Genomic DNA, 72,089 nt, shown 5'->3' on the forward strand with positions numbered 1-72,089 from the left:
CCCCAGCCCAGGACACCCCAGCATTGATGCGATGTTAAAATATTATCTTGTTTATTGTTAATTATACTACCTGATGGCCTATGGAGACAGAAGGACAGAAAGACTGTCTACTACTAATTGGTCAAACTACTTCACTTCTCGGAAGTAATCAGAGGATTAAATGAGACAATTTATTTAAAGTTACTGAGTGAAGTCAATAAATGTAAATCCAAAGATTTTTTTTTTTTTTTTGCAACTTTCTCTTAGAGCTCTAAAAGTCCAACACATGTGTGGAAAGACAACTTTTATTTTCTTTTTTTCCTCAGAAACATAACTGAACCAGGTGTGGTAATAAACGGCCATAATCCCAGTGGCTTGGGGACTGAGTCAGGAGGATCGTGAGTTCAAAGCCAGCCTCAGCAATGGCAAGGTGCTAAGCAACTCAGTGAGACCCTGTCTGTAAATAAAATACAAAACAGGCCTGGGGATGTGGCTCAGTGGTTGAGTGCCCCTGAGTTCAATCCCCAGTACACCCCTCCCCCCCAAAAAAACCCCATAACTGAGCCTTTAGTAAGTCATCCACCATCCCATCAGGCTCCTTACTTCTGTGGGATCATAGTTATGATAGAAAGGATCAAAATCCTTGTAAGCATTAGGGAAAGAATATAAAAGCTAGTCATTTGAATGATCCTTAATGACTGTTCCCTTTTAGAAGTGAGTGAGTTGATTGAAGGACAGTGTTGGGATATGGTCCATTGAAGCATGGCATATGCTTCTGGAAAATTAAAAAATGAGCCACTAGAGCAGAAGGTGCCAAGAGACTGAATAAAGAGGTGGATGAATACAAAGAAACAAATTTGTCTTGGAGGAACACTGGGCAAAGATTTTTCTCCCATTCTGTAGCCTCTCTCTTCACACTCTTGTTTTCTTTGCTGTGAAGGAGCTTTTTAATTTGATGGGATCCCACTTATTGATGCTTGATTTTATATCTTGAGCTTTAGGGGTCTTGTTGAGGAAGTTGGTGCTTGCACCTATATGATGGAGTGTTGAGTCGATGTTTTCTTCTAGCAGTTGCAAGGTTTCTGGTCTAATTCCTAGACCTTTGATTCATTTCAATTTGACTATTGTGCAGGCTGAGAGATAGGGATCTAGTCTCATTTTTCTACTATAGCCATTCGATTTTCTCAGCACCATTTGTTTAAAAAAACTGTCATTCCTACAAAATCTATTTTTTTGGCACCTTTATCAAGTATCAGATGGCCTTAGATATGTGGATTTGTCTTTTGTGTCTTCTACTCTATTCCATTGTTCTTCATGTCTATACTGATGCCAACACCATGCTGTTTTGGTTACTACAGTTCTGTATAATGTAACTTCAGATCAGATGTTGTGATGCCTCCTGAGTCACTTTTCTTGCTCAGTACTGATTTGGCTATTCTGGGCCTCTTATTTTTCCAAATGAATTTAAGAATCAATTTTTCTAATTCTGTAAAGAATGTCATTGGTATTTTGATGGGGGTTGCATTGAATCTGTGTGTTGCTTTTGCCAGTACGGTCATTTTGACAATATTGATTCTCTCTATCCAAGAACAGGGGAGGTATATATATATAAATATACCTTATGGAATTTCACTTTTTGTGCATAAGTAAAAAGAAGCAATCAAATATAAATAAATAGACAAGCTAAAGGGAGTCTTGCAGAGTAGAGGAAGGAGAACAGGGAAGGGAATGGGAGGACAAGAAGGAAAAGGGAGAGGGAAAAGGGAGGATATTGAACTGAAATCGAATTCTATGCATGTATGATTTTGTTGAGAGGAACCCAGTTACTATGTATAGCTATAAAAATATAATAATAGGGGCTGGGGATGTGGCTCAAGTGGTAGCGTGCTCACCTGGCATGCATGCAGCCCAGGTTCGATCCTCAGCACCACATACAAACAAAGATATTGTGTCTGCCGAAAACTAAAAAATAAATATTAAAAAATTCTCTCTCTGTATCTCTCTTTAAAAAAATATAATAATAATAATAATAATAATAAGAAGAAGAAGAAGAAGAAGAAGAAGAAGTATGCCTTGGGTGGCAGCAAAACAGGAAGATTCCCCACTCCCCAGTGCAGGAAGAAGGGCCATAGCCAACCAGAACAAACCTGTTGTTAAATGTAATTAAGAAACATGATGGTGGGGCTGAAGCACTTGGCTATCTTGATGACTTCATTTATCCTATAGCGTCTGGAAAACATGTCACCATCGCTTGGTGGGCAAAACAGCAGTTATGACCTACATGGCTGTAGTCAGGTCAAGTCAAATTTCTATGGTACGGAAGAAGGGTGGTGTCAGGATGAGGAATGGATGTTTACATAGTGGGTCCTTGTAAGTATGGACATGTTGGCAGATTTGCAATACTGTTAAAATGATAGACTTCTACCTGGGCACAGTGGTGCATGCCTGTAATCCCCCAAAATATCCCTCCTTAATTTTTTGATAACGTGTATACATGTGATAGTTTGAGGTCTCTGGTAAAATATGATTATCCTAGCTCTCTTCACTTGTATATCAATCCATAAAATCCATGAACATCACATACGTGTCATCCTGGGTGAATGAAACAGCTGAAGCAATTGCTCAGTGGTTACCGCATCTGTACCCAGACTCTTAGGGGCTTAATGAATACACAGAGCAGGAAGATTTAATCCAACTTGGGGTGAGGGTGGTAGTCAGGAAAGACTGCCTATAAGAGAAAATTAGTCTTGATGAAAAGTAGACTAGCTTGGTGCAGAGAGGGAGAGACTGAAATCCGAGGAATCAGAACATCCATCTGGATACCTCAAAGGCATTTCAAACTCAACTCCACCTCATGCTCCACTACCTTGAAGCATGCACGTGAGGTTTACATATGCACCCTTTTTCCCCTCTCTCTGGGGTCTCTGTCTCTCTATCTTTCTGTCTCTCTCCCTGAAATCCTCACTAGAATCATCCATCCAGTGTTACTAAAAGAAAACAGGAGTTGACTTTGCCCATGTCTTCTCAGTCATTACCAAGCCTGTTCTTTCTAACTCCTCAATATCTTCTTGGCTGCTCCCCACACCATGTGGTATGTCATGTTTTCATGACTATTTAGTTCACCATATTTCCTGATTTTCTATATTATATCTTCTGTCAAACCCATCCAAGGACTCTTAACTACAGATATTTTACTATCTCTTTCAGGGTATCATTTTGCTCATTTTCAGGAATTTCAATTTTCTGTTAAAATTGTCCATCTCTTCATCCAGTTTGTTCATATTTTCTTCAACATCTTTCTAATAGTTTCAAGTTATTTCTATTTCCAGTGTCTTCAGGGCAGGTTAGGTGCTGTGTATTGCCAGTTTCCATCTTTGGCAGGACCTTGGGATCTCAATACCATTTATTTCCAGGATCTCCTACTCTGATTTACCACCTAGCTCCAGATTCCTGGGCCACCACATGCTCAGTACACATCTCCCCAGGGAGAATCGGTAGGCAGGGAGAATCTGTAGGCAGTGAGAATGAACTTTACCTTGAAACTCCTCCAGATTTTAATTGGTCTCATCAGCCCACACACAGATATTTAAAACTTCACTGATTTCATCTTACCCCAGAAGAGTCTCTGCCTGACTCAGGCTCAGTCCTGACCTGCCCAGGCCTGTTAGCAACCACCCTGGGGAAAGGTAATGGCCCCTGATCTTCACTCATCTACAAGGCACCTGTCGTTCTCTGGAAGAGTTCCTTTAGACTTTCTATGTATCCAAAATGTTTTAATGGCTTGAAAAGTACATATGATATTATATTTTGTCTTTATCTTTTTAGTTATTTCCATTAAAACTGCAAGGTATTCTTATTGTAACAGGAAACGGTCTATTGTGAATTTTTGTTGTCTAATCCATAAATATCCCCTTAGTGTATCCAGTCTTCTCCATCACTGTTCTACCTCCTGATCCAGGCTCCCATTGTCTCACTTTAGTTCCTCATCCATCTCCCTGCTCCCTCTCTCTGCTATCCTCTAATCTCTTCTCCATTTTGTAGTCATCGAACTCTTCAAAAAGCAGATCAGAAGATAACACCCTCTTGCTGAGCAATGATCATCAATGGTTTCTCCATACTGAAAGGATAAAGATCGAAATCCTTAACATGGGATATTTGGGTAATAATGATGTACAGATTCATCAGTGTAACAAATGGACCACCTGGTAGGAAATATTGATAATAGGGAGGTGGTGTGCATTTTGTGGGGAGGAGGTATATGGGAAATCTCATTACCTTCTTCTCAGTCTTGCTGTGAACTCAAAACTGCATATACATATATGTGTGTGTAGAAACACACACACACACACACACACACACACAGCAGGGGCCGTGCCTCTCAACTTTCATGCATACACACACACACCAGCTCTCTATATCTATGGGTTACTCATCCATGAATTTAACAACTGTTGATCAGAAATATTTGAAAAAATATTGCATCTGTACTGAACCTGTGCAGATGTTTTTCTTGTTATTATTACTTAATACAGTATAACAACTATTTACATTGTATCTGTACTGTATTAGGAGGCATAACTAACTAGAGATTATTTAAAGTATATGGAAAGGTGTATAGGTTATATGCAAAGGTAGGTTATATCCATTTTATATAAAGATCTTGTATCCAAAGATTTTGATATCCATGGGAGGGCCTGGAGCTAGTCCTCCATGGATACCAAGGGAAATGTGTGTAAATATGATAAAGATCATAATCCTTAACATGCTTTCTAGCCTCATTCATGTAGGAGGTTTCTTGTATTGATCCAAGTCAAGGATCAGCCCTTAAAATTGGAAAAATTGTGGAACACAAACTACTTTCAATAGGATTCTGATTCTGATTGGCAGTTCAGTTTTCTAAAGCCAACAACATTTTGGTGGCTGAAAAAGTGCCAAATGTTGTGGGATTTTAAAGAGGCATTTTTAGAGGTCACTCAGTTTGAGGAAGGAAAAGAAGAAAGAAACACATTTTAAGTTGCTGTGTTAAGTTTCATGAGAAACACATGAAACACTCTACAGTCTGTAATCTATATTTGCTTTCTTCAGAATTCATTTAAAAACACAGCAGCAATTGTCCCTAGAAAGTGATGTGGCATGTTTTCTTTCTTTAAACTATGTCATTTCCCTTTTTGACACTTCTTCTTAATGGAAAGTGGCATTTAGACATCTATTTTTATTTTCAAAAGTAAACCTTCTTAAGTGAATGTAGCATAATTTTCATGAAGATAATATTGGGGTGATTTTTAATTCAATATACCCCCGCTAAAAGTGTTCTAAAACCTTCCCATCTTTCTAACATTAGGTCCTTTGACACATTCAATTGAAAGAGATGGAGCCTGCTGTCTGTCATCACTCGGTTAAACCCTTCTTTTATCTTCTATCTCTATAATCTGAGCTACTGAGAGAGAGGAGGCTGACTCACCATTCTTTCCTCAGACATCCTGGACTAGGTCTGAGATTGCCTTTAATACTTCTTGCTGAAAGAACATGGGCTTGCTTGAACCCTAAATCACCAGAGCATCAAAGCAATTCAGAACCTCACTTCTCTTTGCATTGCTTTAATACTCATTTCTGCAGCTGCTATGCTTATTACTGACAATCTGTGCAGTTGCGGCAAGGAGAGCAGTGGGACCACCTGGCACGAGCCCTGGTATTGGAGGAAGCCTGGAGTCTGGGCTACTGTTAAAAATCAAGTCTACAAGAGAACAGGGCCGGTCAGGCTTTGTCACAAATGTCACCCCCTAGACTCTTCTAAGATACAAACTGCTGACAGTTCTAGAAGAATTCATCCATCAATGCTACTCAGGTATGGTCTACAATCAAGAATGTTGGGATTATCTTGACCATTTTCACCCCTTATTATTCATTTAGTTAATTTCATAATAAAATGTTTTACCATTGATAGAATATACACCAAATTTCTTTGGTTTAAATTGTAGTCTATCTATAAACTCACACAGAAACAATCTCTAGTAGATAATGAGCACTGAGTCTGGGGCATTATGAACCAAAAGGCAGTGTCCAGTGCTAATACAGAAGTAAGCTCTGCCTTGTCTTTGCTTCTCATAGAGCCCTGATTTTATGTCTTCCCTATCACCCTGGATTTCTTGCTTGGGACAGCTTTATGAGGTCTCAGGTCTGGAGCTTTGGCAGCCATCTTGAAATACAAAATGGCTGACGTGAGGAACGGAAGACCTTGTCTTAAAAGTGAAGAGAGGAAGTAGAAAAAAAGGGGGGAAAAGCCTGTCTTGTGCAGTATCACTAATTGAACCAATGGTGAACAACTGCCTACTTCCATATTTTGATGTATAAGAAGAATAAATTTCTTGTGAAAAATCAATATTAGTTGTTACTTAGTCTTAGAAAATACACTTAACTGATACAAAATTGTTCTCCTTTTACAGGAAGGTGTGTTTTTTATTTGTATGTAGGACAATATTTATTACTGATGCTGTTACTGTTGCCAGGAAGTTTCAGTGTGAAAGAAAGTTTTGTGTTGGGCAGCTAAGGGGAAGACTTACTTTTGGCCCCCAATATCCTGCAAACACCGATTCTATGCTGGGGGAATTCTATTTTGTCTTAGTATTCTCATTATGGAACCCAGAACCTCACTCTCTCAGTCCTGGATACAGGCATGAGCTGAGTCCTCTGGAGGTCTTTGTAGCATTTGTTCCAGGGAGGGCAGGGGCTGTACCTCTCAGCTTTCCAAGAGCTCAGGGACAGAGGTCCCAACACCCACTCAGTATCAGCCATGAAAGTACCTTTTTCACAGCCATGTGGGCTACGAGGGATATAGACTGATCCCTAAACATTGTTTAATAAGTTTATTTTTTGCTCAAAATAGCTGACATTGATTCTTAGCATCCAGACTGACACATTTCATTATATTAACAATTTACTATTTTTGATTTATCCGTTATCCTAAAGTTTACCACCTAGTCCTAACTAAACTCAAAACCCACAGATCCCAACTAAATCTGATGTTCTTCATACATGAAAGCCACCCTAATACCACTGGTCCACTGACAGGATGTAAGAGTAGTTCTGATGCACGTTCCATATCTTAAGTATTTTAAGTCATTAAATTTAAGTCATTCTCAAAGATGAGAATTGGGTACCACATAGCACATGCCACCACCTCCCAGCAAGGCTGTTTCTTTAACCAAAAAGGGAAGTGATCCTTAATATCCTTTACTTCAGGACTCCCCAAGACCTTATGAATTAAGGCACCCATCAATCCATGTAAAGGATTATATCTACTGATATTTCCTGTACTTGAAACACTGAGAGTAAAAAGAGTCAAGTAATCTAGTCTTCATACAAAAATACTTTTTCATAATAATTTGCTGACCACCTAAAATAGACTTCAGGGAACTGCAGGGAACCCAGGACTACTCTTCAAAAACTGCTTAATTAGGGATTTATGGAACACCTGTCATGTGCATATGTTGAATTGAGCTCTATAGAAAATGTGGAAATTCAGCTGAGGGTGGCAGAATGGGCAGAGGCAGAGCAGTGGGAACAGAAGAAGCCTCCAGGTGCACTCAAGCAGTGGACAGGACCAGTGGGGCAGTGACCAGAGAGGGAAGCAGAAGCCATTTTCCCCTGTGATCTCATTTACTTAAGTGCCTCTGAGCAATGCTATTTGTTCTAAAGTTTTGTTACATAAAACATTTTAAGAGCTTAAAAAAATCAGCAGTTTTTAGAGATAAGATTGGTTTCAAGTGATGTAAGATGTAGCATATTTGCAAAGTAACTGCCATTTCCCAGGAGGAAAGGAAGTGGTAGTTTCCTTCTTTGAGCTCTGGTAAGGCTTAGAGATAAGCCATTCATCATTCAGTTCACATGGAATCAAGTGGATTATTTCTGTTCATTGCTGAAAGAGAGTGAAACTTTCCACCCAACATTCCTCATGACTTCTGGGAAAATCTCAGGCACGTACCACACAGCTTAGGTGAGGATCTCTTCTGCCAAGCCTGCCCTTCCCATCACTTTCTGGAGGAGTTCCTGGTGACTCATGGCATTCCCCTGCATCTGCTCTCCCAATTCATATCAGTGGGTGCATAGAGAGGAAAACAGGGCCCAGTGCTCGCCTGGAGACCATCGCTCCTCTCAGAGAACCAGAGTCACAGGCTTATATCCAAATGAGTGTGTAGTCAGATCAAGTGATGGCCTGGAGTTTTAGGAAAGGTCCAGTGACTCAGGTAGCTTCCAGCGACCACCTTCCAGAAAGAAATAAAATCTGGCCAGCTACATATATCTATATAATATAGGATGTGAGCATGTATGAAGGTCAGAGGCATAGAGACCAGGGTATGAATGTATGAATGGTTAGGGTCTTTATGTTTTATTTTCTGAAATACATACCACTGCATGTAAGACAGAGCAAGTGCTAAGTATTTGACAAAAGACAGAATAAATCAATGATGGCAGGCAGGCAGGCAGGTGGGTAGGAGCATGACATTGTGTGCTGGATGTTGAGCCCTTGGGGCAGTGAACACTTGGTGTATTATACTTCTCAGAGACTCAATCCATGCAGGAAGGTGGGTCCAGACTTCCACATCCCATTTGTTTGCCACTAATTCGCCCACTAGGCTTGCATAATATTTACTCTAATGGGGGGAAATGAGCCAAAAGTTATGGGACAGTGGCTCCACATGGAAATTTCAGATGAGAAAAAGAACTAAAATAAATGAGCTAAAAAGAATAGAATTTAGTCAGAGATAGCAGATAAAAATAAAAATGATAGCAAAACCTGCACTGAAATATCCATTCTTGGCCATAGTTAGCAAATAAATGGTATTGCTAAAAGCTAGAGGCTTGGGTCATGGTTCAGACCTGTGAGGTACTGGGTTCGATCCTCAGCACCGCATAAAAATAAATAAAATAAAGGTATTGTGTCAGTCTACAACTAAAAAATTAAAAACAACTACATGCTAGGATTTATACCATTTTTTTTTTAGTGAACATTAAATCATCTTCTACATGTAAAAGTTAATAAATAACTTATAAAACACAGATGAAAACTAAATAATAAATATTTTGCATGCCCTTTTGGAGATATTTAGTAGATTTTGTTCAAATTGGAAATTAGTATAATTAAAATTGGAATTCATCATACAGTGCATAGATACTAAAAACATCTCTATAGTTCTTTTATAACTAAATTTCATCATTAAGTCCCCACACCACTAGATTTTTGGGGAAAACAAAATCACCAATTAAAATTGTCACCAGACAGGGGTCATCTTTTCTCAGAAAATGTGAAGCAACTGTCTTCTTGGAAGGAGACCAGTATTCTTGTTTTGTTTTCAGGGTTTAAAAGTAAAATACTATGCTAACACTCATCTTCAAACATTCAAAACAGGATTTTTAAGTGAGACGATACCTTTCTATCCTTTGAAAGTGTAATCCCCATTTTAGCATAATAGGACTACAAGAGAGGTGAATATAGGAAGTGGGAGGGAAAAAGCCTTCCCTATTTTGTTCTCATCATCCTTGGAGGATGGCGGGAGGGGGAGGAGGAGGGGAAGGAGGAGGAGAGGAAAGAAAGGGGAGGGGAGGGGAGAGGAAAGAAGGAAGAAGAGAGGGAGAGGAGATATAGGGAGAGAAGTTTGGGGGGGGGGGGGGTCATGAAGGAGAAGGGAGGGAGTGGGTGGGGAAGGGGAAAGGAAAGGAAAAAGAAAAGGGATCCATTTCCCTCTCAGTCTTGTAGATGGAGAGGGAAGTGAAATACTGAGTACCTGGGAAGGAGGAATCTTAATCCCCAGCACCTAATCCTGGCCTCTGGGAAGTGGGTGTATATCAGTGAGTTGAAATGAAAGGAATGAAGAAGCATGCAAAGAAAGGCTGAAGAAAGAATATTTCTTTTGTTTATCAGTGTTTCAATCCTGGTCACAAAAAGGTCCAGAAAATGAAATAACTTAACCCTTATGAAGGTGCCTTTAAATTCTTAAAATAAATTTTCCTTTCTGCTTAAACACTAAAATTTTCTATAATTTACAATCAAGAGTCCTAAATAAGATGATATAAAATGTAATTTAAAAATCCAGTCACACCAGTAAAATTTTCTCCATGCCTTGCATCTTGGTGTACTCTGATTTGACAATGCTAATTTAGTTCCTTGAAACAAAAAAGTGTGTATTTCAAATATTCTACTCACAGTGCTTTTATTTAATGAATATATAGAACTTGTAAGTACACACAAAGTTTTAAGACTGCTTCCCCAGATCCTCGTATAAAACTTTCTCCAGGAAGAAATGTATTTTTAGACAGATGCAATTTTTGCAATTCTGCTTGCCTCTCCCCTTCATCTACTCACAGAACCCATTTCCGTGGGTAGTTATTCTACCTTCTCAACTCATGTGGCTCTGCATGGTTGTTTCCATCTCTTTTTCAGAGTTCCACGTGACCAAACCCAGCTAATAAAGCACCCAGCTAATAAATCTCTCTGGCCACAGTGATAGGTTCAAAGTTTAAGTAGGCACACTGAAATCTGTTTAGGACTTGTTTAAAGAGAACTCCTTTCTAGTTAGTTTCAGAAGAATATGTAAATTCAGAACTGTTGGGAGCTACCTTGCCTCAAGTTCTGATCATGGATACATTCCCAGTACTAATAAGAAATACTAGAACATAGTAGGTTCTCAATAAATCTTGATTGAGCAGTTAGTTAATAATGAGGAGAGCAAAAAGGGGAACTGGAGAAACTGATTTCCAAGGAACCTGTCAATCTAGCAACAGGTGAAGCCAATTTTATTGCTAGATTTTGCAAACACTATTATGTATGAGTTGGGCTTCCTTCACTTGTAAGCAGCAATTAATAAAAAAAGGCATAAACCTATATATAAATTTACACTATGTATTGGAAAGTTCAGTAAATCTTGTGATTGGTAAGGAAAACATAAATCAATATTATCTTGAGAAAAGATAAAAAACTCAATAGTAAGTAAACAGAAAAAATCAAATAGAAAAAATTATGATGTAATAAAGACTCTAGGCAGGGCTTTTCCCACTTTGAGTAGAAAATTTAAAAAAAAATCAAAGATAGATAAAATTCTAAGAAATGGAAAAATGGACAGTTATATCTTAATTAGAAATAGTACTATCCCAGGAATTAAACATGATTCAATATAGGAAATATGTGATTAAAATTCATTATATTACACCAATTAAAGCTCTTGATCCTTCAAGATAAGCTGAAAAAAATCACTTGACAAAACTCTACACATACCTGTAGTTTAAATTTTTAGAGCAGCAAGTTAGAAACAGAATTAGAATTTAACAAAGGATATCTACCACAAACTCAGAGCACACATCATCCTTCAGGAAAGAACATTTAACAAGCATTTCCCCTGAAGTCAGTAACAAAACAAAAACTTCTGCTGTTTGTCAGTATTTGACATTTTGTGCCAGATCCAGCTAAAGCAATCCTGATTCTAAACAACTATATGAACAATGAATAATTGATAAAAAATAAAATCTCAGCAATCATAGAATGGGATTCTCTTCGATTTTCTAAGTTAAGAATACATCCGCAGACTCTTAAAAGAATTTGGCAGTGTCACAACAGATAGCCATATAAAAATCAAAATGCTTTTATAATAGCAATAACCATTTATAAAATATATTAGAAAAAGAGATTTCAATATAACAAAAATAAAAACCCCAGAAATAAATTTGTCAAAAAAATCTATATTTTAAAAATCTATGAAACCAAGAAATGCTTGCCCACAAGTAATTTGATGTAATGAAGAAAAACAGTGTGCTTAACTAAAAACACTCAGTATTATGGTTTTCTATAAATTAATCCTACTAATATAATACAATCCAAATCAGAACTTCAAGAAAATACGCTCACCAGTAGCCAAAAAATTTTTGAAAAATATTAGGGCTCTATCCCACTAAATCTGAAACCATACCACAAGTATCATCAAAGTAATACATTTATTAGAAATATAAAATGGCTCAATAAAAGATTTTAGTACATATAATGAAGCAGAATTTCAAATCAGAGACAAAAGAATTAATTTTTCAATAAATTATTTTTGAAGACATTTGAATTTAGGCATGTCTATACCTTACTTTAGTCACACAAACCAATTACAGATAAAGATCTAGACATTAACAACTCACACAGATGCACATTGCAGGAGAAAATACAACTGCAAAATGAACAAATATAAACAAGATTAAAAAAATATGATTAATGTCTTAGAATAAGACAAAATTGATCAATTTGGCTATATAAAAATATAAAATCTCTATTAAAAAAAGAAATGCTGCGTTGGGGATGTGGCTCAAGTGGTAACGCGCTCACCCGGCATGCGCGGGGCGCTGGGTTCGATCCTCAGCACCACATAAAAATAAAGATGTGTCCACCGAAAACTGAAAAATAAATATTAAATCTCTCTCTCTCTCCTATCTTTAAAAAAAAAAAAGAAATGCTAACTAAGGTTAAAGACAAGCAATCAACTGGGAAAAAACATTGGAAACAGACATAGACCAATATCTAAGTTTTATAAAAACTTAACCAAATCCATGAGATAAAAAGACAAATCATTCAATAAAAAAATGAGAAGAAAAAGATAACTCACCAAAAAATATGGTCTAAAACAAACATGAAAAGATGCTCATCTGAATTAAAATAAATTTTTTCACTCATTAGGTTAATAAAAATTATAAAGATTTTATTAAAGAGTTCCATGAGAAGGGGAAGTAGCTGCTCATTCTTAGCTGAGGGGAACTGTAAACATGATAGTCATTTTGGAAGCCAACTGGATGGAAGTATCTCTTTAAATTAAAAATGCTTATCCTCTGGCCCAGCAATTCGAATTCTAAGCAATTACTACAGAGAAATTATTACATGCACATAAAGACTCACATAAGATGATGTTCACTCCAGCTCTGTTTAGAATTAGAAGGGAGGACTACCTCAGTGTCCATTTTAGGCCAAACAGATTATGGGACATGATGCAAAATAAAGATCAGTTCAATGAGAATGTACTAAAATAAAAAACAAGTGGTGGGCTGGGGATGTGGCTCAAGTGGTAGCGCGCTTGCCTGGCATGTGTGCGGCCCAGGTTCGATCCTCAGCACCACATACAAACAAAAATGTTGTGTCTGCCGAAAACTTAAAAAATAAATAAATATTTAAAAAAAAAAAAAAAACAAGTGGTAAAAGCAAGTTGCAGAATGATGTAAAGATCTTTATGTAAAAAACCAAAACTATACATTTTATTTCCTGTGGTTATATACAGAGATTGAAGAGTTGTCAAAAAAGATGTCTGACATTTTTAAAAGTACAATACAGTCACTTATTATGTTTAATTTAAAATTTAAAGATACAGCAATATACACAGACTGATTTTTTAAAAATATATACAAAATTATACTTTATGTTCTTTTCCCCTCCCTCTTTGATGGTAAATGCATAGAAAAGCTTCTGGAAGGTAACCTGCCAAACTAATGTGGGTAATACTATCTAAAGATATCTCCAATAAAAATAACATATTCAACTCAATACTCTCATTTGAAAATATAAAAAAATTCAGTTCATGATTTGTTAAAAAAATGATTTCTGTTGATAGTTATTATCATTTGTTTTAGCTATTTACAATCTTTACAAGGTATACGACTGCATACTGTATTTTTGCCATATTTCTACAATAATTATGTTGAGAACAGGGGAAATCATACTCAGGAAAGTTTTTAAATTTTTTTAAAATATATTTTTTAGTTGTAGATAGACACAATAACTATTTATTTTTAATGTAATGCAGAGAATTGAACCCAGTGCCTCAGGCTAGGCAGGCAAGTGCTCTACCACTGAGGTATAGTCCCAGCCCCTCAGGTCAGTTTTTAAAGGCAGAACTTAAATCATTATTAACATTTCAGTTAGTGGCTTTAACAAATTGATATATATTTTTAAAAGATAACCAAAACTGAACACAAACTTACTTCCCTAGTTTACTAATTCTACATTATTAAATAAAAACATTTTAACATTAAATTCCTTCTTAGTCAATTCCTTTTAAGGACTGCTTTTTTGGGAGGAGATTAGTCTGTAAAACTCTAATATTTAACAAGAATGTTATTGGTGTCTAAATCTAACCAGCTGCATTTTAGGAATGACACTAGTTTTGAGTGTACTAAATAAAAGCAGTTTTTTAGAACACTGTGCTTTTAATTTTAAGAACTGCTTATTTTTAACTTATGTATTGCTCAAGTACTGAAACATAAAAAGGAAAATGATGAGGAAAGAGAAAACTGCCAGATCTTCCAGGTTTTGCAATAGTTGAGACAGAAAAGAAGAGTCAGTAGTTTCTTCCCAAATAAAGCAAGTCATCCGTGAAGAAGGAAAATCTCTTTTAAGGACAACCTTCAATACAAATTGGAATTCCCCTTTCCTATTATGGGTATCCATTCAATCTTTTTCTATAACAATTTGCCTTGGGCAAGTGCCCATCATACTTCTGATCCAAGAATAAGTTCCTTCATGATTGACATTGGAAAAAGCACTAGGCCTGTATTAGAAATTCAGATTCATCACTGAGATCCCAGTGACCTTATACTGATTCTTCTTCAACCACATATGAAGGCAGTACTAGATGATGTCCAAAATGCCTTCCAACAATAAGAGCCATGATTTCAACAAAAACTATCAAGGAAGGAAACACTCCTTTTTTCTTCATAAGGGCATTTTTATAACTATATTACAGATCCCTTACAACTGATATCTTTAACTTAATTCAGTACTTCACACTAAATATGTAGTATCTCTTATATGTAACATATTAAAAAACACATGCTGATAACAATAATTCAAAAAGCCATAAAAGTACCTAAAATGAAGGAACTCAAAGTAAGTTATCTGAGTAGATTCTTAAGGCTTTCCAAACAAAAGTGGGGGAAATTTTATTTCAAGAAAGTATTTAGCATTTAAAGTACTGAGTTATTTACTATTCTGTAGTGCTGCACTTTTTTCACACTGAACCCATCTAATAAAAATCTTTGCTTTCTTTAATCACTTACGGTTTTTTTTTATAACAAAGCACTTTTGATATAATTTAAAACACACATGCTTTGATTGAAGAGTGACTGTAAATGAATCCAGCTTTCTTCCACTTGTGATGACAACTTTGTCATTTCTTCTAGGAGTACTGGTTCTGTAGGAAGCATTTTAAGGTGTAACTGAAAAGAAAAATGATAGATATTTTATTTAAGAAAATTAAAATTTTACCTGATTTGGATTTTTTTTTCCTACCAAGGAGCCCAAGAAAATACTAATTTTTTCCTTTAAATGCTGGTTTATTATTCTCTCTGATTTCCCGCTTGTTCATTATTTTTTTCTAAATCATGACTTCCTTGATGGACTGTCACTCCCTCAGCAGAACTGAAGTGCTCATCGTTGTTCATCAAACAAAAGTCCTGAACCAAAGTCCTATTTCTAACACTAACTCTAACTAAACTTGGTAAATGTGGAAAAATATACAAATATAATCTGTGGCACTTCTATTGTTCAACCTTGTATGTTACTGTCTAGCTTTTTAATAATTTAAAAATAATTAGATCAAGTGAAAATAAGTTTTAAATAATTAATGAGACAGATAAAAAATCATGTATTACTAAAAATGAGCATCATCTATCCTTCAATGCATTAGACTATTAAAGAAGACCTTCAAAACACAAGCTCTCTATTCTCTCTATTCTGTTAATCATAAAAGCAACTGTTGTGTCAAAACACTTGAAACTCCTTCAACTATAATAGAGGTGAATATTTTGTTTTCAGCAGTAGAAAAACCAAATATAAAATCTGACTTTTTCTTTATGATCGAGAAAAACATAAAATATAACTATTTACAAAAAGTTAATGGTTTAGTACTTTGGATCAAATGATGACATAGGAAAATTACAAGGTACAGTCAATATTGTAATAAAATTATAATAAAAAGTAAAGATTAACAAACCATGTGGTCCAACTACTTCAGTGCAGTAGTTCCTAGCCACATGTGACTATTTAAACTCTAAAAAATTAAAAATTCAGTCTTCTAAGTCACACTGGTCATATTTTCTATATTGAACAACCACAGAAGGCAAATGGCTATCAGATAGGAGAGTGTGAATGTACAGCATTCCCAGCTTTGCAGAAAGTTCTACTAGATAATGCTGCTAAGGAAGGAAGGTGGAAAATATTAGACTTACTTTTAGAAACAATGCAAGGTATGCCTGGGCTAACTCAAAATCACGCTTTCTGTCCAACATCATCTTGATCATTTTCAAGAAACTCTGCATGACTTCTATAGATCCACCACAGTCAGGAGACAAATTCCTTAGCTCTGTTTCAATTCCTGATGGGCCCATTTCTTTCAGAAGGCTGAGAGCGGCTTCATCTGCATTAAGTTTTAAAAGGAATCCCATTATTATCTACATTTACTAAGAAGCTACAGTTTTTCTTTCATACCCCACACGAGATATATTTAAATGGCATCCGAAATTTTGAGTGTTAATTTTTTTATGTTAAGCATTTTCACTCCCAATGAGTGAAAATCAGCAAAAATAACAAAATCAATACAATAAAAATATTGAAAGCACTAAATTTTCTGAATTTATAGTAATTTAAACTTTCTTTCCTGCTCTTAAATAAAATCTAATGCTTCATGACACACACTTCAAGGTGCTCACAAATCAATTAGAACAAATTCTAACACAGGAAGACTATCAAGGTACATAACAAACTATTAACAATAATTACCACTGGGTATAAGATAAGGTAGAGTTTTTTTTCTTTCTCCATTTTATTATTATAAAATTGTAAAAGTACATGATAACTAAGAAATAGTAACAATACAAAAATATATAAGAAGGGAAAGGTGCCAGGCCTTCTTCTGATCCTTCAAACCTACTTCATAATTGTTTCATATGCACTCTACAAAAATATACTCAACAAACCATTTTATATGAGATTTGATACTGTAATGGCAATGACTGCTTTTAGCTTTTTGAAACACCACCAATGACAAAAGGCTATAAAAATATTATTTTTATGTCACTCAGTATATTTTGAATAATAGTGGTTTTTGTTGTTTGTCACCCCAAAACACAAGTCTTTCAAGGGCATCTTTTCACTTTTGCCCATGTGGATTTCATAAAAACAAAAGCATTAGGATCATAAACCAAAAGGATAGATCAAATGTTTCAGGAGACTACTTATGATCTTTACAATTGCTTACAGTTAATAGTTTCATTAGTATTAGCTGTAGACTATCACCTTCAAATTTTAAATATATTAGCACATTTAACTCTATACATTATAAAATTTCTATAAGATAATATGGAAATATAAAATTACTTAAGACAAGTCTCTGTTGTACTGAAAATGGCATTCCAAATCAAATATATAAATAAAAACAAAAAGCTTGAAAATTACCTACAACAAAATTGTTATATTTGATACATACCAAGATCCTCATTATAAAAGTTGTCAAAATTTACCCTTCTCCAAATTGGAAAAAAAAAAAAAAACAGAAAATCTCTTTTTGTTTTTTTTTAAATTATTTTCTTTTAGTTGTCAATGTACCTTTAAGCACTCCATCACTGAGCCACAACCTCAGTCCAGAAAATCTAATTTTTCATGAAGAAAGTATGTGGGGTTTTCCATGGATTTTTGCAATATCAATATCACCTGAGTTTAGTGTGACTCATTTAATATAATTTAAAAGGTAAATCAGTTCAGATTAGAACTAAAATTTCAATCCTTTTAGTTTTTACTATATCCTTTTAGCTACTTTCTTTTAGGAATTTAATATTTCCTTCAATTTTTTGTCACATAAAATAAGCTGCAAATACTTGTTAAAATATTTTATAATTTAACTTACACGTATTATTTACCAGTCCTTCTTCAAGTTTCAAGCAGAAATCTGACTTCTGAGCCAAGATCCCAAGATTTACAACTTTAGACTTAAACAAAAACAAACACACATTATTCAAAGAACATAGGTATCACCAAAAATTAATGTTGATAATTACAAACTATCAATAATTTACTCTGTATTTGCAAAACTGAATCTTAATAAAAAATGATACAAAATATATGCAAACATACACTCCCCATATTTTAAAAAATTTGTTCTAATTAGTTATACATGACAATGGAATGCACTTTGATACATCATCTACAGATGGAGTATAATTTCTCATTCTTCTGGTTGTACATGATGTAGAATCCCATCGGTCCTATAGTTATATATGTACATAGGGTAATAATGTCTGATTCATACCACTAACATTTTTACCCCCATTCCCTTCCTACTTCCTTCATTCCCCTCTACCTAAAGTAACTCTATTCTTCCTTAGCCCCCCACCCCTTATTGTGAATTAGCATCTACATATCAGAGAAAACATTTGGCCTTTGAATTTTGGGGATCAGCTTATTTTGCTTAGCAGGATATTCTCCAACTCCATCCATTTACTGGCAAATGCCATAATTTCATTCTTCTTTAAGGGTGAGTAATATTCCGTCTCCCTCCCTCCCTCCCCCCCCTCTCTCCCCCTCCCCCCCCCTTCTCTTTCTCCCTCTCTCTCTCTCTCTCTCTCTGAGTGGGAAGCTGGGTCAAATGATGATTCCATTCCAAATTTTCTGAAGAATATCCATACCACCTTCCTTAATGGTTGCACCAATTTGCATTCCCACCAGCAATGTATGAGTGTACCTTTTTCCCCACATCCTTGCCAACATTTACTATTGTTTGTATTCTTGCCACTCTAACTGGGGTGGGATGAAGTCTCCCATATACTTATAATGTTTCAATTTGGTGTTTACCTGCTGGGGATCATTATTTTGTTCAGGTGTAACATATCTGGGTACAAGGCCAGGGACCGTTGGAATAAAAAATGGTGCCGATTTGGGTACTCTGGGTGGTTCCTTTGGTTTATTCTTTTTCTGATTAAGAGAAAATGAGAAAAAGACTAGTAAGTTGTTATCCTGCCAACAGATTCTAATATTTAATTCCAAATCAATTTAAACACAAATATCAAAAAGTAAAAAAGATGAACTTTTTCAGATTAGAATGCTAAAATCCATTTGACCTAATACCTCAGCTATTCTTTTTTTTTTTTCATTTGTTCTTTTTAGTTACACATGACAGTAGAATGTATTTTGACAAGTATCGTATGTACATGGAGTATAATTTCCCATTTTGTGGTATATGATATGGAATTACATTGGTCACGTAACCATAGCTACTCTTAACCTGGGCTTTTCTAAATTATAGATACCTGTAGCAGTGTTCCTTGATATTAAATTATTAGAATAATTACTACATTTTGTTATAGGTATCTGAATCAGTATTCCTAAAACTTTTTATCACAGCTCATGTTGTGCCTTACTACACACATAAGCTTAGTGATGGTGTATATGTGTGTACACATACATAATTGAATCAAGTTTCACAAAACAATACTTGTACCATCAGAAGATAACTTGGAATTTTCTACTCTATTCTGTTTTTTTCAATTGCTTTTGCTACTTACAATTAGGGGCCATAAAAATACACTTCACTAACATATACCACAGATAATCATTTTTCATGTGAAATTTTAAATTCCTAAAGGACACAGAGCCTCAGTTTACTGTAACTGCTGTAGTCTCAGTACATTATCTAGTACCTATGTCATGTTAATTTATGTTTGTGACCCTGACACAAAAGCTCTAAAAAATTTTTTAGTTAACAAAGTAGGTTATGGGATGACAGATGCTTAATTAAAAAGCTTAAAAAATTAGTGAAATTTTCTTGCCTCCAAACACGTATCAGTAGATACACAAATTATAGTAGCAATTTTTTTCCCCTCTCATTTTAGAAGCTTAGAAAGTAATTTATTAGACTGGATTTAAAAAAAAAAAATTCAACTTCCAATAGCTCTGTAGATTATAGATTATATTTAGGCCGCATCCAAACATCTACAAAGGACTATCAATGTTGATTACTTTGGGATAATCAGAATAGATAAAATGGCATTCAATTAAGTGGCATTACTTTTGCTATGTTAACTGCTCTCTTCCTAATGCCTTCAATGTAGGGGAAGTTAATTCTGCAAACAAGCAAACAAACAAAAGCCCTGCCTGTGGAATGTGTGCTTGAAACTCAATATTAAATGTATTATAACATTACCTTAATAACATCAAGATTAAGAAGGTTCTTCCACCGTGATTCAGGGAGAAGTGAGAGAGTCACCAATTGTTCATTCAACTGTTCTGGTGAATCATACTCTATCATTTCATCACTTGGTTCTACATTTTCTTCTGTTATATCTATATCTTTAAAAAATACATATTTTTAAGGTAAAAGAAATTAATGTGAAATGAGAATTTTATCATAAAAACCAAATTTAATCATTCCAAATCCATTTATATTCTGTAACACGTACAGTTAATATAGCCTTGTAAACTCTTTTCATTTATTTCCTTTGCTTATCCCCTTTCCTTATTTTCTCATATTAACTACAACTCACATCATAAGAACTAAAATGCTTTTAACTAGCATTTTATTTAGTATTGTATAGATACTATATGTATTATATTTCTGCATAAATTTTAGTCACTTACAATATTTCATATCACAGTTTAAAAACTTTGATTAAATGTATTGCGCTCTGCCTTCTATAGCAACAGCCCTTAAACTAGATTTAAAATAATATCAAAATTACTTTGCTATTTTGTGGTTACCTTGGGTTTGACAAGTCCCAGGAAGCATCACTACTGAAGGAACATAATCTGTAGGAAGTGGCCGTAATGAGACAACTGAATACAGGGAAATATTAGACCTGAGAAATCAAAACAGAAACAATATTTTAAAAGTTATGTTTCTTCACAGAAATGTCAATATCTGCTAATAATCTTTACATCTTGAATTGGGCCACAGACTACAATCACCAAATAGTTAAGAAAAGACCTTAAAGATTAAAAATGCATTCATTTAGGTCAAAGATGCCATCACAAAAAAATACTGTATAAGAAATTAACAGAATCTCTATTTTTAAAGTAGTACAAAAACACATTTAAAAGAGATCAGAAGTAGATAATACTTTCATAAGGTAAAATAACCTCCATAATATTATTTTAATAAATATCAACTTCATTTAAGGAAATTATAAAAGGAAAGATGGACTCAGAGACGGAATATGCTGACCAAATTCTCGGTGCTGCTGAAAAGTCATAGATTTCCCTTTTCTAGAGTGGTGCACTTAAGTGGCCATGTTTCTGCTACTTGACCTGGCAGGTAAGCCATAGATTTGTAACCAAGATATTGACATCTATCCCAAAGCAGGAACAGATTCTTCTACTCACATATTATGAATCTCAAATGAGAAGTAAAAAATTTAGATTCTCAGGTCCTGAATTAACATTAATTAATATCAGTTCTATATAAAGAAGTTCATTCTCCTATGGCAGGTATCATAGCTACTATTATCCTTTTATTTTAATGGTTGAAGCTTCATTGATTCTGGGAAATAATAATTTTGTTTCTTAAGATGGCCAAAATCTATTTCCATTACTTATCAAATTTACCTTTTTATCTTAAAAATGTAATAACATCATGTAACTAGAATTTGAAAAGGAATCAATTTTTTCCTCTTCCCCAAGAATAAGAGTTAAAAGAATTAGATATATGAACTCAAGACAAAGATTACACTTTTCTAGACCCAGGGGATCTAGAATAATCACAGCCTAAAGTTCAATCTTAGAATTTGAAGATCACCATAAATCATCTTTACAAGGTTAGTAGAGTCTTCCTACTAGGATCAATGTTAGAAAGCATTATGCCTTATTTTATAGATAAAGTAAGTAATGTTCAGAAGGGATTAGTTAAAGTCATACAGCCATAGTGGGATACTAGAAAGAGGGTGAGGGCTTGGGTGGAAACTTTACTTTTCTAACCTTTTAAATTCCTTTTCTAACCTTTTAAATCCATTTACCCTTTCTGCAAAAAAAAAAAGCCAAATATGATCATATAATTTAGAATATGCACTTGAGGAAAGCTGTTAAAATTATCAAGCAAATGTTGAATCAGTCATAAAATTTATAGTGAGTTATCAGTGTATTGACATTTCCATGTATTAAAAAAAAAAAACACAACTAAATGGCAACTTAATAACCATGATTCTGACAATATCACTATTATCCTTTTTCTTCTCCTACTCCTAAAACAGTACTGTATGAAAAAACTCACCATAAATAAATTCCAAGGTGGTCCACGTGGGAAGTAGCTAGAAAGTCTCCAGTAGGGGACATAGTAACATTGAGAGGAGCTGCGTCCAACAAAAAACAGTCTACAAGGCTGCAAGAAGAATTAAGATGTTAAAGTACTTAAGCTTTACTAAAAAAGATATAATGCACAAAAATTATTTTTGCTCAAAGAATAAGGAATGAGATTCAGAAAAAAAATTTAATTACCTACCACCAGAAAGTCATCACACATACAGTTCTGTTAACTAAGTTACTATGTGAAAATAATCTCTTAATGAGAAAGACTCAAAACTACTTATTATATTAATTAACTTTAGGGAGAATAGAGGAAAAAATGCTCTATTTTTCTAACACCAAATTTTGTTATATTGACTTAAGGGCAATTTTAAAGACATTATACATTGAAAATAAATCTATTATCAGTACACTCCTGTATCTTTTTTTTTTTTTTTTTTTAACTCCAGCGAACAATAAAAGGCTAAGGCAACAAAATGGCAGTAAATAATAAGAGAATAATGACAGAAAAACTTTTGAGCAATTCTACCTGTTTTCCAAATAGGTAGCAGTGCTACATATGAAAAAGTACGAACCTTCAGTCTTCAGAGATTAAACATAAAGCAGCTTATAGAAACTAGTCCTGCAGCTTTAAAGTGCTAAAGGGGTTTTAAAAGTTGAAAAGGAAAGGGGAGTGACCACACCCAGGTAGGAGACTCTTTTAGAAGAGGCTTCAGAGAGAACACAATGTTTGAGCTGAGCCTTACGAATGGCCAGGATTTCAAAGGATGCTGATGGTAGAAAAAGCATTTCCTCGCTGAGGGAAATGTGGAAGGCAACCAAAAAAAGTACTTGGGTATAGTGAGTAATACAGTTGGGTGGAAGCATACAGAATCTGGAACATCAAACATCTGAATTTGTTTTTATATTATAGCTGATAGGAAGTCACTGATATTTTTGAGCACACAATGGTACAATCTTCACTTTCATAAGAATATTTGCCATCAGAACACAGAACAGGAATATCAGTGAATTATGGTAGTAATCATTTAACAAAAAACATCTCAATAGAAGCAAAGAGAAAGACCTGCACTCATTCCCAACCTGCTAGGAAGACTCCTTAGGATGGTTATGACAGGAATACCTTTAGGAAGAGTATACTGGCTTTAAACACAGCTGTTTTAAAACCACTTTATTTACTAAACACAATACACTATCCACGGAAAGATAAAAATCAAATGACTAAAGTTCAGAATCTACATCAAAAAATACAAACTATAAGAACAACATAACTTTGTTTTTGATTTTTTTTGTTAGTGTTCTGGGCTAGGAAGTATTCTCAGCACTTGACTATACTGACTAATCCTTGCAGCCCCATAAGGCAGGTCCATCCTAAGAAAACTGAGGCCCAATAAGATTTCAAAAATTGACAGGATAAAAGAAAGAAATTAAGTCAGGATTTGCAACCAGTCTACATTCTCAACCACATTAACTTTAGTAAAGTAACTATAGAAAATTAGGGTACATCAAACAATGGGATAACATACATATACACAAACAAGGTATGTCTACACTGGTGATTCAGAAACACACTATGAAAGATTCAAATGTAAATAAAGGCTCTCCAGTAGAGACTTACATATGGTAAAATCTCTCAAGTTGCTGAAACTATTGTCATTTCTCAAGTATGGGGTACAGGGGAGAAATAATCTGTTTGATTTCTGCTCAAGGCCACTCTGAATGGCTTTTCTTGGGAATCAGGGAAGGTAGGGAAAGGAAATTTTTGCTAAACACTTGTATTACAAGCCAGAGACTGTTATTTATGTTAATTCTTTTAATCCAAACAACCCCGAGCAGAAGATATTATCTCAATGTATGTAAATGAAAATTAAAATACAGCAGTTTCAGATCTTGTAATTTTTCCTTGTCTTTAACATTCTTGTTCAGCAAAAATTTAAGTATGTGAGGGGTGAAACTTCCTAACATGTTTAGAATCTATCTGTCTGCTAAGAAAAAAATTAATATTGAGCAAACATACTTTACTTGACACTATAATATTTTAGGGGAACAATTTCTTTGTGTAACTTCATTTTTATAGTTGTAGACTGCAGGTAGACTGATCTTCCATTATGTAAAATTCCCAACTGAGGTGGCAGCTTCTATATATGCACCATATTTTACACTGTCATTTTGTTCATAAAACCTAGGTGTGCAGGCTTTATCCCAGAGCTGAAACTACTGTATGGTCTCCTGAGAATCCCACAAAATGAAAAGTTGCAGGTATAATTATTTTCTGAAAAAACATTAATAACATTCCTATTCTGAGGAATCAGATTTTCAAGATCAGAGCCCTGCATATACAGATAACCTTAAGTAAGTTATTTCTGATTATTATTCTGGAAAAATTGATAGTGTCCACATAGTCTATCTCCAAAGTAATGGAATAACCTTCCACAGGAATCCTTAAGGAGCAGCAGAGAGAGGTAATTTTGCCTCAGTGACAATTGCAAAACAATGTTTTATTCCAATTTTTCTCATGCTTATACTCCTCAGAAAGTAAGGATGGGGGAGAAGAGAGAATAAATGCAAAATTTAATTATAAAAGTATTTAATTTTATGTATTTATCTTCCTCCAAAGAGTTCAACCTGAATTTCCAATAAATCAAAAACAAGCAGAAATAAAAAGTGGTGGCATGTAGGTAGGTAAATGACAATGTAACTTCAGGGGTTAAAAAATATTAAATTTTGTTTAAGACAATTTTAAAAACAAAAACAAATTTCAGTCCTTAAAATAATTTATGGTAAACCATTCAATAACTACGCAATTTTAGATCACAATTCCAGTTGTGTGTACGTCTATGTTACTACCTCCAAAAGTTTACTCGATAGTTTCGCTAGATGGACTGCTTCACCTTTTAGGTTAAATAACAAATATAATCATTCTGTAAATATTTAGCATGCTATACAACTGATGAAATTGCTTATTATAGAGCCAGGAAGGGGACTGGGATTATTACTCAGTGACAGAGCACTTGCCTTGCAAAATAAAGTTATTATGACCATGTATAACTAAAAAAATTTTTTTTAATATAGGAAAGACCAAAGAGAGGGGAATCAAAGACACTCAATAGTTACCTAGGGTTGTATGATAAAAATATTAATTCTTGCTTTTTTAATTATTTGTCTTCCACAGCAAGAAAATCAATGCATCCTTAGAACATGAAACCACTGAGCAACTGTTGGCTAAACTAATTCTCCTCTGCTTTTTTGCTCTACCATTTACAAACTAAATCGCTACTCATCAATCACTTAATTTCTCCCTGAACCTTCATTCTCCCACTTGTACAGAAGAAAACAGTATAACAATAATAATATCCGTGTTTATTAGAATATGAGAAAATAAAGGCATTTAATGTGCATAGCAGCACATGACAAATTTTAGTTTAGTTGCAGTTAAGCAGCATTAGTTGTTTGATATTATTTGTCAACATGTTTCATTACTGCACTTCAAATTTTTACCGAAGAACTACTTATTATTCTTTAGTAAAAATGTACATATATGCAATAACAGTAGATTTTATTATATTTTCTTTGAACAACCCTATGTGGCTCATTTCTTGTTCTTGTGCTATACTCAGTTGTATTCATGCCTCTGTATTAATCTAAAATGGCTTGTGTTCACCTAAAAATGAGTTGTAAACCTATCAAGCTTAAATCTTTTTTAAAAAAATATTTATTTATTTTTGCATCACAATTCGTAATACACCATTATATCATAATTTATCATATCTCTGATTATATATAAGGTGTGTTGACAACAAATTCACATCTTCATACATGTATTTTGTATAGTGATGAAGGTCTCCTTTCACCATCCTCTTCTTCCTCCCTTTCCCTTCCACCCCTATTCCCTATCTAGAGGTAATTTTTCAAGCTTAAATCTTTTCAACTCCTTTCTGTAATAAAAATTCAGCAAAAAGGTTAATGCTGAGTCATTTGGAGGCTTTGAATGCTACTTTCAGATCCTAATTCTTTCATTCCAAAGATAAACTTGCCACTTAAAAAAATATTTTGCCAATTTAGTCTTACTGAACATTAACCTATTTCTCCCACCTAATGTGAACCAACATTATTAAAAAGGAAAATAGTAAGCACATTATGTCAACTCTATTATTTGTACAACTTTCTAACTTTAATTCAAATTATATAATGTTCATTTTAGAAAAAGGCCAAGAAGCATCATACTACCAATATTTCTATTAGTGTCTTCAAAAACAAGGTTTTTACAGCTAGGTGTGGTGGCACATACCTGTTATTTCAGTAAGTTGGGAGGCTAAGGCAGGAGGATGGCAAATTTAAAATCAGCCTCAGCAACTCAGTGACACTCTGTCTCAAAATAAAGAATCAAAAGGGTTGGGTATACAGCTCAGTGGTAGAAGTGGTAGAGGGCTTGACTAAAATATGAAAGTCCTGGATTCAATCCCAGGACCAATAAAAAGTAAGTTTTAAATTTAGGAAATACCTACTTTTGCTGAAGCAGAAATCAGATTATGCTTTACTCTATTTTAAGTAAAAGAGGTTCACACCTGTGGACAAAAGTCCCTAGTCATTAGAGTTTGACCCACTAGTGACACTTTAGCTGTGCTTATTCTAAATATAGTGTATATGCTGAATAGGTAGGTATGCTTCATGCCTAAAAAAAAAACTTGAAGGGAAGTGAGAACATCAGGGTTTTTCCCTTTTAAAGGTCAAACTACTTTCACATATGAAGTTATCTAGTTCCTGAGAAAGTGCTGGATTCGTTTTAAGTTTCACTCCATGAAACAGATTTCTGATACTGCTATGCTTTGAGAAGATATAGCATAAAGACGAAAGCTAGGGATTTGACCTTTTAATTAAATTCAATATGAAAAAAATAAATAAAAAAACAAAAACACACCCAGAAAGTTTGCAGTCCTAAAGTCTGAGCTCTGTTTTGGGGTATTAAGAAGAATAAATGTGCTGTCTTAAGATTCATACAACTCATTTATTTCTACAGATCTACGTTGCAGAAGAACATTTTTGGAGAGATGTGTACTTTTTTCAATAATTTTTCATGATGCTTCAACTTCCTGCTGTTTTAAGATTCAAAATACTCCAAGAATAAAATATAGTTATGCTAGAAAAATACCTAAATACATTCATGTTAAAAGAACCCACATGATCCATTAACTACAGGTAATAGTCACATGTTAAGACAATGACCAAGGAATCATCTGAAGAATTTAAAAGCAAACTCACCAACCAGATGGAAGGTCCCAAGTCCTAACAGAGCAATCCATTGCAGCACTTATTAACCAACGACCATCAGGACTGAAAGCCTTGAAATAAAACAAACAAAAATAATATTTTACATACATATAAAAATATATATTTGTATGCATGGGTATATGAATATGTATTTAACTCCTTGAAAAATACAAGACTTGAAAAAATTCAGGTTTCATGAAAAAATAAATAAGTAAAATTCAGGCTGCCTTATTTTACATAAAAGAAAATATTACTTCTATATAAACTGATCTGAAATTTATAAGGATTAAGTTTTCAAATTAACTATAAAAAGTTTAAAAGATTAAGAGCATCAGCCCAATTATCATACCACAATCTTCTACTTGTTTATAGATAATTAACAAATTCTGAAGATAAATCATATTAAAAATGTTACTGGTAGAATATTCAATAAGAAGTATTTTGCTACTCTAATTTCAGTTACAAAGTACTTCTGAAAGCAACAAAAACTCTTATTTCCTTGAAGAGTCTATATATTAGGCTGTCTGGCTAAGAATCCATATCACCACAAATTAAAAGTAAAGAATAAAAATTCTCTTAAAATATTACTAAAGTCCTTCTGTTTTTATCTGCAGCTCTACTAAAAACTCATTTTTTCTCCCTTCATGATGCTTTATTTCTAAAATATAATTAAAAACTACAATTGGAAAGATTTTAAAAATAAATTTAAATAATGGACTATTTATGCCACCTTAAAGAAGTTATCTTTTCTAGCTATAAAAATAATAAATAATAACCATTCCCACCTGTAGTACGGAAGTTCTGAGTTTTAGATTAGATGTGAAGGACCCCAAAGGAAAAACAGTTTAACATTTATAATGGTAGTACATAATTCATCAAGGAGTCTAAACACAACAAAGGGATTATGATCATTCATATTAGCAAATGATACTGAAATAAGCTGAATGCTAATTTTGTTCATCAGACTGCAGCAATATCATGGAAACTCAAACCTCAGGGTATAAATAGCTCAATTTATAGAGAGATGGTGCAGATAGAAGATCATAGTAAAAAATAACTCTCAGAAGGTCATATTATAAATGCTCACAAATTTACATGATCAGGAATAACTTATTACTGAGAAGGAGAAATTCTAGACACATTAGGATAAAGTAAAATTTAAGAAATAGGAAGAACAAGTTAATACTGACAGATGTTTTAAAAAATGTCATTTCATCATAATTACACCACTTCCACCCTTGTTTCTACAGATGCTGTCAAAACAAATTCTGTTGATGAGTAATTTTGCCAATCTCCTAGTTGCAGAACATATTTTTTTCTTAACCAATTTCTTTCTTTTAATATTAAGGAAAGGAGTAAGCATTGTAATTCTGATTTTTGATGTTAGACTCATAAGTAAATGAAGCTGATGGGTTTGTCACTCAGTAGTTAGGATTTTATTTTAATTTTTTCTCTTTTCAAGTAAATTACTCCATTTGCAACTGATTCCAAATAACAACATATACTTAACATAGTCCTCAATGACAAATTTATTTTAAGGTTTATCTTTTAATTGAAACATGCTTTTAAAAGTAGTTTAGTTCTTACAATATCAAACATCCCACTAAAGAATATAATGGCAAACTTAACTACATTTTTATTAATTAGACTCTTCATATAAACTCTAGAAATTATAATAAACTACAATATTATAATAATATATATAATAATATATATATATAATAATAATATATAAAACATAATAATAAACTACAATATAACAAGGCTACTATTAACTTATTGTGTACAAAGAAAAACAGAAATGTCTTCTCTAAGCCTTTTATATTAAGTCAAACATGATACGTATAAATGGAGCATTCATTTTCCAAAATAAAATGTCTTACACAGATTTAAAGAGAAAAGGATAAATTACTCTGAAAGCATCAATTTCCTGAAAAATTTTAATTCTTTCAATTGTAAGTTTTCCTTTAAAATCTCCTTGAAAACTCACCAGCAAATTATCTATTTATAAAATCTCTTAATATGATAAGCTTAAGGCTATTAAAAGATATCAGATTTAATTTTGTGAACATTTTTAACCTGGAGTTAAAAAAAAAAAAAAGAAAGAAAGAAAAAGTTGTTTAAACAGCTAAGGTTTGTTTTACCATGTCATTTATTTGGCCTTGGTGTCCGGAAAACTCTCTCATAATCTTCCTAGTTTCTATGTCCAGAACACTAATGGAGAAGTCATCCAAGGCAAGTCCCAGAATGCCACTAGCAAGATAAATGCACCAGTTAAGCAAACAAAACTCTGGAATCTTGTATTAGTCAAATATGCCTTTGATTAAATTAAACCATATGTTGTTCTTTATTAAAACAGTCTGATTTTCCCCATATGACAAATCTGTACTTATGAACTTTACCAAAAACATTAAAAAGCAAGTCCATTATCATTAAAAGGAAATGTTTACCTGTCCCTATGTAGCAGCATCATATTTGGAGATGAATCAAGGCTCATAGAATGGATTAAGTTTTTGTTTTTAAAGTTCCAAAATTTGAGTAATCCTTCACTACCAGCTGTAACTGTCAACTGATTTAATCCATCCACTGCAACACCTCTAATAGATCCCTTATGAGCTTTTAAGTAGACAAGAAAAAAAGAAATCAGAATTGGTAGTGTCTACTGGAACAATACAAATAATTCTTTCCAAATATCTAGATTTCCACTACTTATATTCTTGAAAAATCTTGAAATTAATCTGCCAAATGAAGTTGGGATAACTCATCAAAAAATTACTTAAAAGAAAAAAAAAAAAGAAAGAAAGAAAGACATTTCAATACCTTGATCCTTGCCAAAACTTCCCCGATGTATCCCGGACTGCATATTATACACATCTACACTTCCTGATGAAAGACCAATCACGGCAAAGTTTCCACAAGAAGTAATATCTACTGCCTTTACAGGGGAAAAAAAACAAAAGCAAATAACAAAGAAAATAATATTTTAGGGCTGGGGTTGTGGCTCAGAGGTAGAGTGCTCGCCTCGCACGTGAGAGGCCGTGGGTTCGATCCTCAGTACCACATAAATAAATAAAATAGAGATATTGTGTTCAATTACAACTAAAAAATATTAAAAAAAAAAAAAGAAAATAATATTGTATTGTGCTTCATTGCTTCCAAAGTCAAATCTACCAATAATTTTATTTAAAAAAAAAAACATGAAAAGTGAATTGATTTATTACTTTTCTTACACATAAAAGTGACAAATGCCACTATGCAAGTGAAGACATATTTCTATAGCATGACATAAAATGTTTCGTGCACATAAATTTTTCTAAACATTTAAAGCCTACTACTTAAATTAAAATAAAGTTCCCTTTAGCTACTCCACTGATTTCCTTTGAATGAAGAAGTATAGCAGGAAAAGTGAGGAATTCCTTTGAGTGAAGGAGTATGGCAGGAAAAGTGAGGAACTATGGAGTGAAATTAACCAAATAATGCTATGTACATATATGAATATTTCACAGTGAATTCCATATTCCTGTAAATCTATAAAGCACCAATTAAAAAGAAAACAATAAATAAATAGAAGGAAGATCAGTAAAGTAGAAGAAAGGGAATAAGAGAAGGGAGGGGGAGAAAGGAGGAGAGAGTGATAGGAGAAGTATTGAGGACTGGAGCAAATTACAATTCATGCATGTATGATCGTGTCAATATGAACCCCACTATTAAATATAACTATAATGCACTAATAAAACAAATTAAAACAAAAACAAAAAAATACACTCAAAAAACAAAGTATTTTAGAAAAACTGTGAAGGTTACCCTTGAGTAATAAATTACACTTTATTGCATGGGTTCTATAATAATTACTTCTGTTTATTACTTAATGATTTCTGGCTTTGTTCCAAGTAGCTGAGGATGTTAGACAAATGACTCAGCACTGGTTAAGCATCATTGTACACATGCATATTAAGTGCTCAATGAGTGATCACAGTAGGTTGTAAGTTAAGATCACAGTTTCTAGAATAAGTTGTCTTAGGTTCAAATCCCTGCTGTGTCACTTCTAGCTTTACTGATCTTAGGCATGTTACTCATTACATTAAGGGTTAGTCTTATGTTCTATAAAAAGAGGCTAACAATAGACCATAACATAGGATTATGTAAACATAATGTGAGTACACACTAGGCAGAGAGACTAAAGTAAACGTTAGCTGTAATTATCCTTTCTACTACTACTACAAACACTACTCAGAACTCTGTAGGTAAGTTTCCTAAAGAAGCTTAAGATAAATCTCTATGATTTAGAAAATTACATAAAAGCTTAAGACTAGCTTTTCACACTATGGAGATTAGAACATATGTACTTATAATAATGTGTACATAATTGAGTCAAATGTTGAGTTAAACGTTTAGTCAGCATTTTCAAAAGCAGAAGTATCTATTAAGAAATCATTAGAACAGGTAAACAAGTTTAGCAATCTGCAAGATACAAGATCAATAGGCAAAAGTCAATTATATCTTTTGATACACTAGCAATAAAAAACCTAAAATAAACTTAAGAAAACAATTTTACTTGGCATTGAGAAGAAGTGGGACATACACTGACAAGTACAAACATTATTGACAGAAATTGTTAGGAAACCAGAAATGGTAACTCTCAAATTTATGTATTGATTAAAAAAATCCCAACTGTTTTTTTTTTTTTGCTGATATTGACATGCTAATTTGGGGACCAAAATATCCAACAATTTTGAAAAGGAAAAGAACAAACTTGGAGGAGGCATACTATCTGATTTCAAAATTACAAAGTTAACATAATCAAGACAGACAAAGCACAGTTACAAAGATATATCTAGAGATGACCCATGACTACGTGAAAAGATGCAACACTATACCTCCTCAGAAGAATGCAAATCAAAACCACAGAGATACTACTTCACAATCAACCTCAAGTAGCTAAATAAATTTCTGCAAGCTGAAAAACTTTACAATATTAGAGAACAACTTCAAAATGGTAAAACATGTTCTTTCCAATAATATCATTAGTAAACTTGAGTATAATAAAATTACCACATAAGTTTTAAAGGAGAAAAGATTTTAATAAAAGAGCTCACTTACTGTTGCAGTGATGTCATCTTTCTTCAATTCTTTTCGCTTGAGAAAGTAAGCACCTATTGTAGACCTTTGATAATTCCAGGTTGAGCAAGATAGCTTACCTTGATGGCAAGCAATGATACCATCCCAGTCACTCTCTCGAGCTTCCTCTAAACATAATTAAAATCATAAATCAAAGTGCTTTTTATCATCTCACTCATTTGCTCATCTATTATTAATTAAGTATCTAATATTCTACCTTAATAACTGGTACTAGGAATATGATGGTAAAATAAACAGGCTATCTCTGGAAAGAGCTTCCTATCTAACAGGTTAACTGATAAAATTGTACATACTTATGGTGTTCAATGTGTTTTGACACCTTATAACATTGTTGAATGGCTAAATCAAATTAACTGACAATATCTAATAACAGATTTTGATTAGAAGAAAGAATGAGAAAGCATAATTGCATGACTATTTTATATGAGCACTCAGGAAGAGTTTTACTGGGAGATTTTGGGAGAGTAATAACTGGCTTCCTGGAAGGAGCAATAAACAAATAAAACTTCTAGTACAGAGGTGGGCAGAGCCCTATAGACAAAAGGCCCAAGATTAGTTGAACAAAACCAAGGATGGCAAGTAAGTGACATGTGTTCCTGGGAGAGGCAAGAGGACAAGGCAACTGGGGCCACATTACAAGGATATTGAAAGTTAAAGAGGCAAAAGTCTACCTAAAGGTAATAAGGGGCACGAAAAGATTTTAAGAACATGACATGAGTCAGCTATATGTTTTAGAAGCATCACTTAGGCTCAAGGCAAATAGAGGGGTGATCAAAAAACCAAAGTAGTGATTAGGTTGTTATAATAACCTTGAAACAATAACCATAATATAGAAATGGTGCCTATGTAGTTATTTCCTGATAGTTTTCATTCAATCATCCTATTATATATGTATACTTTTCTTAAACGCTCTTCTTCTGAAGAAGTTCTGCTCTATGATATGGTATACTACTATTGTACTTAGATCTTGATTGGTCATGGCCACATCTTTTCACATTTGTTCTCTGTTATAAATTTCTACATTAGTGACTTTCATTATACCAGATGATAGGATAAAAAGAAGGGCTATAAAATATTATTTATTAATAGCTGGTATAGAGAACAAAGCCTGAGATTTAAAAAATAAATTCATGTTAAAATTAACTCATTTTCAATCTTCACACAAGATTAGTACATGCTTAAGGTTACCCTCTGAACATTTATTAGAATTTGCAAACATATATTTTTTTTAAATGGAGGAAATAATGAAGTACAAAACAAGAGAAGTTACTTACCAGCTGCAAACTTTGTGATAGGTGGAAGTCTTACTGACATGGTATTCTGAAGTCCTTTCCGCTTGAGTCTCTTTTTATTAATTAATCCTGGAGTTGGGGAAGAGGGAATCATAGTTATGAATCTTTCTTCATGGGGGAAAAAAAATGCTCTTCACTGTCACATAACTATAAAGTTCAAGATGTTCTCATTTAAGTCAGGAGCACAACAAGGGTACTGTTATCAATATTATTTGTTTCTGAAGTTTGTATAATTAAGATACAAAAGCAAATTATAAGGTATAAATAACTGAAAAAATGAGGTAATCATATTATTTGCCAATAATATGATAGAACCAACACAAAAAAGAAAACTTGAGGATATATCACATTCCTGGATGAGAAGATTCTTAAAGATATCAAATCTCTCCAATTTAATTCCAAAAGGAACTATTTTAGATTATCAATTAAAAAAGGATCCTATAAGTTACCTGGAAGTACATACTTTTATGAATAGCTAGAACATTTACTTAAAAAAGTAAACATTAATGAAACTAAAAAACATTTTTGTTTAAGAAACCTCTCAAAAGCTGGAAACCAGGAAGAGAATAAAGGCGCCCTTTAAAGCAAAAAGATGAGATGCTATTTATTTTGATGCTTTCTTTAAAATTGTTCCCATAATTTTAATTCTGCACTCTACAGATGGATCACATTAGGCTGTGTTTTTTGGGTGGCAAGAGTATGTTTTATCACCCAAGATGCCTAACATTTTTTAACAGATTTATAGTAAGCAGTACCCCAAACACTTCTACAGTGATTTTGATCTTAGGATCTTACTAGTTTCTCCTCCATAAGGTTTTAATTTTATCCAAAAAAGAGGAAATATATTGATGAAACCTCCTCCAGTTCTCCCAGAATCTTGCAAAGTTTCTTTTGTGACTAGCAACTTATATTCTATATTGCAAATGACCTACCAAGTCCCAAACTCTTATTGAATTTTTCATGTACCGTAGAAAATGACTGAAGAGTTCCATCTTGACCTATTGATATAAAAAGAAAATTCCTCATCAAGCTCCATCAAAACAATGGGCCATTTGAATCACAGATGTTATAAAATTAGATTCTACAAAAAGCTTAGTGTTATGGTTTGGGACATTTTAAAGAGAAATTACAATCTAAAAATGCGTCCAGCTCTCAATACCCACTTAAGTACTATGGGTAGAAAATAGAAACTCACTTGCACTTAGAATTTGTTGTCCATTTTGTCCATAGTATCTGATCCTGGTAAGAGGAGCGCTATGGCCCATTCTGAATCTCAAAAGTCGGCCTTCACCTGTGGGGCCATCAAATATCCATATCTGCCAAGAAATTAAATGGTAAAGTTCTTACACCATGTGCTCTCTGATCTGCAGTCAGGCAGGCTACTGACCCTGAAGTGGGGATTGGGAAAGAAATAAGCTGTAACTCTTTCCCACTTCATTGCAATGTCATCTGCTATACTTTTTATTTATCTATAACAATGATTCATCCCATATTCCTTTCATCTTCTAATTTTGGTACTAATATATTAAAAAGCAAGCTTGTAATAACCCAAAAGGTAGGCCAGATGAACCAGAAAAATGACAAAAATAATCATAATACCCTGAGAGCATTGTCAGCACCATTTGTGACAAGAAGAGGTTCTCTATGGAGAAATGTCAGTCCAGCAATTGCTGTAGAGTGTGCATTTCTCATTTGATTGATTAATTTTTTGTCTTCTAGGTCCCAAAGTCCAATATGGCCACATGGGCTTCCAGCTGCCATTATTGGATGACCATCTGTTATTAAAATAAAATATATGTTAAAAAACACAAGCCCGAAAACAAGTAAACTTGACAAATTTCTCTCCCTTTTAGTTTATAAAGTTAAAACTATACACCAATAGTCTTCCCATATTTTTTGCTTGTTCTACTTCGGTGTTTCATTAATACTTATTAAACTATAAAAAAACAATTTCTGTGATTTTAAAGTAAAGCATTTCAGGTGTTCTTAACTCTCATGAATAAACATGGTAAAGATTACCTGTGCGAAATGAAATTGAAGTTATGGGTCCCCAGTCTTGACGAAACTTCATTAATGTTTCATCAAACTTAATGTTGTGAATGATAACCTGACCTGACATAAGACCAACAGCAACAACATCCACAGCTGGTGCCTGAAAATTAAATTACTCGTAAGTTTTTATTTTCTTAAGCAACACAGCCTTACAATTTTTATGATCAACACTATTATTTATGTGTTATTATGAGAGAATATGAAATATCTTCTTAAAGGTGTGTAGGGGGAAATCCACAAGTATTACCATTCTGGCTATTATTAACTAATGCTAAGAGTTAATATTAACTGCTATTCAAATGGAAGTATTTAGGAACGATTTTTCCAAATTACTTCCCAGTTTAAATTTTGCCAGTCAATTTCCCTCTCAACTGTTAGAACAAAACAGTCTTGTTAATACAAAGTCACACAGAAAGAAAAATTTACATATGCAATCACAACAAATCACTGACTAGGTGAAAGAGAAAAAAGAGACAACTCCTAGAAAATATATGAAGGCTTGTCATAAGTATGGCAACATATGTAGCTGGAAAGGAAGTAACAGCCATAACATTCTATGACTATAATTCTGTCTTATAATGGATAGGCGTGGCAGAGCATGGTTGATGACAGTGAGAGGGGATGAGGGAGTGCAAATAAAATGGGCAATGAATATTAGAAAGATCAGGAATAATGGCTACATGTGTAACCAACAGACTCACCAGATTTTCTATAGACATACATTCATTCATATATGTATGTTTTACTGACTCATAAAAATGAAAAGCAATTTTCTAAGTCTACCAATGAAAAAATCCTTAGGATTTTTGTCCCCAACTATTTCAAATAGGAAATCTCAACATCCTAATAAATTTCTCTGTAAAACCAATAGTCTCCTTTGCATCAATGAACAACTAATTTCTGTTCTCTATAAAGCTCTATACTACCTGCTTGCAAAATAATCAGTAAACAAGGTTCTACAATAACCACAGGTTTAGAGCCTAATTCTAAACGGCAAACGTGTTACTACTTGTTGACAGTGTATTTCCAAAACATTATTTCCTTAGTGGAACAGTTAAAACTATATTATTTTGTCTTAAGGTCTAAAAACAGGCTGATCCCTGAAACTACATGAATCTACTATTTGGTTTAACCAAAAATTACTAACCTGCTGAAGAGCAGTCACTCCAACCTTCCATCCTGGAAATGTATACAGAAGCTTACTACAAAAAAAAAAAAAAAAAAGAGTTGAAAGGTGAAAGGTAGGTTGTTTTTTTTTTTTTTTTTTTTTGCGGGTGGGAGAGAAAAACAAAATCGACTATATATTTAAAAGTAAACTAGTAACAGTAGTATTTATTAAATTCTTCATCCCACATTATTCTGAGAATATATTACCATGTCCAATACTCAAAATAATCACATGAAGTAAATATTATCACCTTTTATCCAGAAAAAGAAACTTAAAAAAAAGAAAAGTGCTAAATAATTAAGCCAAGTAAAAAAAAAAAGTGTGTGTGTGCAGGTTCTAGACTCCCAATCTGCAAACTGCTATGCAAGGCCACTTCATTAAAAATTTAAATGTTTGAGTAGAAGAAAAAATACAATCCATTTTATCTAGACAATAAAAGTCTTGGAATATAGGCAGATCTCATTTTTTTTTTTTTTTTTTTTACTGCAATGTATTTCTAGAAATATCATCACTAAAGGGAATAATTAGATTTTAACTAAAATAGTACTTGAATGTTATATGAACTGTCTTATGGAAACAGTTATGCTGCTCTCATATTGTGAATCAGACCATGAATGATTAAGTCAGTCTATGGAGCAGAGCTATCTGAAATCATTTTAATACTAGTCATTAAAATATTAAATCATATATTAAATTCTGCAAATGGGCAAAATTAGTCTCTGCAATAATTACATAATGGATAAAATACACAAAGAATGCAAACATCACAAAGAGCCTAAGGAAAGAATCTTAAGAGCAGAGACAGCATCTCAGTCAACATCCCTGAGCATAACACAGAGTCGGCAGTCAGTGGTATCTGCCACTGAACTGAAATATTGATTCAAAACTAAACAGTCTTCCCTTTCAAATTTACAAGGGCTTTGGAAAGAATAATTTAGGTGGTTAAATATTTTTGTTTGCTTGTTTTAACATTATACAAAACTTGAGTTACCCCTTTCTCTCTAGATAAATGTTCAAGTAACAAGAAGAGGTATTTAAAATCATTAATGTAGCCTTCCAGTTATATTAATAACATTATAATAGATATTCATTACACTGGTGGTTGTTGATCAAAGTACTTTTATTTTCCTTGAAATCATTTCTAAATGGTAGCACTAAATTAACACGAATTTGTTTTACCATCTCTTTCCTTCATTTATAAAAATCTAGAAGCTATCTAATGCTAACCTCATAATATTACTTTATAAAGCTGTCTGGATAGCTATATGGATTCTTTCTATTGACTAGTTACTGAGTCAATAGTTTAGACTATTCAATGTGGATTTATGAAGTTGCTTATTTTGTGCCAGGACCACATGCCACTTTTTAAATATGTGATGGCATTAAGTGATAACTTCTCACAGCCATATTTATTGACAGCCCTCCAAATAAACATATAAGGGCAGAGAGAACTGAGAGATGCAGAATGCTTTAGGAAGCTGGGCATGGTGGTACACACCTATAATACCAGCAACTCAGGAAGCTGAGGCAGAAGAATCCCAAGTTTAAAGCCAGCTTCCTCAACTTAGACCCTGCCTCAAAATAAAAAGTAAAAAGGGCTAGGTGTGACTCAAAGGTAAAGCACCCCTGGGTTAAATCCCCAGAACCAATAAATAAATAAATAGGAAGAAGAAAGTAGTAGATGCGGATAAGATGAGAAGTACATAAAGTGCTTACTTGGATTTTACATTCCACAACTGCAGACTTCCTTGTTCACTGCCCAGAAGTATTTTGTTCAAGTAGGTACTTGGATGCAAAATCGCAGAAATTTTAAAAACTGATTTATCGAAAGTCAATTGTAGGTATTCTTCTACAAAAAGTAAAAGTTACAAATAACATATAATTATTTTTTATAAAATAGCTTGACACTTGTTTCATATACCCATATATTTACCATTTAAAGTAAGTTTACCACAGAGACTTATATGCTAATATAAATCAAAGACATATAAACTAACCTATAAATAACCCCCAAGAACCAAGATAAATGTGATAGGGGCAACTTGTAAATGTCATTTAGGCTGTCAATATTATCTACAAGTTCTAACATAAATACTATTAGAAGTTTCACTACTTAAATTGGTTTACAGAAAAGAAAACAGGATTAAAAACTGATCATAGGGATCAACACTAATATTTTTATAATCTGATCAAGAGGCAGAAGTGAATGCTCCAAGTGAAGAGCCAAATATCTGGGAAGTTCAACGAGCCACTTAGAAGATGTGAAAAGAGGTGAAGTTTAGTGAAACCAAAAACAATGCTTCTCACACATTTCCTCAGAAGACTCTAACCCAGGAGATGAAAAGAACTTAAAACTCTGGGAACTTAAAACCCCAAGTCAATGTGTTGTTCTAACAGCAACAAAAAATCTAAGCATTAGCATCAAAAGAGTGCCTGAGACTTTATGAGCTAGATCTTACAACTTTATAAAGCTTTTTAACATCCACCCTTGAAGGTAGCCCAGCAGGTAGTTACTTGCTGCAAGATTAGAAACTTCTTTAAAATCTTACATTTATTATAATTAAAATTATGGTTTAAATTGTGTTTTTCATTTCAAAATTTGTTCAGTACTGAAACAATTTTTTTTCACTAAGTTTACCAATAAATTTGAATATTGAAGAAGGTGTACTACATACTCCCAGAAGTATGTATACCCCAAGTTAGAATGCACAGATATAGGTGAAAAGTATACAAACTTTACTTTGAATACTATTTTAAAAGATCTTTGTCTCACTACAAATAGCTCCCTGAAAACTCCAGGCCAATGTATTGTTCTAAAAGCAACAAAAAATCTAGGCATCAACATCAAGGGTGCCTGAGACTTTACGAGCCAGATCTTATAATTTTATAAAGCTTTTTAAAATCTAACCTTGAAGGGACCACTTTTAGAATTCTTTTACCCCAACTTGAGCAAAGATAAAACAAAGAAAAGCATTAGCAATTTGTATGAGAATACAGAATAACTCCCAGAAGGCAACCTCTAAAATGTTGACTAAAAATAAGAATACTGCATTGAACAATAGAAAATCAAGACATATAGAAGTTAAAAATGTAAACAGAGTAAAGAAGTTAAAAAAAGATGTATATTTTCCTTCTTATTTACAGATTCTTCAAGTTTACTATTAGCATCTCCTTTTGAAAGATGAAAATACTACATATGAACATACATCAAAATCCATTCTACAGAGAAAACAAGTCACTAATTTTAAAGAACGGCAATGGAAAACATATTAGTTGAAATTAGCACATTAAACAAGTTGTAAGTAGTTAACCAACTGACAAAAACTGCTTATTTACTTCTTATTTAGAATGTTTTCTCTTATACATATTAATTTTTTTATTTTGACTGTTTTGCATGTGAAACCTCTGATGTAGAAGTTATGTTCACATAGATTTTTAAGTATACACATACAATCCCAAGACAAAACAAATAAATTAGTTAATTCTTACCTTCTGAATATATATGCCAAATAATAAGAACGCTGTCAGCATCAACAGAAATAATGTGATCCCCAAAAGGTTGCAAAAGATGGATTTCTGCCTTATGACCCTTAAAGGTATGTACTATCTATAAAGTTTAAAATAATTTCATATTAGTAGTCATTCATCAAGTAATATTATCCAAAAAAGGCTTTCTAATCCTAAAAACATTCATGTTAAGAATGTAGTCCAATTTTTTAGTATACAAGGTTATATGAACAAATATTAAGGAGTTAGACACGTTCATCTGCTTAGCCAGTTCAATAAGGAAATAAAGCATGGACTAAGAACATAGAAATGAGAACTCTAGGGCTTAGCCTCCCTACTGAGTTTAGGAAAAAGGTATGCATATATACCTAGATCCCTTGCTAATTCGACCATTGTAATTCCCTTTATACTAAAAAAAATGGTATGTTCTAGAAGGCTGACCTCTAAGATTCCATCACCAACTGCCTTCCAGATAAGATGAGAAAGGGGAATATAAAGTACTTCTTTGCTATACCTTCCTGCTTTGACACAGAGGCACTGACTCTCACAGTAACTTATCCCTCCATCACTACATCTCCTTCTCCATGGTTTCAGCTCTCACCAGGCTTCGATAACACTACCTCTTCTGCCCTTTGGCCCAAGGATTGGTAACAGCTTCCCCAAGTTTATAGCCTTTGATGCATTCCTCCCCCTATGTTGTTCCCCCAACCCAGCCCACACCTGTAAGCAGAGTTCCTTCATTAAAGTGTCTCCATATGGAACACATACATATGTGTATTTATAAATACACATATATAGGTGAAATCAAATTTTCTCTTCCTCTATAAAACTGAGCATACATTAGAAAGAAAAAAAAATGGTACAAATTGAAATAGTTCAGTGATACAAACCTCTTTATTACGGGCAAATGCAGAAAAAATATTCCCATAAGCAGCGAAAACTAGCCTCCCATCAGCTGCCATACAGCAGATATCCTGTGGAACAGAGTTACCTAGAACATAAAAGAAATACAATTTTAAGATCTTGTAATAGAAACCATCAATATACATATAATATTTTTCATGGATATAATAATTAAAAATATATTTAATAAAAAAGAAAGCTGAGGGCTGAGGTTGTGGCTCAGTAGTAGAGTGCTCGCGTAGCACGTACCAGATCCTGGGTTCGATCCTCAGCACCACATAAAAATAAATAATAAAGGTATTTAAAAAAAGAAAGAAAGAAAGCTGAGAATCAGTATAAAATTTTAATCTCAATATTGACTGTCGTAAACATTAAGATTTGCAAACATAACAACATAATGCTAAATAAATAGATAAAAAGAAGCTTTGTGAAGTATTTAGAAAAAAGCATCATTTAATACATGAAACTGACAGATGGGTATCTGGCCCACTTATGAACACCTTCAAGAACATGGAGTTTATTAGTAACTTCAGGAAAAATATAAAACTAAATTAAAACTTAGATCCACATCTAACTCAACCCTTTGGACCAACCCCAAGGAACTCCATATATACTTTTTATGTTGAGCCTTAAAATAATTAAAGACAATACAGTTTCTACTCGGTTGTCTCCAAGGTAAATATGCTTATTACCTCTAGCCATTTCTTATAGGACGTGATTTCTTGATTCATCTCTCACTAATAAAATCATGGTGCCCCTTTTTCTTTCTCTTTTGGGGTCAGGGAGATGAGTAGACAGAAGATGATCGATTGTAAGTATTTTTTATGTGCATACTCCACTTGGGGATTTAGTTTCCATAATACTATTTCTATAGGTTTATCATTCACTTTTGTATTCAATTTAGGTTATTCTGTCTTCTAATCTTTTAAAAATTGTTTTTCAGACATACACAATGGATTTCTCTTACAAGGATCACATTTTAAGGTAAAACGAGTACCTGTTAGCTCTGGCAGGCCTTTTATGCTATTGAACAGTTCTTAGAAAAATAAATACCTCCCCCATTGAAAAAAAATATCCAAATATGAGACATTTCCTTACAGTAGAAGGAATGATGGAAAAACAAAACCACTATTTAATAACCATCATATCACTAACTGAGATTCAGGCAAGTCTCATCACTAAATGCTAACTAAATGCAGCAGGTGAAACTTTGAAGAGCAATAGCATATTTACAGAGTCTGAATGCATCATATTACAAGATACTTATTAACTACAAAGGACAAACTAGTAACTTTAAAACACAGCATCCTGACAGATATCACCTTAACTAAATAATCAAAGTTATCACTGCCAAGAATAGCATGTGCCTACTGATAAAATTCACTGAGAATTCAGCATCATTTCTTTGTTACTCCTGTCAAAATACTGAATCTAACTATAAAGAAGTATCAGAAAAACTCAAACTGAAGGTTATTCTAAAAAAGAATTAATCACAATGTGGTCAAATACAAAGAAATGCTGAAGAACTACTCCAAATAAATAAATAAATCATGTGACAACTGAAAGCAAAACATGATAGTGATGATAGTGTCACAGTTTTTTTTTTTTTTTTTTTGCCCCCTATAGAGGTTTATTAGACACACACACTGGATTCTTTATATATTCCATAAGCCTTAAACTTATGTCAAAAAAATTTTAAAGATACTAAGCCAGCATAAATCCAGAATAAAATTCACACTTACTTACTGCAACCAGACTAAGTTTCTGAACCTGTTAAAAAAAAAAAAAAGATTAAGTTTTCATAAGAAAAACAATTTTATAATAACTTAACACCTTAAGATTAAGGTACAACCTCATAGGTAAATCTGCTATGCTGTCCCTCCTAGAAAAGATACTCACTGACCCTAAATTTCATTATTAGGAAAGTTACATTTTCAACTATTTCACCAACAGTGGTGATGGAAGTAGGCAAAGGGTTTCTGTAGTGAGCCAAAGAGTAAATGTTTTAGGATTAGCAAGTCATAAAGTCTGTGTTATACTGACCCAATTCTTATACTGTTGCAGGAAAGCGGACATAATAAATATACATGGGTATATTTCAATAAACTTTTATCTGTAGGTACTTTTATTTGGTTCTCACATCCTGAAATAATGTGATTTTTTCCCTCTAATCTTTAGAAAAATAACAAAACCACTCATAACTCATGGGTCATGCAGAAACAAATAGTGGACTGAATTGGCTTACAGACCAATTTGCTGACCTGAGGAAAGTTACTCATCTTCCCTGTGCCTCAAATTCCTTATATGGATTCCAAATATGGATTAAGATATGTACCTACTTTATGGGATTATGAAAATTCAATGGGATTGCAAATAAATTATGTAAAACAGAATACAGCAGTCATGTAGTAAATGCTCAATGTTAGCTGGTATCACCAACATCAACAGCTATTTATACCTTGTCTATTGTCCAGGTACAAATGCTTATATGTAGGATGACTCACAGTGGGCAGTAATACAGCAATGGCCATAGGAGAGAGCCCTTGAGGAACAAGTTAATGACTTGGGATCATTAGTACCATCTGGTTTACCCCAAGTTATTTTTAGTTTCAGAGATCATAGCCCAGTAAATTGGTTGGTGTAACAAACACAGAGTCCTCAGGTAATAAGCATTTTATGCCATTTTACAGAAATTTAAAAAAATGTATCATCCCCACCCACCTCCAAAGAAAGCATCACAAGATCTAAAGGACATCTTAAAACACATTTTTATGACTAAATTTCAATGTGCAAATAATAGTAAATTTTTTATAAAATGTTAAAGATGTTACTCTCCTAACAATAGGATTTCTTTGGAAGGGGAGGGGGATGTGTTTGTGCTTAACAAAATGTCAGGAAAGACACTGTACCAAACATGAGATTTCAAGAGGAGATACAGAATTTTGAGACTTTTAAGTCTTTCTGGGTACAGTGATGTGGAAATATGGATGTTTCCATTAAAGGAATGTTGGCAAGCTACAAATATAAATTTGACATAACCATTTACACAATAAAGGCAGTAAATTATCCATTTATTTACTAGAGGATTTATTTAAATAAAAATGTGCTCATTAAATATTTACTCTAAAGGTGGAAAAAAGTTTTCTTTAAATGAGAAAATTAGAAAAGTTATGTTTTAGGGAGGAAAACTTTATCAAAACCAAAAATTGGCAAGTAAGAAAGAAGTGGGAAGAATGGTATCAATAAATACTCCCACATGATTTATGTCACTCTGACCCAACTTTCTCCATCACCATCCCAGGCTTCCAGAAACCCAACTCTTCACCTCACCCCATCCTTCTTTTCTTTTTACATTTACTCAACTAGCTCCCAATTCCCACTCTTCTTGTTAATAACCTCTTTAATTTTCACAATTCTTCAAGGAAAACAACTCTACACCATGCTTTCCAAAAACAGTGCTTAATAACCTTGGCTATTACCATCTTCATCATATTCCTGCTTTCCACACAACTTACATTATTTTTCAATTAGTGGTAAATTTGGGGAGGGGGGGAATCCATCATTAATAAGCAGCATGAGTGTCATGGCAAGTAACTTTAGTTTCCTAATACTTACTTTCCTAAGTTATATAAGGGTGCTACAAAATTAGTAAAAACTACCTTGCAAAGAAATTGCTGCAAAGCTTAGAGTGAAACGGCGCCAGATATTCAAGGTTGGTTGAAAACAGATGCTCAGGGGAAGTTCGGGGAAACTGGATTGCCATCGAATGTGAAGAGTCCCTTAAATCATCAACTCACCCTTCCAGTCCTCCTAATGTATTTCAGTCTGGATTTCTAACCCAGTTTGTGTCTTCAGTTACACAATAAGTGTCTTGCGAGTCGTCTAAGGGCTTATCTTATTCATGTTCGCATCCTCTGGGAGGATCAATAATTATCTACTAAACAAATATGATACTGTAACACTGAGACATTCTCAAGTATTCATTCCTTAGCCAGGTTCCCTCCGAAACTCGCCCCCAGGTGAACTGCAAGAGCTAAAGCAGCGGCACGAGGGTTCAATGAGGGTGGCTAAACAGAACTGGGTGGGGTTACGGAAAAGAAGGGCAGAAAGGGAAATCCTCCTTAGGTGGGAGGGGAGAGCGGGAATGCCCCAGGACAGAGCTGGGAGCCGAGGAGGGTAGTTCTCGGGAAACCGGCAAAGAAATCACTCACGTCATACGTGTGGAAGCTCTTGCCCACGCAGGTCGTAACGTAGAACCGGCGCTTCAGCGAACTGAACCGCACCACGTGCGGGATGTCATTACTAAAAAGCCCCAGGGCTCGGAATCCAGCGAAGAGTGAGCTCGCCGTGCGGCCTTCCACGTAGCGTTCCATCTCCGCCACGGTCCCAATTCCTTTCGGCTCTGGTCCAGAGGGAAACCGCGCACGCTGCACCTCAGCACGTCTCAAGAAGAACCTTTGCCAGAGCTGGAAACTTGCAGCGCTTCCGGTACCTGCTGCCAATGGCGTTTGTGCGGACTGCCCTTAGTGCAACATGCAAAGAGCTCCCTCCTCAGCCCGCAGGAGATGGGCGACTTTGGTTCCGCTGGCCTCCGTGTCCCCACGTTGTTCTGCGGTGCGCTCTAGCTCTGTAGCTGGTGGAACCTTATGGTTGGGGAGCGGGAATCGCTGCGCCCTGGAAGGAGAAGCTTGTGGTGATGATGATGATGATAATAATAATAATAATTTTAAAAAGTATAAACCCCCGAGACTATCGAGAATATTTGAACACTGGCTATTTGACGATATAGAGAAGTTACAGTTAAATTTTAAATCTATGATAGTAGTAAAGATCCTATATTTTGAAGATACATATTTACAGATGAAATGATTACAAAATGTGTGAGGATTTACTCCAAAATAATTGTAAATTAGAAGCCAGATTTGATGAAATAAGATTAATAATTGTTGAAGCTAGGGAATGGGAGCGTTCATAATGCTATACTTTAGTATAAGATGGAACTATTCCATAATAGAAAACATTTTTGCTTTTTAAAACTGAGCTTGTTTACACTAAAAAAATCAGAATATTAATTGTTTATTAATTTTACCACTGAATCATGGAAATATATATAATTTTCATTACTAGATGTATATTTTTAAAGTTTTCTGAGTTGTGAATAAAGCAGGCAGATATTGCTTTTTTTTAAATTTTTTTTTTTTTTCCTTTTTTGGTACCAGGGATTGAACCCAGGAGTACCTTATCATGGAGCCACATCCCAGCCCTTTCTTGTATTTTATTTAGAGACAGGGTCTCCTTAAGTTGCTGAGGCTGGTTTTGAACTCATGATCCTGCTGCCTCAGCCTCCCAAGTCACTGGGATTACAAGCAGGTGCCACCATGCCCGGCCAAATATTGATTTTATACTCAGAATAAATACTTTTCAATATATTGGGAGCTTGGGAAGCTGTGAGGATGGCCTTAAGCCTGAGCCTAAGCAACTCCATTTCAAAAACTCCAATTTGAAACCTGCAGTGTCACCAGGCACAGCCAACAGATCCCTCCAGTAAGGCCACAAACACATTACTTCCCCTCTCCCTGATAAACAGAGTGAAGTCTCTGGCAGGCTGTCCTAGCCTGACAGGAGGGAAAGGGAAAAGATCTGGGTAGAGACCACCAGACCAGATGTTTCTGACCCCAGGGTAAATGACGTCATGGAGAAATATGGTGGTAGCTGATATGGATTGAAAGGGGGGTCAAAAGCCCCCAGATTTAGTATAAATAATAGAGTTAATGAAAAGGGATTCAACCAGCTGAAACAAGGATGTACTGGAGCTGGAGAGCCTAATGAGGACCTGACATCTCATCACTTGTCATCATTTCTTGATCCTCTGTGTGGTCCTCACGGCTCTCAAACTCTACCACCTCGTCTGGACCTTGGTGAGAGCCACAACTTCTCCATACCGCCCTCTCCTCAACCAGTCTCCACTCCACACCAGGAAAAGCCTACCTTAGTTCCAGATCTGATCACCGTGGCCTGAGCGAGTGTGCATCTACTGGACATAAAGCCTAAGGCTTACTTTTGAACTTAGCATGCAGAGGGAATGTCTGTCATTAGCCTGTCATGGTTAAGTGTGTTTGCAGTGCCTAGAATTAATCTAGAATTATTTTCAGTGAATTAATTAATCTAGAATTATTTGCTGTGAATTATGCCCATTGCAGTGACTAGCCTTAAGAATTGTCGTTTTCTTGATTAACAACCTATAGTGTCAGCTCTCTGGAGGCAGCTAGCACGAGGCTAGGGAGCGCTGAGCCGCCCGTTGTGCCCTGCGATGCCCAGACTAGCAAACAATACAGTCAGGATGGCTAAATGTGACCCCAAGAAACCAAAGGGCAAGATGTCTGCTTATGCCTTCGTTGTGCAGACTTGCAGAGAAGAACATAAGAAGAAAAATCCAGAAGTCCCTGTCAATTTTGCAGAATTTTCCAAGAAGTGCTCTGAGAGGTGGAAGACAATGTCTGGGAAAGAGAAATCTAAATTTGATGAAATGGCAAAGGCAGATAAAGTACGCTATGATCGGGAAATGAAGGACTATGGACCAGCTAAGGGAGGCAAGAAGAAAAAGGACCCTAATGCCCCCAAGAGACCACCATCTGGATTCTTCTTGTTCTGTTCAGAATTCCACCCCAAGATCAAGTCCACAAATCCTGGTATCTCCATTGGAGATGTGGCAAAAAAGCTGGGTGAGATGTGGAATAACTTAAGTGACAGTGAAAAGCAGCCATATATCACTAAGGCGCAAAGCTGAAGGAGAAATACGAGAAGGATGTTGCTGACTATAAGTCTAAAGGAAAGTCTGATGGCACAAAGGGTCCTGCTAAAGTTGCCTGGAAAAAAGTGGAAGAGGAAGAGGAAGAAGAGGAGGAAGAAGAAGAAGAAGAGGAGGAGGATGAATAAAAAACTGTTTACCCGTCTTCTTGTGAATACCTTAGAGTAGGGGAACGCCATGATTGACACATCTTATTTGAGATGTGTCTGTTACTCTCATTAGGTTTAATTTCAGAATTTGATCATGATCATATTGTAGTCTCTCAAAGTGCTCTAGAAATTGTCAGTGGTTTACATGAAGTGGCCCTGGGTGTCCAGAGCACTCTAAAACTGTATCAAAGTTGTACAGATTTCCAAACATTTTTAAAATGAAAAGGCACTCTCGTGTTCTCCTCACTCTGTGCACTTTGCTGTTGGTGTGACAAGGCATTTGAAGATGTTTCTGGTATTTTTTTTTTAATTTGTAAGGTGGTGTTAACTATATGGTTATTGGCTAGAAATCCTCAGTTATCAACTGTACATATATATATATATAGTCTGTAAAAAGAACAAAACAACCGAGACAAACTCTTGATGCTCCTTGCTTGGCGTTAAGGCTGTGGGGAGAAGATGCCTTTTGGAGGGGCCGTAGCTCAGGGCCTGGACTGTGAGGCTGGACCTGTTGACACTGCAGTGGGCATCCATTTAGCTTTAGGTTGTCTTGTTTTTGTATATAGTGATATAGCATTCTGTTGCCTTTCTTAGTTGTGGAAAAAGGGGGGTCAGCTGGCATGAGAAGTGTTTGAATTTTTTTTAGTTAAGTGCAGTAGATTTTAAACTTTGTTTTCAAACAAACTGTAGAACTCTTCGTTGTCAGCAAAGAGCCACTGCATCAATGAAAGTTCCAGAACCTTCTGTACTTAAATGCAATTTGCAATGTTATTTTTTTTTGTATGTTTAGAATGCTGAAATGTTTTTGAAGTTAAATAAACAGTATTACATTAAAAAAAAAACTATAGTGTGAAATTGTATTGAGTAATTTGAGTGAATAAAGCATTGAAAGGGGCAGAAATGCGTGGACATTCTTTATTTCTCTCCCTTGACTACATATGTCACAATTTTGCCCCCTCACGATAGAAGGGGAATTGGAAATGTTTCCTAACCGGGAGTGTATAAAGCCCTTGACGTCTATTATTTTCATATGCTCAAAATAAGGTTGTGAAGGAACAAAATTTATATTGCTGCTTTGTATATGAGAAAATGGGTTCATTGGATGACTTCCCAAAGCTCCAGAACTATTTGGTGCCCAAAGCCTGACTAACAGGTTTAGAGAAGGAAAGAAGAATGGGAGATCACTGAAAGGCAGTTGGAGTTTGGGAGAAATATGCATTCAACAAACGTTATTTTCAAGATCAAACACTGGGCCACGTAATGGGTGTATGTTCACCTTGGATAAAGATCCTGAAGTTCCCATAGTTTACCTAACTTTCCCAAAGTCACTTAAATGATGGTAGTATTGATACTGCCAGTTACCAGTGACTAGTTCTGCTCCCTCAAATGTTTAAATTTGAACATTAGAGGAGCATGCCCAGGCAAACATATAAAGCAGGGTTTATTTAAAAAGGGGTAACAGACTTCTCCCTGGAGGGAGAAGGGGGCCATAGGGGGTATCCTGGTATCCCAAGAAGTGAGATGTTCTGCCCTTTTTATATGTCCTAGGCTTCCTCTGGTCTCCTGCCTCCCCCCCCCCACCCTCCCCCCCCATCTTTCTCCTTCCTGCATACTTGATTAGGCTCAGGACTAGGCCCAGGAATGCTTGGTGGGACAGCCCAAAGGTGGGAAACCTGTGGGCTAAAGGGGGAAGGGCAGGATGGAGTAGCCAAGGACACATTAACAACCTTATAGCTCCCTATAGGGAGGGGCAACTCCTGGGACAGGTTACCTTGGCAACAGGTTGGAGCAGGAGCAGGTTCTTGATAAGGGTGGAGGAAGGGCTCTGAAGGAATTAACGTTTCAATCCTTGGACAGTCTCCAACTTGTTGGACTCACTCAAAATTGGCCTGACTCGATTTACCTGTCTATACTGACTGCCTATTTAATTCTGGCTTCAGTATAACAGTTGGAATTTAGGTTTGACAAACAGATCCACCTATGCTTTTTGACCTACAGATAGTGAAACAAAAGTTTTAGGATCAAAGCTGAATTGGAAAATCTAGTAGTATGGCAGCAGTAAATATGCATGTTAGCTGTTCCATTATGATAATTTGAAAGACGGGTATTATGGGCTGATTGTGGGTTTCTAGTTTTAGCATTCAGCCAGAGTTCATTTCACCAATCTTGTTACTTTCTTCAGTTAGTTGCTATTAAGTTGCCAGCTGGGCATGAGAATGTGTGATTAAAAAAAGGAAACTAGCTGTTATCATTTTTACTTATACAAACCACAAAGACACTATCACAAATTTAGAATTTAAAAAGGTGAGAATAAGGGTCTAGGATACTGTGGTAGAGGTACTATATAACTGACAAATGATCATTTTCAATTCCATTTAATGAATTAGTGCTTCAGATTATTCCGGCAAATAAATAGCTATGTCATGTTATTTTGAACTTTCTTTTAAAAAGGTCATATATGACTGTTTCTGAACCTTTATATAATACAGGCGGTTTCTGAGAAACTAATGTGGCTCCATTTTTAAAAAATAAATAAATAACAGCAGCTTCTACCTCAAGTCCTATCCTAAGTAAGGGGGCCTGACCCTTGTCCTTGGAAATACCCACAGAGCACTCCTAAGTACAAACACACCCTGCTGAGTTGTTTGTCTGTAAATAACAGGAGAGATCTGTGGGCCAGGTGTCCCTGACTCAGTTAGGCTAGGTGAGGACCCATAGCAACCCCCCTAGCAACCTCCAATCAGCATAAGACAGGGAAAATACCTGGGATGCCAGATGACCCCCAAGTAGTTTATGGTGGTTGATATCATGTTGGGAAATCATGTATTTTAGCACATACACCCCTCGTGGCCTAAACCAATCTGTTCAAACGAACCCCCCTCTTGTACTAGCCAATCACCCCTACCCAACTTGTTCCCGCCAGTGAATGTGCCAATCAATGTTAAGAGTTGTTGTTTGATTTTCCCTCAGTATGGAATGATTTGCTGTGTGATGTTGTGACGCATAGAGTATCCCCCCAAAACCTATAAAATCTCACTGAACAAAGGACCAGGACTCACTCCCTGGGACCGCTGCGTCTGGAATGGTTGTGAGTTCAGGCTCGAGCTTGCAATAAAGACTCTTGTGTGATTGCATTGGATTCGGCTCCTGGAAGTCTATTGGGGCCCCAGAATCTGGCATAACATTTCTTTTTTGTTACTCACTTTGTTTATTATGATAATGAGCCACCACCAAGTTGGTCCTTAGTATTCTTAGCTCCATCCCTTTGTGAAGTTACTCTCACACTGTTTAAAGGGTTGTCCCTATGTAACCAGGTTGAATCATAAAACACATCAAAACTTCTGGCCTATTGCTGCTTCTTGGGTTACTAACTCTGAAGGAAGTCAACTGCTATGTTGTGGCTTACACAACAAGAAACTGAGGGCCTCCCACCAACCACCAACACTACCCTGCAGACAGGTGAGTGATCCACCTTGGAAGCAAATTCTCCAACCCCGCTCAAGCCTTCAGATGACTACAGACTTGGCTTCTTATCTACTGTAACCTCACAAAGAAATGTGAGCCAGAACCACCTGATTAAACCACTCCTGAATACCTGAGACCAACTGTATGACAATGTTTATCATTGTTTTAAGTTACCAAGTTTTAGGGTAATTTGTTACACATTAATATGTGCCCAGTATTCTTATGCTTATCTTTCTAACAAAATTTGAAATTTGTACTTCATTCTCATTGTATTGATTGACTACATTAGAAATCCAAAGATGTTTCAAGATTTTTTAGCCCACCCCCTCATTTCATTGATGAGTAAACTACTATGGACTATAATTCTGTAACTGGTTAGTGGAAGAGAGGATGCTACGTATCAATTCTCCTACTGACGGTCCAAGACTGAGTCTTAATTTTTTCTGGAAGCAATTCTTCCTGACTGTCCATTTCCCCTCTGGTTGTGGAAAATGTATGAGAACATCTGGCTGTCACTGATTCAATAATACCACTTAAACATTTTGCCATAATATTGTTATCTAGGGCATAAATGAGAGATTTACTTAATGGCAATTTCAATCTCAAATCTGGAAACTATAGAAAATGCTTGTGCTAGCCAAACTCTTTGAGAATTGTTACTTAAATATCACAGCATAGAGAAACTTTTTAAGCAACAAACTATTTATTTCAACTCTTTTTATAGAAATCCTCTTTTTAATATACCAAACACTACTATCGGTTTTAATTAAAAAAATACTTATTCTACTTCACAGTTTTGCCTTTGGCCAATGAGAGATTGGCTTCTTCTCTAATTGCCTATTTTACATTAGCTGCAGACACAGTGCAAAAAATTATCAATGTTGCTGCCTTTATGGAAGTTTGCCATGGAAATCGAAGGTGATGCCTTTCAAAAAAAAAAAAAAAACCATTTTAGAAATTTTATCTTATTAGACAACAACAAATGAAACAATTTTTCAATAGTACCTACCCATGTAACATTATGCTATTCTGTAGTAAGGCTGGAACAATTGTCTTTGTTCTAAAAAAAATTACATTTTTCTTAATCATCCTGGGAACTCATAGCTGAGCATTCCACAGAAATAAGCTGGGGTAATAGGACATGTGAGCTAATAGTGTCAGAAGACAATATGGTAGAAATATTCCTTAATATTCTATGCTCTTGAGAACTTCTCTGACTTGGATACCAAAACTTTAGGCTCCCAATGATTTGTAAAAGGTTAGTTCTCTGGAGGACATCGTCTCTCATGTATTAATTTAAATATTCCACAAGGTATTTTCCCTGAGCAGAATATCTGGTATGAAATTAGTACCAATAAGGTCACTGTCTTTCTTTCATCTTCATTCAAAAAACTATGCTATGTTATATGGATGACAGTAGAGACTTTTCTTCTCCATTCACTATCAGGCCTTTCTTCCACTTACAGACTAAGATGTGAGACAAAAGCAAGGAATTTATGAAAAATTTGCCTGAGAATTTATATATTTCTTTACCTGTATTCGATCTTCATAATAGAAGAGGGCAGGTGCTGTCATGCTTTGTTGTCAAAACACTTCAAGCATATTTTATGTTCATAATAAATACAAATAAGGATTTTTGTATTTATTAATACAAATAAGGATATTTGTATTTATTCAGGCCCATAATTGTCACAGTTTTTCTTGTTCCATGTGTGTTTACGTATTTTGTTAAATCTCTTGAATACTAAGAAACATGTTATCACTGCAGCATCTGTGTGGTTCATCTTCCAAATGAGCAACCACATTGCATGTTAGAGATTGTAGTTGGCTTAATATGCTGTTTTACACATACTGGTGTTGATTGGGGCAGTGGTGGGAGAGGCACATGGCAAGGAAACTCTGTTGGTGACTTCTGCTTGGAAGTATTCCTAATTCTAAAAGGAAAGGAATAAGTATATTACTGTTTTATTTACCACACAGAATATTCACATTGTTACTCTAATTTATTACAGAACATTTTAAAGGAAATTTATGAAGATGCACACAATATGAAATTATAGCAAAAATTAAGGTGCAGTTAGAGTAGAAAAAGGAAAAAAAAACAAGATGTTAGGGAAAAATGACAGGGTTGAGAGTAAATGAATGTAGAATTCCTTCTTACTGAGGACAAATAAAGAAAACATAATTGCACATTTAATTTTGGAAGCAGGCTTTCATTCATATGATGTATTTTATCTAAATTGACTATCTTTACAAAAAGTCAGCTTGAATATGGAGTTAAATCTACATGTTTGATCCTGTCTAGAAATCAGTTTTCTGATCTTAAATAGATATCTTGGGGAAAAAAAAAAAACAAGAGAGAAAATCACCCCAATGTCCCAACAATGTAACTATGAGCTATGGAATCCTTGGCAACTTCAAAACCTAGATGAAAGGTTAATATATTTACATATATTCTTTGGCATATATTAAAAAACTCTAAGTCAACTCCATTCTAGTCTATCAATTTCAGCTGCTCCTCTTTATGTATTTCTATGTAAAAACTATTTTTGTGCAACAAGATGTATGCATTAAAGCACAAAATTATCATGGTTTTTCTCTTGACTTACTACATAAAGTATAATAGTCTTGATTTTATCAGAATTTGTTTCCTAATTATGAAAATGGATGATGTAGTGTCATAATCATTTTAATATTATTTTGCCTTGGCCTAGAGTATATAACTGAGGATTCTAGTTCTGAATTAATATGCAAAGGTAGGAAACAAGTGGAAGCAAACTTTAAAAAAGTCCCAGAAGTTTTATCCATATTCAGTAATAAAGAGAGTATGTGAGAAGTAAAATAGTCTGCATTATGCTTGCATTTGTTGACATAAATTAATGGAAGCATTAGTAGGAAAGTGGACAAGTATGTCAAGTTGTTAGTCTTACTAGCCATCTTACAGATATAGAATATATTTAGGGAATAGCCTATGTTGAATAAAGATTCTCATACCAGGATCCAGACATCTCATAGAGCAGAGGACTAAGTAGAGAATGATCTTTCTTGCAAGTAGCATGCCAGCCTCAGAGCAGAGTAGGTAAATTGAGAGTGGGCAGCACAGCAGACTGTACCTATATGGTGTGTTGCACCAGCACATCAGTGTGGCCCAGCTGGGTGCCACAGGTGTGGGAAAGGTGGTGATTCTCCATGAGAGCAGCCAAGGAGAACCCTACATACTAACTTTGTCTTATTCCAAGTCATATGGGGTATCCTCCACAAACAGATGTGGTTATAAGACAGCATCCTAATCAAATGAGAAAGAGAGAGTAAAAGAAAGAACAGAGTAATAGAAAGAATACTGAAGTTAGGTGTTGACCATCTGATGCAGGATATCACTGTATCTGTCTGGGCCTGGTTTTCTTCTGGCACTGGTGCTTATGACTTGGTTCTCTGCAGAGACAACAGATATGTTTGGAGCAGATTTTATCATCATGATTTTGAAAACCTGAATAGAGGTAGCTCAATAATATAGTGGGGAGGCCCATATGTTTGATTTCCTTGGGTGACAACTTCAATGGGACATTTACAGGTGACAAAGAAGAGCACTCTTAGACTCATTGGGAAGTAGAACTGATTATCTGGGTAATTTGAATAAGTGCAGGTGCCTGGAAAAAATGATTAAGGTAAGTTTTACTAGGATTGGGTTAATACCCTGAGGTCTGCTATCAAAAGCAGACAAATCTCGTCATCTTGGAAAGGGTTGTCTAGGCAGATGATTGTGCTAAGGGCCTTGGAACACTGAAGAAGCCTGATTCTGCTGTGGTGAATATCAGACTCCACCCTTTAGCCACCAGCTGCCTGAACGAAAGGAAGATTTACAGATTCTGAGCATTTGAACATGAACTAAAAGTATGGTGACCTTAGAACCCAGGAGCAAAATTCAACATATAAAATAACCTCTTATTGTTTTATTTTCATACGCCTTTCATTTATGAAAAATTCTTTCTGGCACCTTAATAAGGTTTGGATTAAGTGACTAATGTTTGTGATCATATTTGTACTTGACCATGATGAAAAGGGTGTTATCAACAACATCTAATAAACACAGGCAGAAGTAAATAATCTCTTACGTTTCTTCCAGTTCTAAAATGTTATTATTTTATTACAAAATGAGAGTAACTGGTCAGCTAATTTGAACATCTGACCCGTACATTCTTGAACAAGAAAATCTTGATGTATTTTATAACACTTGGCACATAAAAGTCTTGAACGCTTAGGATGTTCAGATAATTAAAGAGCAGATACTAACAGAATGATAGCTTGTTGTTTGGGTCCATGATATGTTGTACTCATTTGTACTTTCATTTTTACCCTGAGTTTCTCAATAGCAGTGCACATTTCTACCCATGTTTGGGATGTACTTCAGAAGTAAACAAAATGCTAAGTATCTGCAAATATTTATTCAAACTTAAAAAGAGAATAATGTCTTACTGCATTATTAACTTGTTTATTAGATTTATTTTATTTCAATATGGGTTAGCTCCATGAGGGGAGGTTTTTGTTATTGTTGTTGTTGTTGTTTCTATTTGTTCATTGATACATATAACAAGCAACCAGAACATTGTCTGGTAAATATTCAACAAGAAAGCTACATTTAAGTAACAAAATGCTAAAAATGTGGGCTGTTTCTATATTAATCATATTCCCTTCCAGGGTGAGGAGTTGTGTACTTTAGAGTCCAGCTATTTCTGCTCTCCCGTGTAAGATTTCATGTTTCTATCCTTTGTCCTGATACTATCCGTAAATTTGTGGTGAGGTGGGGATAGGGAGGCTTTGACATGCCTTTGACTTGGTCGGTGTACATGAAAGAACATGTACCATGTCTTAACAGAAACTTTCAGAGTCAATGCATGTTACTGCCAATACTCTTCAGCATTCTTTGCCTCTGTTACATGAGAAAGGTATACCCCAGATAATGACTGCTTCTTTAGTCTGGATCCTGGAATAAGAGAGTATGTAGGAAAGACCTAGGTCTGGCTTGCAGCTGCCAATTTGTAATGTAAGTGAGAATTAACTGCTGTGGTCGCAAGCCAATGGGACTGACTAGTTGCTTGCCATTTCATTCTAATCTAGCAAAAACATATGTGAATTCTGGAGGACCATGTGAAAGATTATAAAAATGAATTTTTCTTACAAAATGTAAGGGTTGCATTACTAAAAGTAAGGACTGGGCTACAAGGTTCACAAATGATAAATATCCTATCACAGGATTTTAAGATTTTTCAAATTATTCACGTTCTCTTCTGGGTGCCCAGAGATAACACAAAATAAAGTCTCAGTGTATGTTTGATTCTTTCTATATAAGTTTAATTTTTTTGAGGGGAGGAGTTGGCAGGTTGTTGGAAAAGAAGCTGGTGACAGACTGCAATGACACTGATTAATTTGGGGACCCAATCATTTTCCTTTCCTTTTGCATATCTACAGAAATAATGAGAGAGGGAATCAGGTAACATCAGATAGTTTATCTGTTAGTGACTTCTGCCAACTTGGTTTTTTACTCAGAAGTCCTTTAAGGAAAAGTTTTATTTGAGAGAAAAATGTATTTAACTTTTGATTTCATTTTAATTCATTTATTCATTTTCTCAGCATATTTATCAAGAATTTATTCTGTGTAAGATATTGTACCAGAATGAAATATGGGCTGTATTCAAAAGATATTAGCATAGGTGGGGATGTAGTTCAGCAGTAGAGCACTTGTCCTGTGCACAAAGCTTGGGTTTCAATCTCCAGTGCCACATAAGCAAAAAAAGATATCACCAGAGCATCCTCAAACTCCATATCCATTTGATCTATTTACCCCAAATTATTTCATATATCCTTATATCTGAGTATCTGCTCCAAACCGATTCTAAATTCATAATCAACATAATGTGATATCCTTTGCCATCTCTTCCTCATAATAAGACTGGCTAGTAAAAGGGAAATAGCAGTTCATCCATAAGCATATCATTGAAAGTAGTGCTTCAGCTCTAATTGCCCAGGCAATAATCTATGGACATGAGAATTTCTTATAGGCTGACTCTTAGTTTGTTTGCACTGTTAAAGCAAAATACTTGAGACTGCTTTATTTATAAACAACAGAACTTTGTTTCTCACAGTTCTGGAGGCTGAGAAGACCAGAGTAAGGTTCCTGTAGTTCCCGTGTCTGGTGAAGCCCTCTTCCTCATGGATGATAGTAAGTGTCCTCCTAGGGGAGAAGGGACAAAAAAATAAAAGGGAATAAATGTTATGTCTTCACATGGCACACACACACACAAAACAAAACAAAACAAAACAAAAAAACGAGCAAAAAAGCCTAGGCTAGTTCTTTCCAGTTCTTATTTCTAAGGCACAGTTTCATTTATGAAAGTGAGCCTCATTAATTTAATAACTTTTCCCAAACATCCTACTCTGAATACCCCTAAACATCCTACCTCTTAATACCCCACTATATGGATTAGGTTCCAACATGAATTTTGGAGGGTGCACACATTCAAACCATACAGGAAGCAATGTAAAATAGGCCAGAATGACATCTTCTTCACATGCTCTCTTCCCCTGCACCCCCACCATTCCAGTTCATGATTTCAAGCTTGTTTTCCATGAAATCAGAGCCTGGCCTTATATTATTCCTTAAATCAAGTTTAATTTACCTTTTCTTGATTTGCAACTTTCAACAGTAAGTAACAATAACTATACACAGAAAGACAATAAGCAAGCAAACCCTTTGCTTAACTAGCTTACAGAATGGAAAATCAAGAGATAGGGTGACTCAACATAGATTAATCCCTCTATTATAAATTAAAGCCTCAGGTTCTTATTTCTCTGACATTTATAACTTCATCTCAATACTTAAGGAAATTGGTACTGTGTAAATGTTTTTCATACCCTGCGAGAGGGGAAACCTGTCATTGTTGGGCTCTTCTTAGAAGTGAAAAAAAAAATACAGAGTTTCAAAAAATTTTTTTACACTTAAATAAAAGTGGTTATGTGCTTACCCTGCTCAAGAATTCCATTCTGCCCAGCAAGGAAATTGGGATGGCCCAGACTAACTTCAACTAATCAAGGTCCATTGCAGGATCTGGAATCAATTCTTGGCTGCATTTAAGATTTCTCATTATGAGCGATTAGAATATAATAAGCATTACTGAAGTTTTCCTCTTCCTTATGGGGGAGGGAAAATGGATGAATAATTGAGAGTTGGGGTGAAGTGTATTGAGGTTATGACTATTGTCTATTATACAATGGGCCCAAATGCCTCTTGGCAGCATTTCTTATTCAAAAATCTTAAGTTTTAACCCCGGGTAATGAAAACTGCACAGATTTTGAAATGGTCAGATATTGCACTTACTGGATAAGTACAACTGGATGTTGTACTCACAGAGCCTTCTCCTGTATCCCTAAAATGGGAACAGAACTAACTCACAGGATCATTGCAAAGATTCAATAAGATAGCACAAAAAAATGAAATGGCAATGCTACACAGCAAATGTGAGTTTTATTGATGACAACCTTTTACCTTTATTTCAATAAAGGCAGAAAATATAAACAAAGATTCTTGCAACCATACTACTTGCAAGGTCACAGGTAGAAATTAGTCAGCAAAGCTGTCTGATGTTAAATTCAATTGTTTAATATATGATATAATGCTATTATCATGAAAGAATGTATAAATGGTATAGGGGAAAGAGTCAAAGAAAAAACACCAAAGTGCTTTGGAGAGGATATCCTGAAAAGGATATCACGAAGGCATTCATAATCCGTTAGCTGCATTTAAGGTTTCTCATTATGAGCAATTAGAATATAATAAGCATTACTGAAGTTTCCTTTATTTCTTTTGTTCTATTGAGCTTCTTGGAACTGTGAGTTTGGAGCTTTCATCAAATTTGGAAACCTGAAGTTATTGTTTGTTTATACATTTTTCCTGCACCTCTCTACTTCATTCCCTAAGGTACTTTTATTTTACATATATGAGGCACTTGCTCATTTCACAGTCCTGTGTGATTTATTTCCCCCTCTGTTTTATTTTGGACAGTTTTTCCTGGCATATCTTCTATTTTGCTAATATTTAAAAATATCTAATCTCCCATTAATATCATCCATCGTATATTTCATTTCTAGAAGTTAGATTTGAATCTTCTTAATATCTTATATGTCTCTAACCTCTTGAATACGGTTGTTAATCATTTTAACGTCCTCACCTGTTAATTCTGACATGTGTTACTTATGAGTCAGTGTCATTTTCTCCCCCATCATGGGATATATTTTCCTACTGGTTTCATGTCTGATAACTTTTCATTATACATCACACATTGTGCATTTTTCCTTGTTGTGTCCTAATTATTTTTTTTATTTCTACAAATATTCTTGAGATTTGTTGTGGAATGCAGCTAAGTGACTTGGAAACTGATCCTTTCAAGTCTTGCCTTAAGATCTGTTGGGTGGGATCATTGCAGCAATTAGTCTTGGATTAATTATTCTCCATTACTGAGGTAAGACTCTTCTGAGTGCCCTACCTGATGCCTAATGAGGAAAAAAAAGGGAATAGACAATCTTCCTGCCCTTGAGTGAGCAATGGGCAGCATTCCCTCTAATAGTTTTGATGTGTGTGTGTTTTTTTCCTGTTTCTTGGGTATTTTTCTCATGTGCGTGTTCTGAGAAGTACTCAGCTGAATAAACCCTCATGAGATGCCCTCTACAAATTCCCAGTTTTCTTTCTCTGTGCACCTCTCTCTTTTGCTACTCTGTCCAATTTGGTAGAGTTCAAAATTGTCAAACTGTCAACAATTGTGTGCTTAAATATTTCAACCATTTTTTCATTGCTGCAAAGCAATCCTAAACCAAAAAGTAAGAAGAGTTTTTCGAGGTTCTGTAACAGTCTGTTATAGTTTGGATAAGTGTTACCCAAGGTCCTGAGTGTGGGGCTATTGGGAGGTGGTGGAACTTTTGGGAGGAAGAGCCTAATAGAAGGAAGTTAGGTCATAGGTGTGTTCTTTAAAGAAATAGTGGGACCCCAGCCCTTCTCTTCACTTTCTCACCCACCATGAGATGAACAGCTTTGCTTGGCTACATGCTCCCACCATGATGTTCTGCCTCACCACAGCCCAAAAGCAACATGCCAATCACTATGGACTGAAACATCTGAAACTATGAGACAAAAATCAGTCTTTCCTCTTTAAGTAGGTTATCTCAGTGACAGAAAGCTGACTAATGTGCAGTTCCTATCTTTCAACTTTATAATAAAATGAACATTCAAATAGGTAAATTTAAAATATTTTTCTTGCCTGTTTTCCAGAGGTTTTATATTTATTATGTATTTTATTCTCATAATAACATTTACAATGCCATAAGCCTCATCTTTATTTTAGAGGTGGAAATGGAAATTGGGTTCTGCAAAGTTCAAGGAAATTTTTAAAACAAACAGCAAGGACAAATTCTTTAACAACTCACAAAGAACCTGATACTCAAGGAAGCTAATTAGCATTTATTATCCTCATATGTAAACTATTGTGTTAGACATAATAATAAATGAAACATTTTAATTGACATACTATAAATACTGGATGTCAAAAAGCACAGCTGTATTTAGAAATTGCAACACTGGCCAAAAAATATTCTTAAAACTATAGCTAGAAATAAAACATGAGAAAAGTTAGTACTTTTGAATAATGGAAAGGAAGAAACACAAAAAGACCCAGATCAACTTGATGTCATTCTCTAGCATAATTCTCAGAGTTGGTTTGTAAGATTTAGAGAGGAATACAACTGATATATAAACAAATTCCATTTGTTTTGAGGGTAAGTTTACTTGATTTATAGATTTGGGGGATAATATAGGCTTAGTATGTTTTGACATCAGGAAATAATTTGACAAATTTTTTTCTTGACCTTTATTTTTATATGGATATAATGAAGAAATGAAAATTGGGTTCTGCAAAGTTCAAGAAAAACTTTAAAACAAAAAGCAAGAACAAGTGCTTTAACAACCCATGAAGTTACTTCCTTTGAAGTGAGCAGAGGTGGGTCTTGATCAATTTTTTTTTCAATAACTTGAATTAAGCTATAGACAACTAGGAGAAAGTTATATAATAAATAATAGAATCAACGTTCAATCCTCAGAATCCCAATATGCAGAAATGATAGCACAAAATTCATAAGAAATGTTCAGTGTAAAGACTTGTTTGTAGGTCAAAATTATGCCAATAGTACAGATATATGAAAACAGAAGACATATCAATACAATGACAGTGCTAAAGTAAATATGCCTCAATTTCCTCCTTCCTTCTCCTCCCAACCTCTTCCTCCACCACAGACACACTAGATTTCTTTTTTAATACAAGAGACATCTACAACAAAGGGATCCAGAAACACCAAAATGTGGAAATATTATATGGTAGAGAGTACAATTTTCAATAAACAGCTCTTGTGAATTTTCAGGAATGAAATAAAAAGTGGTCTCAATTAAAAAGCAAAACTTTAGGGGACATGAGTAAATAAGAAACAATAATGGCAGGAGGAGACTTTAACACAGCTCTCTCAGCCTCTGAGTAAAGGAGACAAAAAAGTACAAACATAAATTATGTAAACAGCATATTTAATAAGTCAGTCCCAACAGGTATATATTCAACTGTTTGTAACTTATAGTTATTCCAGAATGTGCAGCTTTCTTTTCATGACCATAGAACATTGATAACATTGACCATATACTCTTCTACCTTGAAGACCATAATATATTTCAAAAAATAAGAATGTATTATCCATATTTTTGCAACATTTGTGAAAGTTCTTACTAGATTAATATGGTATATGGTATTTCACATGATATTTACATAATAATATAAGCAATTCAAATGATGGTTTTTATTTTAAAACACCTATGGAATACATAACAGAATAAAATACATAAATTACCAAAAGTTTTAAAGAGAAAGCAGAAGACACAAAGAAATTGCATTTAATGGAATGACTTTGAATAATTTTCTTTCTCCTTAATCCTTCTTTCTTCTCTTCTTTTAGAGGAATTAGGCCCAAAATTGGAGAAAATTTGTGACAGTAAGGTTTTTCACATTAAAAAAAAATTGGAGTCAATGAATCCCTACTAAGATGGAGTTCATAGATTTAAAGTGCCATCCCTCTCTCAACCTTTTGCCCAGAAAATTAAAGATTACTCTAAGGAGTTTCTTTTCTGATGGCAGTTACTTAAGGTCCTGGTCCAAGGCTAATTTGGAGGAAGATTTTTGGGAAATGGGCATATCCTGATTTTCCTCTGAGAGAAGAAAACTGCCTATTCATCTACACTTCGAGCTTCTCTAGCAAGGACTGTGTTTTATTTCCTTCCGTATTCTGAGTATTCAGCTGAAACCTTGACCCACAGCAAGTGTCCTTAAATGCTAATTGGATACAAAATATGAGCTTCCTCTTAACTTGTTGGTGGAAAGATGTATTTAGGGACATTGAACTTCCCCTCTTCTATTGTGGCTTAGCCCCAACACTAGGGCAGTGCTCAGGGGAACATTTCTACTCACAGAAAAAAGTCAGTGTATTCCCATGTGCTCTATTATGCCTAGACTCTCTCCAATCAGTGTTGGAAGATTCTGAATTGAGGACGAATGAAGGGGTGTCTATGGCCCAGCTTGCATCAGGTATTCAAGAATGAACTTATCATCTTCAGTTAACTTTTGCCTGTTTTGTCTCTTCCCGGTGTGAGAAAAGCTCAAGGGGAGAAAGAAGGAAGGATTAATGACACAACTGAGGAAAGTGAGGTGCTGCAATCATCTGTCTCTAAATACTTTTAGGTACCTCTCTATAGATATTTTCTCTTATAAACAGGACCAACAGGCATAGCACAAAGGGGTGTGTGATCAATGGGGTCTCAGCATGAGGGGAGGTAAAGACCTGAAGAAAAGTGGTATCTCTTAGAAAACTGTGTGAAAATTGGCCTGTAACTAAATTTAAAAGAATATTCATACAAAACTAATTCGAAAATTATTTTATTAAGAAATATGTAATGTCAGTTATAAAGCAACATGTACATTTTTAAAAGTGCTCACAAAATAAATTAAAAATACATTATATAAAATTTAAGATTTATTATATATATAATAGCTGTAACAAAGGTACTTCTTCAGAATCTACTTGCATATCCTACTCTGGTCTATAATTTTTAAAACTTGGCTTAGAATACCTTTATAACACTTTGCTTGAAACTTCTTTCAAATTGCTTCGTTATACTTTCCATGATTTGTACATTCTCATTTGCTTTGCTTTGCTTCTTCTATAGAGTTTTAGTATGAGAACAGGAAAAGAATCATAACATGTAAAATAAATGCCTGTTTTTAAAACAGAGGGTTAGATGCTGTCATTGAATCCAACACTTTTCTTTTTTAAGTTTCTTTCTACTATACTTATTTGTTTTCTCCCTAGAGTAGGGCTTGTACAGTTTCAGATGAGAATTAGTGCCATGAAGCCAGTCACCAATGTTACAGAAGTGTCCCCTGACATTAGAGGATCAATACTTCCCACATTAAATAACCCACATTAAACAATATAGACTGACCCCAAAATAAGTTAAGAAACCTTTCTGTAGTTAAAGAATAACTATTAGTGCTCTTTTAAATGTCACAGAGTTAACATTTTATATATTTAATAAAAATTATTTCTTTTGGTGCTATAAAATATGACAGGAATTAAAATAGTTTTATTTTCCTAAAAGTCGAGAGAAACGACGCCACCATCCTAGTATTTGTGAGGTTTGGTTGAGGCAGTTACTGTTGACTCCTTCTTGTTTCATTTCCTGGGTATTGTTTTTCTGTTGAATAGGAGAATCAATAGTAAAAAAAAAAATTAATTTTCACTATCTTTAACAACTTTTGAGTGGCAGATTATGTCATCTTCTCCCAGAAAATCCACCTCTCAACTGCTTGAGTGTGAGCGCTTTTTGCAGAGGAAAGCCCTCCTCTCTCTCCACCCACATAATCTTGTTAAAAGGCCAAGCAGCACCTCCTCCACAAAACCTCTGCAAATTGCTCAGATCTTTCTTTTTGTTTGTATGTGGTGCTGAGGATGGAACCGGGCCGCACGCATGCCAGGCAAGTGCGCCACCGCTTGAGCCACATCCCCAGCCCTCAGATCTTTCTTTTTGAAACTTCTAATACTTAAGAGTATGTGTCATTTCACTTGGCTTTCACCTACTCTTCTTATGGTTGCATCATTGGTATTTCCCCACAGCACTGAGTACAGTGACTTATACATAGGAAACACTGGATACTTTTTGCATGATTAAGTGAATAAATAAATTGATGATGTCATGATCTCTCTGACAAGAGCACAAATCCTCAAAGGATAGGACTTATCTTCTGTATCTTACTAGAATTCAGGAAAAACTAGTCTATTATTTGAAACCAAATTATTCCTGCTCCCCATCCCTACCACTCCTTACATGTGCCACAGACACCCTGAAGACTTATTCTGCACAAGATTTTGGTGCATTTCTTAACCCTTGAGTAATGACAGGCTGAGCCTCCTTCCTAGGCACACACAGATTGATAGAGAATCCTGGGTTACCAAGCAAGAATCTTACAGTCTAATTCTGCTAAATCCTAATTAATTATTATTGGTCTCAGACTTTCTGTTTGAGCTAGGGTGGGGGTGAAATAATTTTCTCCAGACTCTCCCTTTATCAAAAAAATTCTGCTCAAGAACTTGATCAAGTCTGTCCTTTGTGCTCTTCTTATATGAGTGAATTTTATTGTGACCATCTGTAGACTTGTAGCCTTGCCAGAGTTCCCTTTGAAGGAAGACATAGAGCCAAACAGATTTCTCATATGACTGCTTGGTCTTGAGTTTTTCACTTAAGCTCAATACAGGTGGTTTCAACTCCTAGCTTGGTTGAAACCTATGATTCAATCCTTGAGACGTAAAAAATGACAGTCTTGGCTACTTAGACATTTGGATTGCAGATTTGTTAAGTCTACTGGGTTAATCAACATCAATCATACATATCTACATTGTCTATCTTTGTCTTTCTTAAAATTATCTCAAGAACATAAATTTTCTACTTTATTCACCAACTGAAATATTTTTTGAGTTGAGTACCTGTTACGTACCAGGCATCTTTCCAAGTGCTTTTATATATGGTGACTCATTTAGTTCTTACAGACAGCCTATGTAGGACTTAAGAACAGATTACTTATTTTGCTGAGGCACATAGATGCTAAAAACTTGTCCAGATCTTCACAGTTAAAAGCTAAGTTAAAGGGCTAGGATTCAAAGTCAGGCAGGCTGACTCCAGAGTTCCTACTCCTAACTCTCCACTATAATGTCTCCATCTTTAAAATTACACATTCATTCAAATGCATGTGACTGTATTGCAAAAATTTATTATGTTAAAGAGACTGCAGTCCCACTCAAGCAAGCAATCAAGCAAAACATAGAGTAGAGATTTAATATATAATGCAACATTTTAAGAAAGAAGCATACAATTGCTAAGTTATAAACCCAAGCAGGGTTGCTAAACTTTGAAATGGACAAGAATCTCCTTAAGGAGCCTGGTATAAGGCTGAAATTTTGATTTTTAAAGGTATGGATTGTGTCGCTGAGAATTGACATTTTGAACAGCAGCCAGGACATTCTGATGTAGGAGGCTCACTGATCACACCTTGAAACCACCCAGGAACAGCTTAGAACCATAATTCAATCCAGTCAGTCAGTGTGAGATTAATTGACAACCCACAACTTTTACCTGACTTCTTTGCTCTTCAAAAGATAAAACCTGAATGAAAATCACTAACGCCCCGGTTGAAGTAAAGTTAGTCCCCAGGTATTAAAAAGGCTAGTGCCCCATGCCTAACGCTTACCTGAATTCCTGAGTAGCCTGAGCACTGGAGAACGAGGGTAGTATTAGTTTTCAAGGCGAAGGGGGACTCGGAGAGTGACAGGCAGTCACTGGTGGGATTGAAGGTATGGTGCTCGATTTTAATGAGACAATCTGACTGCTCACAGGCCGCGACGTTAGGAACAAGGGAGAAAACACCAGAAAGAAAGAAGAAGGAAAAAAAAAAAAGGAGGGGGGAGAATTAGTATAGATTGAATGAAAGGGGCTGCGAGGAAGGTGGGGGAGGAACGGAAGACACAACAAAGATGTCTTGAATAAGAAGAGGTCATGGTTGAGGAGAGGGAAAGGCGACCACCCGACAGGAAGGAGGGACATTGAGAGCGCAGCAAAAGGCGCTGGAGTAGAAGGAAAGGTCACCCACGTTCACTCCGCCCATTTCCCCTAGAGTCCGCTGTCAAGAGCACTTGAGAGCAGAAGCGCCTGGACCTCAGGCAGAGGTGTCGCTAACTTCATTCCCGGTCCCAGTTTCCAATGTGCTTTTTCTCCCAGTGAGAAAAGGAGCACTCTCTCCCGGAATCCCGCTCGCTCGCTCGGAAAGAAACTTCCTCTCCCTAAATTGGCACCGAAGTGGATTCCCATGCTGGGCGCAGCCTCCCTTTGATAGCCCAAATTGTCCCCTACTGGCCGGCGGACTAACTGTGGAGCTCCGCCACTGCCCGGGGGATCTGCACTCGGCAAGATACTCCCTCCCTGGAACGCCTGGCGTCTTTTCTGGGAGAAAGCCAGAGGCACTGATGGTTCTACTCACTGGGTTGTAACAGGATTCAATTTGGTCGAAGCTGGTACTTTCGGTCTGGAAGAAAGAGAAGAAAAATAAGAAGAGGGCAAAACTTTAAGCCCAAAGGAAAAATCATTTTCAGTCCCTTGTTGCCAGGCTTTAAAGGTACTCTGGAAGAAGTTTCTATCTGGTACTTGCTTGTCATATCATTGACAAAACAATCAAACATTGAGTCTTCAGATGCTACTTGTCAGTGTTTGAAAAGGGACATCAAAGGGTCCTGGAATCAGAGGTTCCCAGATACCTCCCCCACCAAACACACACCAAAGCAGACACATCTGCACACAGCACTACCTGCTTGAATGATAACATCCTTCTTAGGATGTCTACATCTGCCCTGTAGTCATTCCTGTATTTTATGCATGCACTCTATCCAGAAACTTGGGTTATCAAGAAAATGATTCCTACCAGACACTTAAAAAACCCAAAGTGCATCATGTCCCATAATAAGATCCTGAAACATCTAGAACACTAGAAAGCCCTGATGCACAGCTTAATGCCTTGATATTCTCACTCCTTAGGCTTATCTCACAAGAATTTCCTCTCTTTTACTCTTCTTTCTCAAGCCCTTATCCATTGTCTTTTTTTTAAACTGCAAATCAGAGCAGCACTTCTGCAGAAGGCATTTGTGATGCATAATGTTACCTATCTATCAGTATCTGTTCTTCATCAGCCTCTGCACACTTAGAACACACCAATTTATAGATAGTCATTTTAGATGCCAATATATTTGAAAATCACTCACAAAAAAATTTTGATGAAATAATTTTTAAGGCATTTTTCTTTCTTTGAAAGTTAAGTTGTAGTTTTCATGTATGTATAATTACCCTTCTGATAAGAATATATTTGTTTAAAAATTATTTCTTCACTTACCCCATTCATATATTCCTTCAGGGCACAGAAAATGATACTCTTATATGCCTGTCTGATCTTCTTGTAGTCACAGTTAGTGAAGTTGTAAGTTAGCACCAGCCCTACCAAATGCAAGATGAGGATTTTCCTAAAAAAAGCTGGTAGAACAAACAATAATACATCAGGAAATGTACTTGAAGACCCAATTTCACCCCAGTGTCACACTGAACTCTCCCAATCAAGACTGAACTGCCTTAGATCTGCAAGGCCTGACTTAGGGGCCAGTGCTCAGTCACTAGTCTTCGCCTCTCTTTCCCCGTCCACGTGAAGCCCATATTCACCCATGCTGTTGCCTTAAGTTGGAGTCTCCCTGATGCTCCAGAGCTTTCTGGCTCCACATATATAACACCTAAACGCCTACGGGCTCTTTTCTCCTAGGCCAATGATTTTCTTTGATGTCATTCTGTTCCTTTATAGAATTCTGAATTGATGATGTGAAATAAAAGTACTAGCCAAATCTATGGAATTTTAACATTAGTAAAATCATCAGGAATTTCCCTCACCTTACTCCTTTTAACTTGATGTTTGCTTGAATGTTCTTTAAGAAATTGATACACTCATCTTTGTCTTACAGGATGGTTTTTATGACTGACATTTTCTCTTTGGGAAAAAGACTTTCTGAAACCAGCAACCACTCTAAGGACTTGATACCAACGTCCACGAATCCTGTACACCTCTGAGCATTTCCTTTGGCCAGTTTCAATTACTGGTTTTCCTCTTTCTTGGCTACTGGGAAACTCAAGTGCTTTCTTGGGGGAATGCTTTGGAGAGTGGGTGCAGCCTCAGGCTTGGACAGTGCTTCTACCTGAAGGCATTAAATGTGGAATCCTGACCAGAATCTTAGGGGCAGGAACGACGGGAGGGAGGCTGAAATAATGGGGGGAAAGGTATAATGGGTCTCCTCTTCAAAAACTCTTTATCAATTTCGGGAAAAAGCGCTTATAGTTGGCGACTGGGAATGCCTTATGGGCTCGGGTCTCTTCGATCATATTCTTCGTCAGAAATTTTTGAAACCAAGTTCCAGCGCCCAGCCACCTTCACAGCTCCATTCTTGGGCCGGCCAGAGTGTGGATACCACACAAGTAGCGAGGTCAGACCACACAGCAGGGTTCGAAGCCCTGAGATCGCCAAGATGCTGTCCAGCGCGCAACTCTCCCAGAGGCGGCGCAAGCTTTCGTATTCCCTGCGTCTTAGGCACTTTGCCCTAGCAAAGCAGCACAATTTTGGTCACCTCAGGCGGGAGTTCGGTACTGGTTTTAGGAACAGGAGAAGCAGCGGGACGGCGGGCTTGGATTTGTACTCGCAAAGACATCCAGGAAAGAGCCTAAGCACAGCCAAGTGACTCAGAGAGCGCCCAAGAAGATATCTATCAGCCAGCCTCTGGGTTGGAGAGGCGCCAGTACAGGGTTGAAGGGAGGAAAAGGCTGACACCGATCCAGCCCTTGAGATGAACCCCACTCAGCCTGAGCTGCCCCGGGCCCTCCTGACAACCAGCTCGCTCCCCCTTCCCTTGCGTGTCAGAGCTTGCAACGTCCTGGTCCATGGGAAGTTCCTAGGCGTCATCGCCCTGAGCAGCTGAGGTTGGCCACTCCACGTGAGTCTCTGCAAATGTCACAGACCATAGGGAATAGCCAAGAGCACGGAATGGCAAACGATGCAGGAAAAGCACAGAATCTGGGAAAATGCTAGCGGGAGGTGAATTCTTTCCTTCTTTCCCTTCCTTCTTCCCTCCCTCCTCCCCACTCCTTTCTCTTTAAATAGAAGGCGGCGTTCAACTGCTATACAGATATAGCTGGCCACAGTCACTGGTATTAGAACTGGGTAATACAGATTGTAACAATGACAGGAGTGTTGGAAAGCCTTTGATTCGTTGATGATTTCAAAGACTGACTTTTCTGGAACCCTGCAAGTATTAATCTTACATCACGGTAGCATCCTTTGGAATGCATCGTCCTATCCCTATCCATCATCACCAACTTCTCAGAGTGTTGTGAGATGATGCCAAAGCCTGATTCATCTGTTGTGACATCAGAGATGATTCTGCCCTGCAGTGGCAGCCGGATACTGAAGAGACAGACAAGAATGAGAGACCCAGATTTTTTCACTAACTTGGGATATTCCAAGGAACAAAGGAAAGGGCCTGGAGACTGCTTGTGCCACCCTCATCTCAGGGCCAGAGAGTGTCAGTCCCCACTAGAATCTCCAGCTGCATCTCTTGATTGCTGATGGGGCAGGGTAGACAGAAAGCAGCTCATGCTGAGGTTGGACTTGCATTTTTCTGGAGGTATAACTGGGCTGCCTCCCTTATTTTGTCTCTCCTTTAAGAAATTGTGTCCATGATCTATATAGGTCTTTGTAGAGATATGGTAGTTAGGTGCCTCCTCTTCAGGAATCCTGGAAGGCATTGCTTATATGTAGTTTTCTGACCTTTTAATCACTTCAATTTTATAATTTTCTGCTCAGAAACATTTTGTAGATTCACAGTTGCTTTAAAATTTTCAATCATCCTTCACCTGCTGGTTCCAATGTCTTTGCAGCATTATCTCCTACATTTTCTTACATTTCTGCCAAATGTTATCTGGAGGTAAACATGTCTTGAGCTTTCTTCTTCCTAACTTCACATCCTCAGATGTTGACTCATGTCATTCAAAGCTCATCTCATTTAATATTTTCTCTCAAAGTGGTCACTTATCTGAATGTGACTTCACTCTTCATAAAACTATATTTATTTTGGGCTTCCCTTTACAGTGTCTATAGACTGCATAGTAATATTTCAATAATGTTTCCCAACCTTCTATTTTTATTAGATTGTGAGCTCTTTAAAATCAGGAAATATTTTATAATCATTGATCAGTATTGACTTACTTTTCCCAAAAATATTAGAAGTGACCTGCAATAAATATGTAGGTGCTATAAGGTAAAAGCAAACAAAGCAAACCAAACCAACCACAACAAAACAGATAACAACAAGAAGAAGAATGGAATCAAGGAATAAAGGAGATGAAGATCCGGTACAGGGAAGACCATAGAAAAGTATGAAGAACTGGAAAGTTGAGACAATTGAGCTCAAAAGTGAGTTCTGAGCTTTCACACAGTCATGACAAAGGGCAGACTATGACAGTCTACAGCATACAAATTCACTAGGAGAAACTAATTTTTTGTAAGCTTGTGGTTGTCATCATAACCACAAGGTTAAGTCTTTTGTGCTCTATGTAATAGATACTTGATAGGTCAAAACATATTAATCTCCTATGGAGATTACTGTCAGGAAGCAAAAAAGTTTTTCCTATTGAAAGAACTTCTCTATAAAGATTTCTTTTTTTTAATCCCTTTATTACCATCTTCCTGGAGTCCATTTATGCCTCACCTGGAGCAAACTTTCAGGCCAGGGTACCTTTGTGAAAATTACTGGTGAGCTAAAGAGTTTTTTTTTTTTTTCCTTGAGAGAGAGAGAGAGAGAG

At 35.4% G+C, this 72,089-nt stretch overlaps 2 protein-coding genes and 1 pseudogene across 2 annotated transcripts; 1 reads left to right on the forward strand and 2 right to left on the reverse strand.

The window, feature by feature from the left end:
* Positions 1-11,942: 11,942 nt before the first annotated feature.
* On the reverse strand, positions 11,943-46,056 carry Wdr36 (WD repeat domain 36). The gene is made up of 23 exons (XM_027927706.2): positions 45,814-46,056; positions 43,345-43,372; positions 41,590-41,690; positions 40,682-40,799; positions 38,909-39,041; positions 37,172-37,226; positions 35,992-36,124; positions 35,572-35,747; positions 35,168-35,288; positions 34,905-34,970; positions 33,955-34,041; positions 32,642-32,787; positions 30,362-30,476; positions 29,992-30,157; positions 29,686-29,794; positions 27,533-27,612; positions 22,242-22,349; positions 20,738-20,835; positions 20,184-20,329; positions 18,836-18,955; positions 17,892-17,973; positions 16,219-16,406; positions 11,943-15,207 (listed from the first exon to the last, which is right to left on the reverse strand). Exons 1-23 carry the CDS (start codon positions 45,973-45,975, stop codon positions 15,058-15,060), a joined length of 2,688 nt encoding a protein of 895 aa, XP_027783507.2. The 5' UTR covers positions 45,976-46,056; the 3' UTR covers positions 11,943-15,057.
* A 1,828-nt stretch (positions 46,057-47,884) lies between these two features.
* LOC114086645 (high mobility group protein B3 pseudogene) lies at positions 47,885-48,538 on the forward strand (annotated as a pseudogene).
* Positions 48,539-64,165: 15,627 nt separating this feature from the next.
* Positions 64,166-69,223, reverse strand: Tslp (thymic stromal lymphopoietin). Its single transcript, XM_071612808.1, has 5 exons — positions 69,201-69,223; positions 68,590-68,761; positions 67,576-67,731; positions 66,901-67,107; positions 64,166-64,853 (listed from the first exon to the last, which is right to left on the reverse strand). Exons 1-5 carry the CDS (start codon positions 69,221-69,223, stop codon positions 64,743-64,745), a joined length of 669 nt encoding a protein of 222 aa, XP_071468909.1. The 3' UTR covers positions 64,166-64,742.
* Between the last annotated feature and the right edge of the window lie 2,866 nt (positions 69,224-72,089).

The sequence above is a fragment of the Marmota flaviventris genome, chromosome 5, assembly GCF_047511675.1.
Source record: "Marmota flaviventris isolate mMarFla1 chromosome 5, mMarFla1.hap1, whole genome shotgun sequence".
Taxonomy (NCBI): domain Eukaryota; kingdom Metazoa; phylum Chordata; class Mammalia; order Rodentia; family Sciuridae; genus Marmota; species Marmota flaviventris.

What these genes read in the sequence shown, in the direction of transcription:
- Wdr36 (XM_027927706.2), bottom strand. Translation starts at nt 45,975, where the DNA reads ATGGAACGCTACGTGGAAGGCCGCACGGCGAGCTCACTCTTCGCTGGA. An exon ending in TTGGCATATATATTCAGAAG is followed by an intron (nt 39,042 to 40,681) that starts GTAAGAATTAAC and finishes TACTTTTTGTAG; the next exon opens with AAGAATACCTACAATTGACT. An exon ending in AAAATAATGATCCCCAGCAG is followed by an intron (nt 17,974 to 18,835) that starts GTAAACACCAAA and finishes TTTTTGTTTAAG; the next exon opens with TCTAAAGTTGTAAATCTTGG.
- Tslp (XM_071612808.1), bottom strand. Translation starts at nt 69,223, where the DNA reads ATGTCAGTCATAAAAACCATCCT. An exon ending in TCAGTCATAAAAACCATCCT is followed by an intron (nt 68,762 to 69,200) that starts GTAAGACAAAGA and finishes TGGGTCTTCAAG; the next exon opens with TACATTTCCTGATGTATTAT. An exon ending in TGAAGGAATATATGAATGGG is followed by an intron (nt 67,732 to 68,589) that starts GTAAGTGAAGAA and finishes TCTTTCTTCCAG; the next exon opens with ACCGAAAGTACCAGCTTCGA.